The sequence below is a fragment of the Apium graveolens genome, chromosome 3 (genome assembly GCF_009905375.1).
Source record: "Apium graveolens cultivar Ventura chromosome 3, ASM990537v1, whole genome shotgun sequence".
NCBI classification, from domain to species: Eukaryota; Viridiplantae; Streptophyta; class Magnoliopsida; order Apiales; family Apiaceae; genus Apium; species Apium graveolens.
In genome coordinates, this window is record NC_133649.1 from 225,620,620 (window position 1) to 225,692,708 (window position 72,089).

The 72,089-nt window shown below is 36.7% G+C and overlaps 3 protein-coding genes and 1 non-coding gene across 6 annotated transcripts; all 4 read right to left on the reverse strand.

The window, feature by feature from the left end:
- Positions 1 to 14,069: 14,069 nt before the first annotated feature.
- On the reverse strand, positions 14,070 to 20,639 carry LOC141710980 (uncharacterized). 3 transcript variants are annotated; one of them, XM_074513448.1, is made up of 6 exons: positions 20,472 to 20,636; positions 20,230 to 20,392; positions 19,428 to 19,521; positions 18,232 to 18,431; positions 17,865 to 17,991; positions 14,072 to 14,712 (listed from the first exon to the last, which is right to left on the reverse strand). In XM_074513448.1, the coding sequence occupies exons 1-5, from the start codon at positions 20,529 to 20,531 to the stop codon at positions 17,891 to 17,893; spliced, it is 618 nt and encodes a 205-aa protein (XP_074369549.1). In that variant the 5' UTR covers positions 20,532 to 20,636; the 3' UTR covers positions 14,072 to 14,712; positions 17,865 to 17,890. The 3 variants fall into 3 exon arrangements, with proteins under 3 accessions (XP_074369551.1, XP_074369549.1, XP_074369550.1); XM_074513449.1 differs by having other exon boundaries at positions 14,073 to 14,712; positions 17,880 to 17,991; XM_074513450.1 differs by lacking the exon at positions 17,865 to 17,991 and having other exon boundaries at positions 14,070 to 14,712; positions 20,472 to 20,639.
- A 662-nt stretch (positions 20,640 to 21,301) lies between these two features.
- Positions 21,302 to 23,843, reverse strand: LOC141713145 (cytochrome P450 CYP736A12-like). Its single transcript, XM_074516433.1, has 2 exons — positions 22,689 to 23,843; positions 21,302 to 22,331 (listed from the first exon to the last, which is right to left on the reverse strand). Exons 1-2 carry the CDS (start codon positions 23,451 to 23,453, stop codon positions 21,504 to 21,506), a joined length of 1,593 nt encoding a protein of 530 aa, XP_074372534.1. The 5' UTR covers positions 23,454 to 23,843; the 3' UTR covers positions 21,302 to 21,503.
- A 190-nt stretch (positions 23,844 to 24,033) lies between these two features.
- On the reverse strand, positions 24,034 to 25,352 carry LOC141713146 (putative 3-hydroxyisobutyrate dehydrogenase-like 1, mitochondrial). Its single transcript, XM_074516434.1, has one exon. The coding sequence runs from the start codon at positions 25,184 to 25,186 to the stop codon at positions 24,197 to 24,199; it is 990 nt and encodes a 329-aa protein (XP_074372535.1). The 5' UTR covers positions 25,187 to 25,352; the 3' UTR covers positions 24,034 to 24,196.
- Positions 25,353 to 32,807: 7,455 nt separating this feature from the next.
- On the reverse strand, positions 32,808 to 32,914 carry LOC141715738 (small nucleolar RNA R71). Its single transcript, XR_012572489.1, has one exon. It is a non-coding gene; the product is annotated as a small nucleolar RNA R71 (small nucleolar RNA).
- Between the last annotated feature and the right edge of the window lie 39,175 nt (positions 32,915 to 72,089).

Consider the following 72,089-nt stretch of genomic DNA (forward strand, 5'->3'; position numbering starts at 1 on the left):
CTTTGCCTTCTAGTGTAGCAGTGGCATCTGTGTCAATGACCAGACAGATGCCTACCCAAGCTACCAAAACCAAAGTTTCAAAACCAAAGACAAAGAAAGCCCCCTCTGGTGTCTCTCAAAAGATGCCAGTTGTAAAATCCACTAAACACAAAGAGGGGAGTGTGAAGGTGGGAAAGATAGGTGAGGGACAGGGTGAAAATCAAAGAAGCCCTAAGGATAAGGATGGTGAGCATAGTGTACCCAAACCAAGCCACACCACAATTTCCCAACAAACTGTGGTTGTTAATAAGGATAAAAGCTCAATTCTAGTTTCATCCTCCCAAAAGGATGTAACTATTGAAACAAGCTCTCAACCAGGAGCACGGAATAAAAGGGGTGGGGACACAAGTTCACCACAAACCTACACAAGAAAGAAGAAATCTAAAACCCTTGGGGATGCACAGGGTACACACACAGTGCAAACTGGAGCTAAAGACCCAGTCACTGCACCATCTCAAAGTCAAATTGATGTGGCTGCAACAAATGTGGAGTCACAGCCAAAATCTGTACAAATTGAAACACATCAAACACCAAATTCTCCCACACAAGCTTTGGATGTTGACATGATTCAAACATCACAACCATATTCTCCATCTTTAACTCAGTTGGAGAAGCCAAAAATCCATGCAAGTGAGCATCATCTTCTAGATGATTTGTTGGCTCACTTGCCATTTCTTTTTGAGACTGTTGAGACATCTGTGCCAAAATTTTCATCAATCTGCACAGAATCCACAATAGTCTCCACTCCAAACGCATTCATTTCTGCTCACTCGATGGATATTGTTCATCCATTGAGTAGTAATTGTATCCCGACGGATGTGCCTAACAGCAGTCATCCGTCGGATAGTCAAATTACTACCCCGATGGATATTTCTCATCCGTCGGGTGTCTCTGCACAACTCCAAAGTTCAACTATAGTTACAAGTGCAGATGACTTAGTAATTGTGCAATCACTATTAGGATTGAGGGAAGGTAGTGACTTGAGAGATAATGAGAGAAATGCAGGTACAGGAGACATAAGGGTGGATATCATTGTAAGTGAGTCAATGAATGTCCAGGATGCAAACAGGGAGGGACTATCTCAGCAAAATCAAGTTGTTATAGATTCTACCTCCTTAGATGCTGAGATATTTACTCATCTTGTTCCAGCATATCAGCTTCTAGCTGGACAGGGCAATGATAATGTAGAAAGGATGCTAAACTTGGTGCACACCATACAGTCCATGCAAAGAGCTAAGGATGCCATCACAGCTTTGCCTTCAACAGCTGGTGATGTTGATTATGAGACTGGTGCTTCAGAAGAATTCTTTGGAGGTGAGGGTGGAGATAGTGAAGAAGAGCCATTGGACATAGGGGGAGAAGTAGGCCCTTGTTCAAGATCAGGCATGCCATCTTGGGCATTTTCAAAGTAGTGTGATGAACACTATTTCAAGACAACACTCATCCAACTTATCATCCAAACACAGTCTGCACTTCAATCATCCACAAATGCTAGCACCAAGAAGCTTCTGCAAGCACATCTTGTATATCTCCTACTACAGCAAATATCAGGCTACCAATAAAGTCAAAATGTCTCCCTCATCAAACATGAAGTTGATCAACTTAAGAAAGACATGTCTGACAAGTTGGAAGCTAGACTTACAGAGACAACAATGATTGACATCAAAAAACAGCTCAGGAAAAACTCTGATCTTGCAACCAAGGTGGATTCCTTGGACAAAAGAATGGTTGCTATGGAAGCTTCTCTTACAGCAATCCATCTACACCAAGCACAACAAACAGACTTGCTGCAGAAACTGGTGGCTGCACAGACCTCCTCCTCTACTCATCTTGATGATAACAAAAAGGTGGAGAAAGAGAGTTCTAGGAGTGAGGGGGAGCAAAAAGTGCTTAACATTCAAGTAAGTAAAGCAATTGTGCCAACAATTGCTTTCACAAAGCCACCAACCAAAGATAGCATTGATCTGATAAATAAAGCAGCAGCCACTTTGAGAGCAGTTGAGAAGAAGCAGTTTAGTCCAATAAACTGGGAGAAAATTGATGAGGATATTCAAAAGAAGTTTGGTCTAGCAAAGAATCCAGAAAAATCAGTCATTCATCACTCTCAAGTCAGGAAAATTTCTGTGAATGATATGAGCATGAACTATCTGAAAAAAGGCCAGACATCCTGCATCAAATCCCCAAAGGCAGATCTAATCATGAAGCCAAAGGTGAACTACCCAAAATCTTCACTAAAGAATCCTTTGGACACAGTGTATAAGACACCAAAGCCTGATGAGAAGAAATTGTTGTCAAGATCTATTGCATTCTACAAGGATCCAGCTGATTCAGTATTGAAAAGGAGAATTGCCAAAGTTCTCAGAAATGGTAAGGAAATCTGTGTGGTGGCTGGACACCCTCAATTTGCTGAAGCAAAAAGAGAAGAAAATGCAAGATTGAAGCAAGAAAAGAAGCAAGTTGCTCTAGATGCTAAAAAGCTCAAACAAAAGAAGGAGCAAGCTGCTATCTTGGCCAAGTTGCAAGCTGTGAAACCCACACAACAAATTCCTGAACAACCATCTGAAACCACTGGATCTAAGGATCTGAAAATGCAAGAAGAATCACAGCAGAAAAGAAGGTTTAGATACAAACTTCACTCCAAGAGAAAAGTGAACTTTGATAAAGAAGGATTGGAAGATCAGTTTCCCAAAAAGTCTACTTCTACAACAACTCAAACATCCATGCCCTCTGTGGCATATGAAAAATTCAAGATAGATCCATCCAAGAATTTCCATGGTGAACCTATCATTCCAAAGGATGAGCCAATAGACTGGGATAGTCTACCAATTCCTGAACTCAATCTACCTCATTTCATGAAGCCAAAGAAGACAAAGACCAGAGCATTCATGAAAGTGAAGCCCTCAACTCTCAGATCCAAGTCCCTAACCAAAGCTCAAACCAAGGTCAACAAGGGAGATATCATGTACATCTGTGACATCAAGGAATTCTTAGATCTAAACCTCTATCTAGATGAACTGGGAGAAATTAGAGGGATTGATGCTTACAGGAATCTACATGAAAGGTTAGTATTCAAGTACAAGGGAGGAAAAGAGATATCATGGCCACTTCACAGGATTCTTCAAGAGAGCCAATCTGTACTGATAAAAGTTTATTCCTCCTTCAAAAAGAACTTTGGATTCAATGTGATAGCTAGAAGATTAGTTCTAAAGAAGATCGAAGAACTGAGGAGTATTAGAGCCAAAGATGCACTCCCAAAGACTTTAACTATTCCTTACACAGGGAGTAGAGTGCATCTAAGGCCCTACTGGCTGATGGAATTCATGGATGATAAAGGAGTTAGAAGATTCTTCAGATTAGAAGACCAGTTGAGCATCTCTAGCAATGAGACTCTTCTGGAAATGCAAGGAATGCTAGATCTCTCAGAATCTGATGAACTTGAATTCCACAGACAGCTCCAAAATCAAATAGAAGAAAATAACAGGAGGCTTGGGAAGAAATCCAGACAATCAAGGAAATAGATCAATTTGCTCAGAATAGAGGAGCACCTTGAAAATGACTGTGAGCAAATCTTTGTACACTTTGTCTTGTAAACTTTTCAGTAAATAATGCAGCACTTTTTAGTTTTATCTACTACCTTTTAAATCTGTATTTTTAGGGTGTTTTTTTATCATCAAGTTTCTCTTAATTTATGGCTACAATTCTAGTTGACATAAATTGGGGGAGATTGTTGGGAATATGTTATGAACTTGATGATTACATTAACAAAACACCTTAGTAGATTTAACTTAGTGAAAAATGTAGCACTCGACGGATGATCAGATATAGTCCCGACGGATGACTCAATATAGTCCCAACGGATGATGATTTGACATCCATCGAGTGAGTAGCTTATGTAACAATAAGTATTGTAACACATTTCTGTGAACAACTTTATATAGATCCTGTAGTAGCATATGAGTCATGTTGACTATTATTAGATATGCTGAATAGGCTGATTAATTGTAAATATAAGATGTCTTATGATTCTGCATAAGTGAAATGAAGTCAAGTGTCAAATAGCTACCCGACGGATGATCAACAAAGCTACCAGACGGATGATCAACAAGGCAACCCGACGGATGACAAGCATGTACCCGACGGATGATCAATTCAAACATCTGTTGACAGTGACAAAACAGTCACATGCGTTGGGTGTTTACAAAAGGAATGTGGGGCCTGTTTAACAGGAAATGAAGAACAAAGAAGCATTACCATTTACATGCAAGTTAAGAAGATTTTCAAAGATGCTAGAATAGAGTAGTGAAGTAGCATGGAGTTTGACTTGATAGTTTTGTTTTATAATCCTTTCTTATTACCATGTAAACTTGGTGATATATAAACCAAGTGTAGCTAGTGAAACAAACAACTAAGCAAACACTTTTAGAAGAGAAATGGAAAAGGCTGTAACTGTTAAGAATTTCTCTGTAGTTTGTTTGTTCACTTGTAAAGCAGCTGTGAGACAATTTGTTCTTCACAGAGTTCTTCAATCGATATATATATATATATATATATATATATATATATATATATATATATATATATCTGGTGAATACTTTCAAATCCACCAGAAAGTTTTAAAAGCATGTGTCTTTTATTACTTTATGTTTTTGATTCACTTAACTTGTTATTCCGCACCTTGCAAATCAAAACACTTATATATATAGTTTAAGTTAGAACATTTTATAGTTCAAGAAAAAGGTTACTAGAATTACATTCAACCCCCCCCCTGTAATTCTTGCTGCATTGTTAGGGACTAACACATGTTTTTTTGAGGGCTTAAAAAAATTAAGCAGAACATGTGTGATCTTGTAGAATGTAATTTTTTTTTAGTGGATTAACTTTTAATTATGCATTATCATGCATTTATATGGTTATTTAATATCATGTTTATATGTGTTGGGTGTATTAATCAGCCTAATAAAATTTGTAAATTTGTTGTCATTGGCAAACTTTATTGTCAAGATTTGTATTTAGGTGCTAATTAGAATAGTTAGCACATTACTATACTATTTGGTTGGCTTGTTTTTTTATTAAGGCTATCTATTTAAATTATTATAGTCATGTGCTTGATTGCCGTCTTCAGGCTTTATAAAATGTTAGAATTATACAGAGCAATGTTTGTATATACGTACGTGGTTAGGAAAAATAGTCAACCAACTTATGTTATGTTCATAAATTTGGTATTTGTTTTGTTCACATGCTAATATAATAAGTTTGGTTTTTGTCTCTCATTAATATTTTGGGAGGTAAATATTTTGATATATTAAATGCTTATTTAAGAGCCTTAATTGATGTGTTTGTAATGTTGGGTAACTATGCATGCGCACAAGTTGTTATAAGATAGTGTGGTGAGAGGTTTCACCACTTTTGGGATGCCTAGTCTGCTTTTAATTATTGCTTATAGTTGATTAATTAATTAATTAATTAATTAATTAATCACGTGTTCCAAATAATATGTGAAATATTCGGGGAAAAAAACCTCATTAGACTTGGTACTCAAAAAGTACAGGTTTGAGGTCGGCACAAAATATTAATTTTTCTGGTTGGATTTTTTCCTTCGGTTAAATTATTATTTTTTGTGTTGGTGTCAGTTTACTACAGCAGTAACATATGAGCTTATTATGGTAGTCTAAGGGATACCTAATAAAGCAATATTGATATCAATTTTGTATGTTGAAAAATGAATTCAACATGTGGTTAATTAACCCTAACGCATCGGGTGATCGAGAATCGCCGAATGTGTGTTATTTAATATTATATTTCTTTCGTACATGTGAGATATGATGAGAGTTTTTGGGCCAGTTTGACTGGTGATGGGCGTGTGACTGCCGAGGCAGTGCCTAAATATGGCGACCCTTGCGGTGCCTAATAAAGTTGTACCGATAACCGCTCACGCAAAAAACTCAGAAAAAATCAGTTAGGTGAATTTCAAGAGATGGCAATAAATATGTGTTTTTTTTGCCTAACCACTTTGAATCTTGTGAGGTTCTTGACTGAGGATACACCTAAGTTGAAAGAATATGAGTTTGATGCTCAGCTTGTGAGTGTAGTCCAAACTTTGAACCACTCGAAATTCTTACGAGTGTGGGGGTGTCTTGCAAAAGGTTCTTGTACCAGAACCAAAGTGGGTGAAAATTGGTCTAGGAATGGTAGACTATATTTTATTGGGAATATGCCTAAATGTGTGGCATATAAGTTTCTTGTGCACGAGTCAAAAATCCCCGACATACATAAGAATATAATAATGGTGTCGAGAAATGTTTCAATTTTGTTTTGAATATATATTTCCTCGAAAAAACCAAAGGAAGGTCCACTTCGACGAATCAGACACGTAAGAAAAGACTCAAATTTAGTGAAAGATGTGTGAGTCTAAATGGGCACCAAAATTAATGATTTCAAATATTACGATTAAGTTGCTAATTTGAGGACGCTTAAATTGAGTAACTAGATCAATATGAATTGCTAATTTGAGGACGCTCAAATTTGGTAAATTGGTGGATTGATATTTCTAATTTTTGGGACGCTGAAAATTGGTAATTTAAATTATGAATTGGAGCATTGATGTAAGGTAGAGTATGTAGTTCTTTTAAATTCGTACAAAATCAAACATGAATGACAAAGAATGAAAATTTTGTATTGTGGAAGTGACTTGTATGGAATGTCGAGGCATATTTGTCGTTGACTTAATTCCATAAGAATAATTATTCTCAACGAGAGTTATCAATATTGATTACATCATGTCAATATATAACAATGCGGATCCGCTAACCAAAGGGTTAAGAAGATAGTTAGTTGAGAATCATCAAAATGAATGAGACTAAAGCCCATACAAAAAGTCATTACAAAGGAAACCCAACCTTGTTGACTGGAGATCCCAAGATCTTGGTTCAATGGGACAACCTAACTGTAAAGACTTAGTGAGATCACTGTGGGGGTTTTACTCCCGGATCCATTCTTATGATGAAAACAGTGATAAAATACAGAAAAGGCTAAGCTATGCTTTTAATGATCCTTATTTGTCGATATGCCGAACAAATAATATGTTGGTATTTTTATAAGATCACCTATGTGAGTGAAGTGGGGCCGCTTCAAGAAGGAATTGTGGGGGCCAATTCCGGGTAAAACTCACAGAACCAAGCTAAAGCTCAGGACCAAAATGGGCTTAACAGTGAGAACTGAACAAATATAGGAAATAATTCAGTGGGGAATATATCATCATTTTACAATATAGAACGGCAGTTCAAGGTCAACGCGACTACTGAAATTCTAGAAATATAAATATGTTCTTCCAAGGGAAGGTTCAAGGGATAAAGCCTACTTATCCTATGCTAGTTTCTTCCGTATGCTCTATCTCCGAGTCATAATATCCTTTTATAATGTCAATTTTATTCATGTGGGGGATTGTTGGAGTAATATGAATAATATTATATTATATTTCTATATTTTATTTTTTAACTCCTAATTTAATGTTATAATAATGTGGAGGTTACACTATTAATGAGTTCCGTAAGTTACAAAATATTTTATATCTATTTATACATATTTAGTGTCTTGAAAAAAGGGTGTGAAAAGGAAATATAACTTCTTAAACTATATATATTTTATATATCGTCATTGAGAGGTTTGGAGGATCAACTCAGTGGGATAGAGCAATATGTGTTCGGTTCGTAGGAGGTGAATTTGCAAGTGCTTCAAATTACCTCTGTTCGTTGTATCCTGGGAGACGAAAGCCGATTGACATTCAAGCACGATATGGAAGGGGATGATTTGTCTTAAGGACAGCGTGGTTTTTACGTGCCTCAAACTTTTTCCGGTATTTTAAATTCAAGTAATCTCAATTTCAGGTAACATTTTTACTATACTTCCGACACATTCATGAGAAAACACAAGGAAAAGAACAAATAAATATTGGGGTTGTTTCCCAGCCATTCTATCGTTGCATTGCGGTAGTCTCATCAACGGCGATGAAAAATTACTATAGCCCCCAATGAAACACTACGACAAGTACACCCCATCCAAGTTGGCTGGGGATAATTTGCCATAAACATTTGTATGAAGCATAACAATACATCTTCGTACAGTGTAGAGCCTGCATCTTTGTTATTCTAGATACTTTTACTTTTTAGTATTATTTCCTGCAGAATGCTTTCTTCTCCCAATGCAGCTCTCAGAGATTTGCTATAAATATATACTCCCTCTGTCCCTAAATACTTTTCCCATTTGTGTCGAACACGTTTGCCAATGCACGTTTTTTATTGTTAATATCTTTAATTTCGTATTAGTATTAAATATAAAAACTTCACTATATTAAAGTACTCATAAACACGAATATAACAAGATCACTCATGACTATGTTTGATCTTATAGATTAACCATAAATTAATAGTCAATCGTTTAACGTGAACAGTGATAAAAGTCAAAATGAGAAAAATATTGTGGGACAGGGGGAGTAACAATCGGGCAATTATTGTAGCCCTTGGAGTATGTAGGGCGGATAAGGTGTGTTGCCCTCATTCTACAACAGACATTGGAACTTTAACCCCGCAAATTTTTCTTCCTATGATAGGTTCCTTAACGTATATAGGAGATTGGTTTAGATAATGAGATATAGACCGGGTGATGACTAAGTTGAACCTAAATATCTTTACAAATACAAGTATCTTCCGGTGCAGCATAATGCTAAATACCAAATAGAGCGAATCAGCAAATTTTAAGCTAAGTCTTTTTATATCTCTTATGTATATAATAGAAAAATAAGGGTATAATTTCATGACTAAATTATCCGTATTTTTAATATTTATATAAAAAATGTGGTTTGTGGGAATCAAACTCAAGTTATTTCATTTAACTGTATAACCTCTTATCACTACACCATATTGTCACATGAAACACATAATATGTAATTGTACTAAATGAATATTTTATTTAACTTTAAATATACTTATTTGAATTCCGCAAAAAAAAAGATAGTTAGTTGAATATTTGTACAGTTAATTTTAAAAAATTGAATTCTAGATATAAAATTAGGCATAGTACATAAATGGATTATTATCTTATTTATTAATCATTTTTTAGTTTGAAAATTTATCTCATATACTTTTAACATATTTTTTATTATAAAAAGTAATTAAAATGTACATATATAATTTTTTTTAAAAATATTGAAAATCGAATCGCTTATATATAAATAATCTATATTGGTATTATATATTTAGATAAGTTCGAATTATAATGAGTCAATGCATTTTAGAACTTGACTCATTGTTCAAAAAATACTCGAAATTTGAATACATGACCCGGCCGAAACACATCGTCACATTCTACGTTTAGTAAATTTAAATTACAAGCTCGGCGAGAATATCTTACCAATAATGTGAAAATTTTTAATATCTTATATTAATATAAATTAATGTGTTTGAAGCCTTTATAGGATCAAGTCAATTGATTATTTATATTAAAATTAGTAACTTCACTGGTAACGCATTATTATTTTTGGGATTTGTCCCAATTTTAAGAATATTTGAATTTGAAATGAGATCTCACTAGATTTGTTAAAACTACGATGATATATTAAATCGATTTATTTTTCATTTTTCACTTTAAAAAAACTAACTTTTAAAAAAGAATTCTTTTCGATCAGTAATATTCATTGATCATGATAATATTGTACGAATATTTTGAATTATTTTAATATTTTGAATTATTCAAATAAAAGTTATATATATACTATATTGTAGAATTTGATTTAATGCATTTTATATTATTTAAGAAAAAAAAACATATATTGTTCAATAATTTGAAGGAACTAACCAGTTCAACTGATATTTATAAAACTTTATCGAACTGAAAATTTTTAATTTTAGAAGAATAGTATAAAATGTTATCAAATTATCATATGAAGAAATATTAGAGCCGTAATGAAAAAAACTTAAAAACGGTTTAAATAACGATATAAATACAATTTTTCTTTCGAATTCTTGAAAAAAATCATGAATATCAATAATAAGTCTTAAAAATATATAATTCATTTTTATGTTACAACCATGATTGATATCCGGTTGCGTAAAAAATAGATATGGATTGTTTGTTTGTGATAATGGAATACCATATATAAATTATAGCAATTTATTTATTACATAATTTTAATTTTTGAATAATTATAAATGCATGTTATTTAAGTGATCAATTATCTCACTAGATGTTAATAATGATTATGCATGCACATAAATAAGATATGTAACATATAAATAATTGAAATCATCATAATTTACTAAGATTACAATAATTTATATGTTAACACACACATATAACTTAATCTTATTTTGTTAACAGTAGTGTAAATAAAAAACTAACATTTCTCATACCTACATGCGTTGAATTTCAAAAACTAATATTTTTCATTAAAATCAACTTTAATATTAACAATATATTATGATTGCAAGTCATTATGAATTCAGTTATGGATTTTTTATCTTTTTAAATTGAGTAAGTTAATTTTAAGTTAGTAATGAACTTAGTCATATAAGCGAAAAATCTCAAATAGTTTATTTAAATAAAATTCAAGATTTTGGTCAACTCTGTATTTAACATATATGTTAATTTGTAGTTTTGTATTTGTAAGCTAACGGCATTCTATAAATTAGTTTAATCGTTTCGTTTTAAACGTACACTTACTACTTTGTTTATATTCATTTATTAAATATAAAATAACGGGTAAGAAAAATATAATATAATAATAGTTGAGGGATATTCACTCTTAAAAGTGAGGAAGCATTAGAAATTTCTAATGTTATAGAGGGAACATGAATCTTGTTGGAGAGAAATTTTATCTCCATTTGTTCAAAATTTGACTCAAGAGCCTATATAAGGATATTGTTGAAATTGTTGTACAAACATTATAATTGCATGAAGTATAAAAAAACTCTAGAAAATGACATGTGCCTCGCACGGGTTATTATGACAGTTTATACATTACAAGATGAGAAGAATAATTATTGGGAAGTTATAATTGGTTATCCTCCGCTAAATGTTCTTGTCATTTGTTTATTAGATAATAAAGAGTGTCCATCTGCTGTTTAGTTTGTGTCTATGTATACCATCAGCCTATATGATTACTTAGAACTGTCAATAGAGAGTAGAGACTGACTATAGCAGTTTGCATGAAATGACAGCGATTGAGTTATAGTTCCATAAAGTGAGAGAGATTGTGACTAACAGTTTGTGCCCCTGGAGAAATTGCCATAACTTGTACAATAATAGCTGAAGTTAATATTTTTTAGAATTGCTGATCAAATCTTTGGAATGTGGATGCTTACATTAAGTTGGCAATTAGCACAATATGTCGCATGAAGTGTGAGTATGAGCCTATGAGGGGTACCTGGAACTGTGGGTATACCAAGAAATAATGAAATATATCCTGCAACAACAGTCTCATTCCGGATGACCTTTTGCATGCATCATGTAGAAAAGATATAGCTGTTTGTACACAAGTTGTAGGTCCCTCGAGCATAACTAAATGGTGGCTGTGGTCTACCATTTTGTACACAAATCAAACAATGTACTTTAAATCTATTCGGATTATCCGGCATAGCTTCTTTCGAAAAATATGTCCACACGTGCGATGATTGTCTCGAACTCGTAGCACCTACAGAAATTAAAAAACGAATAAAATTAAAAACGAAATGGTGAGAGTGATAATTTAGAATATATGATGAAAACTACGATAAATCCGGCATTTAGAAAAATTCCTAGAAACACACTAAAACGGCACACAATAACACAATATCATTGCGCTAGAGCACAATTAATTGAATTTTTTCGAGAATTTGATGGTATGGTTTCGTTAACTAGTGATTGTTGGAGTTCGAGTCAAGGTGAGCCTTATATATGTGTTACCGTTCATTGGATTGGTGTCGAATACATGTTACAAAAACGAATTATTGCATTTGATGTTATGGACGAATCACACACCGGTTATAATATTATGTCTAGAATTTTAGATACAATTAAAGAATTTAATTTGTTTAACAAGGTATTCACAATTTTCTTAGATAATGCTGCTAATAACAACAAATGTATTAATTATATTAGGACCGAAATTCCTTTAGTTTTAGATGGAGTATTTTTACACATTAGATGTTGTGCTCACATAGTTAACTTAACGGCTCAAGTAGGAATTCAACAAATAACTAATTTATTAGAACCTATTAGGAAGGTAATTAAGTATCTACGTTTGGCGGGTAAATATAGGTCTAGGTACAAGAAATTGTGTAAAGAAAATGGACTAAGGCCGAAAAAATGGGGTATCGATTGTCCTACAAGATGGAGTTCGACATATAAATTACTTGTTGAAGCAATTAAATATAAACCCATTATTACCATCTTATATAACGACGATCCAATTCACCAATACGAAGGAGGAATTATTACCGAGGAAGATTGGGAATTAGCATCTACTGTACGTGACATACTTTATTGTTTTGCGCATGCTACTAAAGTTTTTTCTTATGTTTATGAACCAAATGTACACCATTGTATCATTGAATGTGTTAGTATTGTTACTACTTTAAAGGAATACGAAGAAAATGATAATTTTAGTGATATTATTAAGGATATGAAAATTAAATGGATCGAATACTTTACCGAATTTCCGTATATTTATGGTATTGCATGTCTTCTTGATCCCGGTGTTAGGAAGGAAGGTTTAGAAAATATGTTAGAACATTATTATGCTGTGTTAGGAGTTTCATATAATCATGTTTTATATGTAACTAATTGTTTAAATTTGTTGTTTCGTCTTATAGATATGTATGCTCCAAAAACTCAAAGTACTATACCACCAAAGAGTAGTAATACTTCTAGTAGGTTTAGTAGTACCATTTCATCTATACTAACCAAAAAACAAAAATGTAGAATTTCCCAGTCATCTACCGTACCTTCTTCTGCCACTAGTATGGTTCACGAATTTTTTTCATATAGTTATGAGTTAAATGATGATTTTGATATACTAACATGGTGGAAGAATCATGAGTTACAATTTCCGGTTTTAGCAAAAATTGCAAAGGATATTTTAGTTGTCCCCGCTTCTACAATTGCGTCCGAGTCCGCTTTTAGTGCAGGCAGAAGAGTGTTAGATGAGAAGAGATCCAGTCTTGCGCCAGACGTTGTAAAAATTTTAGTTTGCAAAAAAGATTGGGATCAAGCCGATAAAAGACAACAAGGAAGGAAAGAAGACTCTGACGATGACGACGAGCCATGGATGACAATGGATACTTCATCCGAATCGGGAACCTCAACTAGCGAACAACTTTAGAACAAATATTTAATGTAATTTTTTTTTAAGTTTTAATATCATTTGATTTGTAATTTTTTAATGTTTGATACGGTTTGTTCCGTTTTTTAGAGAGAGAGGAGTCCTCTCACATCATTTGTAATTTTCTTTAATGTTTTAATATTATTTCATTTGTAATTTTTTAATGTTTGATGCGGTTTGTTCCATTTTTTTAGAGAGGAGTCCTCTCACATAATTTGTAATTTTTTCATATTAATAAAATTTATAAGAGTTACCGTCCTCTTTTTCACCAAAAACTTAAAATAATATTGATAGAATACGATTAGAAAATAAAATTACGAGGACAAGATTTCATTATTTTAATATTAAATTTAACTAATATATGTCATTAGTTGAATTTATAAATTACTTTCTGGAATTAAAAAAAATGCGTATCATCGTGACAAGCAAGTAATTAGCACTAATAATTTCAACTAAATTTAAGCACCAATTTTCCAGATCAATAAAACCGAATTATTGCAAGTGTTTCCATTGAGCAATCATTGCTCTCTCTCTCGGACAAAATAAAGCCCGCCTGCAAAACCGCCCGCCTGCAAACCGCCCGCCACTAGCCTGCGCAACACGCGGCCCGCCTGATCAACCCATGGCCCGCTTAGCACGCCCACGAGCTTAGTGCTGAATACGAACTAACTTCTATCGGTTCAAGCACAGCCCGGCCCGGTTCGTTTAATTACTGTGTCGGGTTAGTGTTCATTTTCTCCGGTTCCAACCCGCTCCCAACCCGGCCCCGGCACGCACGACCCGCACTACTGGCCACCTAACACACAACCAACTGTGAAAGCATGGGATCATCACGAGAGAGACACGGTCACTGTTACCGACATAGAAGACAACCTGGTTCATTGTATAATTCTCAAGCCATGAGATTTAATTCTCCTTTCTGGAAATTGCAATCTCTTTACATCTGGTTCTCTTAGTTAGAGGTAAATATCCCTTTCCTACCGAAACATAAATACACTTCTTTCCATGAAGTATCAAATCTCCATCGATTGCTTTCATGGATGTAAAAGAGACCATATGTAGTTAGCTTTCATTATTATTAGGGTATGACTTCTGTACTGCTTGTACCGCAACAGGATTCGTAGTTCATTCATCTTGTATGTATGTTCACTATAGTATAGCACCAGGAAAAACAATTCCTAGGGAAGTACAAACTCAAGAAAAACAATTACTAATGGGATATCCACATTAAAATCAGTGAGAGCAGAGTAGCCTTTAGTTCATCTATGTCCTCGAGCAATCCTCATTCTCAAGATTCCTTCTCTGTATCTCAAACTGCAAATCTGCATCCAATATTATGCAAATATGAGGCTCTGCAGAAATCAAAAATATTGCTGCTGCAACTTAAGAGAACGATATAAGAAAAAGAAAGACTGCAACCAAGTCAACCTGGGAAATTTAAAAAATTAAAAGACTTTTACATACACTTGTTACACTAATTGTATTTTTCTTATCTGATTCTATGGTGTACTTTATATGGGATGAGTTTTACCAGTGAAGAGGGTGCTCATAACAAAAGGCCCAGGTGATTATTACAAAAATTACATGCTCCATTTATACATGCCAGAAAAACGACAAATATATATAAGTGAAAACAGTGGAAATAACAACCAGAGGAATTCATAATCACTCACAAGTCACAAGTCAGAATGGCTAAAGAAGCTACTAAATCTTTTTATAAAGTATAAAGCTACGTATTGCAACCTGCAGAAATTTTAACTAATAACTGCAAAATGAATAGTAACACAACTTAACCAAAAAAAATAAAATAAGTAACACGACTTAATTATGAGGCCTATAGATACCAATAGAATAGCATAATCTAAACATAGCAATTTGACACCTCAGTTGGTACAGTAAAGATCTTCAAGTAACTCTTCCACAAATGCAGACCCAGAATTGCACTGTAAACTATTCTTTGTAGTTATATATCACTTTTAATTCATTTTCAAGTACTGTATTACTTTTCTAAACAACAGTCTCCACTTCACAACTCTATCATTTGTCGTCTTTCAAAATACAACGGCCAACGGGACATTGCATAATAAAATTGTTGTTTAGTTTACGAGACAAAGAAGTCATCTGGCCCTCCAGTAGGCATGTTAAATCTCACAGTAGGTACATTTGATTATCACCAAGACGTGGAATGCAGATATCGATCTCTGAAGATATTGTCTCACACAAGTCAAGCCTAGCACATTTGGGATTCCCAAACAACATTCTACATGAAATGTCTACTGCCAGTTGAGCCACCTTCTCACTAATGTCAACCACCTCACCCACCTCCGCAGATTTTTTTAGTGACTCAACCAGTAAACCCAGCTCCTTCTTTTTCAGCCCTGCAAATGAGTCAATATACAGTAGGTGTTGCTGAGAAGCTCTAATGTCCGCCAGTACACGCCATAGTAAGTACCTTTGCCTTGGTGCCATACCGCAAATGATCTACCGCCAGAGATTTGGACGGTTGGGAAAAATGGCATCATTAGTCTTAAGGAAGAGCTCGGAAGCAGCTGATGATGAGACTACAATGGTGGGAACGGAGGCATGGTGGAGGGACATTATGGGACCGTACGTACTTTGGGACAGTTTGAAGAGGGTCCTGTGGAGGAGTTTTCCTAACATGTGAAGGTGAACAATAAGCAACCTAAGGGACCGGGAGGTGGTTCCTGGTGGCAGTGCAGGGTCATGGAAAGAAAAGTATAGCATAGATGGAGAAACAGCCAGAAGGCTCCTATCAGTACCAAAAGATTTCCAAAATCGGTGGGAGACATTCTCAGGAGTAGAGTGCTTGTTTGTCAAAGAAAGGTTTTCACTTGTACTTATAAGTTATAGTCGTGTTCAAATACTAATATTTTATGAAGATACATACTATAAGCTCATTACAGCCATCTAACATTGATATAAGCCAATCGTGTAGATAACTTAGGGTCTAAAATTGGTTATTTATCGTAATTGTAAGCAGAAGTTTATAGTAACTTATAGTAACGCAACTCTGATGTGTCTTAAAATTTAACTGCCTCATTTCCAACAGATCCTTTCCTTCTTGGTCAATGACAACCACATTGTCATCATACTGTAATTTCATACAGCTATCGCTTTCGAGTTTTTACAAGTACGGACAATTACAGCTTTGACAATCTCTGATCTTGCTTGGGGCATATTCAGCTCTGATTATTTGATTACAACAACATCAGCTATAGCATATCCTTGTGTCATGTGATCACGGTCAATTCTACTTTTCACATTTCAGAGTAAGGTTGACACAATCTCTAGTCCTAGAATTTTTGTGTATCTGTATACTTTTCTCCCTTTCTAAAATATAGTTTCGAAGTTATCAAGTTTGAGATCTATTTCATTTTGATGTAAATACTTCTTCAATCTTAATTTGACAAGCTAAGGCGCAGGATTTTCATAGAAACAATACACTTAACCATAAACATTTGAAGTATCCCTTAAACAATATAGCTAAGCTCTTATTAAAAATTATATACATGTAAATTTAATTACACATCTTGTTTCCGATACAGACCACTATTTTTTGAAAAGTATGTTTTTCATGAGAATAACATTGCTAAACAAATCGCTCATCTAAGAAAACAAACTATATAGATATCAAACATACTATTAGAGCTGATATTTTCAACAAAAGATTGGCTGAAGTCAAGAAGAGTGGATCAACTTAGAGTCATAATTTAATCAAACGAACACTATGTTGGCTGATTAGGGAAAATAAAAAGAAAAGGTAAGACATAAGCATACCAGCAACCAAATTCTGATTAGGGAAAATAAAAAGAAAAGGTAAGAAATAAGCAAACCAGTAATCAAATTCTATATCATTAGATTTAACAAACAAGATCATGCATGGAACAGCTACCAAATTCAGTTTTGTGGAGGAAAATTAAAGAACCGTCACCTAACTCAAGTCTGCAAGAAAGTTCAATTACGGATATTTGTCATCCATAGAGTGGGTACACTTGCTAACATGATAGTTGATATATGGAAGAGAATTTTGTCATTATTCATCTTCTTATTAACAGTTCTCTCTGTAATTCTTTTCATCCAAAATAAAGTTCGAGTTATGAGTTTACAAAACATAAACTATTACGAAAGTTAAAAGAAAGAAGAACATCATAATGTGGTAGCCAAGGATGTCCATATATGTATATCTTCAAATTTTCCCTTAGACATCTATAATTAAGTATTCGTACCTCTCCAGGCCTTTCTAATAAAGATATACTGAAAAGTAAATTCTTTAAGATAAAAAGAGCATCAATATTGATAATGAGTTTCAGTACTTCAGGTCTTTATGTCGACTTCAATCTAATGAATCAATTCTCAAAAACTGTTGTGGATAATGGATTCATAGTCCATTTATCTCATTTGTACATCTACAGTAAAATATCATCAGGGAAAAAAAATCAGGGGAAGTATTAACTCAGAAAAAGATTACCACTGGGGCAATCACATTGAAATAACTGAAAGTAGTGTAGCCTTTAGTTCGTCTATGTCCTTGAGCAATTTTTCATTCTCTAGATTCCCACTCTGTATCTCAAAGTGCAAAGCTGCATTCAACATGTTATGCATATGAAGGTAAACAGATATCAAAATTTTATTGATGCAGCTTGAGATAATTATACTAGGAAGGCTACAGCTAATACAACCTGGGACACGTAACATTTTTTAGCAATTTCATGTAGCATCAATGAAATTGTAACTTCAACAAGATATCACTCCCCAGTTACCGAAACAGAAATTCATCGAAGATTACAGAATAGCATTATACAAACATGAGGATTTATTACCGGAGTTGGTATGATGAAGATCTTCAAGTAAATCTTCCACAAATGCTGACACAGAATTTTGCAGTGAACTGTTTTTCATAGTTAACAGTTTAATTTCATCTTCAAGATTTGCTTTTTGAGACAACACAGTCTTCATTTCACAATTTTCTCCCTGGTCAATACCTTTCTGAAAATTTAGGCAAGATGAAATAAAATCTTCCCTGTCATGACAAAATAAGTGACTTAAATCAAAATCAATATATATAACTGTGGAGATGGTATATGTTATGTATTATTACCCAAATATCAAGTATACTATAGAAACGTAGAAACATGAATTTTTTAATGTTCGAGTAACTGCGTGTCTAAAAGATCTGAAAAACCACTTACAAATGTGATCATCCAATTTGAGCTACTGTTAATATAAAGCGCAAACAATACACAAACCATTCTCACATGTCAACCAAGCATCTTGATAAGCTTACACGAGCAATTACACGGAAATAAAAGAGAGGCAAACATCAGGGATTAAGGATTAGAAATATAGGCAAATAAGTAGATCATCCTAAGGTTTCAAATGAAGTTACCTAGCAAATTGGATATCTTCAGAGATTATAAAAATATTGTATAATGTCCAATAAGTCTGCTGAGAGATAAGGAATATCGCCCTTCTTTATCATTACATAAATCTAAGGGCACCCTTTGGTCTTCACAAAATAAAACTGGGACGACAGGAAGTTCAATGAAAAAAATACTGTGTGAATGAGCAATATCTTGACAAAGCACCAAAAACATACTGGTAATATAGAGACTATAAAGTGAATTCCTCAGTGCATTCCGGTTCCCAAGCATTAAACATAAATATAACACATCAAGAATCTAGTGGACATAGATTGTACATGTACGCAAGATAATGAATCTAGTGAACGTAGATTGCATATGTATGGTAGATAATAAATCTTGTAAACATAAATTCTATATGTATGCTACACTAGATTCCAGCAGAGAATAGTAAATACTTGGCCTTTATTCACCAAGGTAAACTTTCTCAAAGAAAGGCAAACATTTTTTTTGATAATTGCACAACCAAGTATTATGTTGTGAAGTTGTATTTTGTATCGAATTGTAGATAGCATAATTTTTACCAAAATCACATTCGTAACAGTTAAGTAAGATACATTCAAACACCAAGGGTTTATATATACTTCAGTACTTACTGCTTCTTGTTCATTTCTTCACATATTTCATCCCACTTGATCCTTAGAGAAGACAGCTCTGTCTTCAACCCTTTAATTGAAGCCATCGAATCAGCTACAAAACAAATTAATCAAATAAAATTGAAAAGATAATACAATTGACATGTATAATGTCAATTAAGTTGCATATCGTACTAAACACATGATGTAGTTGTTTAAGTAAACATCACACGCAATTTCTTCCAATAGTTGCCTACATAAGCATCGAATAGAACTTCCTTTAAAATTTGCTAAAAGCATGGCATGTTCGGTTGTGTTACCCCTCAAAAAAAAATTATCGTAACTCATTACACTTATACTCCCTTCGTCCCAAATTACAAGTCCATTTGACTTTTTACGCGTACTTTAAGACTTATAAAAGTCATAGCTCCGGATAATATTTTCTAAAATTTCTTTTCTTGAATTAAAATTTAATATGTATACTTTTACTCAAAAAGAGAAAATTTGAAAAATAACTTGTGGAGCTATCATTTTTATTCATGTTAAAATACGCGTAAAAAATCAAAGCGACTAGTATTTTGGGACGGAGGGAGTAACTCATATTGAACATAACTTACCTGTAATTTAAACGAAAAACAAACTTTAGCAACTAAGAAAAACTATTAAATGTTGTAGAATAGGTAAACTAAAGTACACAAAAAAAAAAAAGAACTGCGAAAAATTGGTCAAATTTAAACAATAATCAACCTAGATACACAATCAACAACAGTATCATCACTTAACTAATAATAAAAAAAATGAAAATATCGAAAAATGAAATTACAAGTAACAGCCATGAATCCGTTAATTTCGAAATGCAAGTGGTACAAAGTCCCGGTCAATTCCGATTCCCAAACCGCATACTCCGTCTCAATCTCACAACACTTTACAATCTCCGATTCAATTTCTCTAGTTATCTGATAATTCGATTCAATTTCTTCATTTACCTGTACTTAAAAACATCAATGTAATCATACGATCCACAAAATTACATATATATGTAATGAATGAATTGAGGTCAATCACCTGATCAAGCATATCTTTAAGAAGAGAGATTTCGCATAAAATGGCGCCGGAATCCTCCATTTTTGTGCCTTTCAATTTTTTATTTTCGCGCCTTTTTATAAGCTTTACCTTGTTACTAACTTACTATTACTATAGACTGGATTCTATTTGGATCGTTGATTTACAAACTGGATATGGGCCGGGTTGAATCCATATTCTGTTTCATAAATTAACATATTCTGTTTCAGGAAATTGTTGCATTTTGTCATTTTTTTAACAAATCAAATTTTAATACGATAATAAATATATTTTCGACTACTATAAAAGTGACCCTGTTTCCGTCAAATTAATATCAAACCAACCAAATCCAATCATTGTAAACCAAAAAAAAATCGAAATAACTATGTTTACCGGTTAAAACAAGTCTAATACAAAATGTAAAATAGTTATAACTTTTGCTATAATTTGAAATTAAAATGTTTTTTTTTGTTGTTAAAATAGAAATTCAACCCCAATTTTAGTTTCATTTTACATCCAAATAATTTCTAATTTAACTAATATTTATCTCTCTATTCTAAATTTTATATAAAATTCATTATTGTCCATGCCATTTATATGGTATGAATACATAAATGCATCACTGATTTCAAATTTGTTTTCAAATTTGTGATCAAAGTATGCATTTATGCATATTTGTATTTGAGCATAGAACCTCTTTGGATATGCATTTATGCATATTTGTATTTGAGCATAGAACATCTTTGGAGTTAAAGATTTTAGCAGTATACCATTTGTAGTATTGCATTGAGCTTGCTCTTATAAACGGAAACAAACATGAAAAAACAATCAAATAAACGGGAAGAGTTCTACGTTTTGCTTCAAAAGCAAAGCTAACTCATTCTAGTTTATTTTGGTATCTTAATGTGTGCCAGTAAAAGGTCACGAGTTCCTTTAGATTAATACAATCAAGCAAATCACTGTCCAGACATAAAACTGAATATTAAGTTCTTACAGATCACCTTCTGAGAAACACGTAATATTGATCTCCGGAAATTATGACTGCCGAAGACTCGGTATGGCTACAAGATGATTTGCTCTTGGCATAGTCAGACCAAAACTTTCATCCATATTTAACCCATTAGGTGATATGCCCAAAGGTAGCTCCCAATCGAAGTTGTGTACCAACTGAGCTACTACCAGTTTTATATATACAATGCCCAAGTGTATACCTGGACAACCTCTTCTTCCTGAACCAAAAGGTATAAGTTGAAAACTTTTTCCCCGGAGATCTATGTTAGTACCAACAAATCTCTCCGGAAGGAATTCTTCAACATTTCCAGACCAAATTCTAGGGTCTCGTCCTATGCCCCAAGTATTCACAAGAATGCGTGATTTATTTGGTATGTAATATCCATCTATCAAAATGTCTCTTATCGACTCATGAGGAACTAATAGCGGTGCAACTGGATGCAGTCTCATGCTTTCTTTGACAACCATATCTAGGTAAATAAGTTTTGATAAATCTGACTCTTCCACAAATTCGCGATTTGGTCTGACGTTCCCAATTTCTTGTTGAACTAGTTTCATCACTCTTGGGTGTCGTATAAGTTCTGACATGACCCACTCAATTGCAGTTTGAGAAGTATCAATGGCTGCAAAAAGCATGTCCAAGAGGATTGCTTTGATATTAGATCGATTAATGTTCTGCGCTAACGGCTCATGAGTACTTGTGGGGTTGTTTCTCAATGATAAAATGGCATCCAAAAAGTCCCTGTTTAGTTTTTCAGAGTCATTAGAAGCATCCATTTCATGATCATCAATGATAGTTTCCAAGATTTTGTCTGCTGCCCTGCTAGTAACTTTGAGCCGCCTACTTAATCCCTGATGCCAAAACAAAATAAAATAGCACTTGAGTGATTCTATATTATTGTTCAGAATAATTTCAAGTTCATGTGCTAGCATGAAGGAGATTTTTTCACTATTTGCTCTTTGTCGAAAATTATTGCAAAGGCACTTTCTAGATAAGACATTGGATTTTATTTCAGAAATATATATACTTGAATTATATCATTAAATAGAATTGCCAAGAAGATACCAAATGACTAACAATTCCTTTTAATCATAACATGTGAATTTCCTTTATGTTTTATGAGATCAAGCAATCAACATATGAAGTAAAACATTGACGTCACCTTCAAATTTTAAAAAATAAATGTTGTAGTTTTGAAGTCATTTTACCTGAAGATCAAGTGGCCCCAGAATTGGGATAAAATCGGCAATACTGAAGGTTCCCATAATCTCTGCCAATTCGTGTAATACCTTACTCAAGTTAAACCTGTCATCTCTGCTCTTTCCAAACAACATTCTACAAGTCATATCTTCTATTAGACGCGATACTGTCTCGCTAAGGTTCACTATGGCACGTGCCTCTGCAGCTTTTTTTAATGACTCCACCACCAGCCTCAGTTCCTCCCTTCTCAGACCCGCCATGGAGTCGATCTTGGTGGCACTGAGAAACTCCAATGTGCAAAACTTTCTCACGCTGCGCCAGTAGGGGCCATACTGATCACTAAATCCCATTGCTTTGGTGCCATTGGATAAGTAATAAGCGGCTTGAGATTTGGGACGGCTAGCAAAAACGGTGTCGTGGGTCTTGAGGAAGAGCTCGGCTGCAGATGGAGATGAGATGATAATGGTAGGGACAGAGCCAAGGCGGAGGGACATTATGTGACCATATTTTTGTGACAGCTTGTAGAGAGTGCGGGGAGGAAACTTTCCTAACATGTGGAGGTGACCTACAAGCGGTAAACCAGGAGGACCTGGTGGTAGCTTGCGGCGGCGGAGCGGGGTATTGGTGAAGATGGTTCGGACAAAATGGATGGACGAACAAACCACTCCTACCAGAACCAAAAGAACGGTAAAATCGGTGGGAGACATTTTATAAGTTTTAGTGTTCAGGTTAGTGTTAAGGTTTAACATCAACTTAAAGGGTTTTCGCCACATCTTAAGTTTACTAACAAGATGCGTGTTATCATTTCACATTTTAGTGAGATGGAGCTTAGCCAAAAGCATATTTGTTCGTATCTTTCTTCTATATTTATTGTTCAAATTTTAGCCACATAATCTACAACAAATCTACAAATTGGGTGGATCGGTTTGGTTCTCACATATTTAAGGACGGTGATCAAAAATAAAAAAGGACAAAGACAAAGCCGCCTAACTGCCATAATGTAAGGCCTAACTCTGACCTGATAATTCCTAACTACAAAATCCAATATCTAGATGTTACACTGATGACTAGTTTGCAACGTGATATTATTAGAAGTTATCGACAACTAGTTTGCGACTTATTAATGATTAGTCCTGGTCCAATTTCAACAACAATGTTCCACCACATCAAGAAATGATTAGTCCTGGTCCAATTTCAACAACAATGTTCCACCACATCAAGAAGAACTTCAAACCAGTAAATCAAAATGCTATTATCGACACAAATAACAGTAGCATAAAACTACACATATACCAGAGTAATGAAGCCAGTAAATCCTTAACTTCAAATGCAACTGTAACAAAGATACCAAGATGCACACAACCAACCAACATCTTATTGTTTAAGAAACGGGTAAATTGCAGTAATATATGGCACAAAGTAGTTGAAAACTAAAAATATTTACCAATTAAAATCCAACACCAGAAAAACCATTTATGGTCAGTACAACATTTTAGTTTTAATGATTTTTACCCATCTACGGCATTTCAGTTGAAGCAGCCACAGAGTGAAGTGAGACATTGTTAAGCCTCTCCAAGGCCAAAACCAAAGCTTGAATACCCAAATCACCTTCCCCGTGAGCTTGAAGCGAAACATAAAGCTGTTGCGCCAAGGCTAATCCAGGCAACGCAATACCCATGTTCTGACACTCCCTCAAACAAATCCCTAAATCTTTAACAAAATGATTAACATAAAAGCGGGCCTCGAAATCTCTCTTCAAAATCCTAGTCCCATAAGAATCAAGTAACTTGGAACCAGCAGCACCCGTCGAAATAGCATCTAAAAACAAAGGTAAGTCCAAACCCGCCTTATACGCATAAATCATTCCTTCGATTAATCCAACCATAGTCGATGCAATTGCAACTTGATTAGCTAGTTTCGCAAATTGGCCTTTCCCAGACTCACCCATATAACTAACCTTTCCAAGAAGATTAAATATATGAGATAATGTATCTATAACCTTCTTATCGCCTCCGGCAAATATCGAAAGAGTCCCATTGCGGGCCCCACGGTCACCGCCGGAGACCGGAGCGTCGATTGAGAAGCAACCTTTGGCGCCTGCATTTTCTGAGATTTCGACGGCTAGAGAGGGGTCGGAGGTTGTCATGTCGACGAGAATTCCACCGGAATTAAGGCCGGAGAGAGCGCCGGAAGTAGGGTGGAGCATGACATGGCGGACGTCGGAAGGGTAACCTACGATAGAGAAAACGACGTCAGATTGAGAAGCGACGTCAGAGGGAGATGAGGCCCAGTTAGCACCCAGGTCAAGTAGGGGCCGGGCTTTGGATTGGGTGCGATTGAAGATGGTGAGAGTGTAGCCGGCTTTGAGTAAGTGGGTGCACATTGAACGACCCATTACGCCAGTACCGATCCAGCCCACACGTGTGGTGGATGCCTCGGTGGTCATGCTGCGGTGGAGATGGGTGGTCGTCGTTTGGGATATTTTACAAATTAATGGCAGTCTCATTTCATTGTATCCGTTTATTTATATTCATGTCTTCTGTTTGATACAAGTCTCCTGCTTGTATGGTAAGGACAATCCTAAACGGTAGATTCTGAATCCTTCCTAGGAGAAATCCGTTTCTATGTTGGATACGATGTCGGTGTCATCATGGATATCATTCTCAGGCCTACTCGGCGAGTCTATCACATAGCTGATATTAGGTTGTGGGCTACATGACCCACTTTGGGTCGTGGTCATCTCAATCTGCTCGAATTATCAAAACTCATATTGGGTCGTAACTGTAACGACCTACTTTGGGTCATGGCATCACGGGTTTGACAAATCAACTTTAGGACATAATTAACTCAACATTAATTGTGTATTTACGAATTAATTTTCATCCATATCATTTGCCCCCAACTTTCGGGAAAATTTCTTGAGTTTCGTGGAAGTTATAGTGGTCCAATCGTGACTCAAGAGTAGTTTCGGCCCTTCTTGGGTTCGGTCATATTTTAAAGTGTGGAGCGGCTTACACATTCACAGTGACTTATTTATTTTTCAAGTGATATTTAACTTTTTAGGTCTTTACCAGGCTAATTGAATAGTGTTTAATACTAAACCACCCTAATCGAGGCTATACATCGGACGTTGATCACCTTTAACCTTTGTCAAGGTTAATTATAAGGTGAAAGCCACTAACAGACCTTAATCGAGGTTAATCGACCTTAAACACGGCTAATCGGCCCTAATCGAGGCTAACTTCAAGATAAAAGCTGTTAATCAGGATCATTGTAGCCTAACTTTGAGCCAAAGTACGCTAGTTGGCCTTAAACGCGGTTAATTGGCCCTAAACGGGGCTAATTATTGAGCGTACGTTGTTAATTTACCTTAATATAGGATAATTATGAACTACGTTACGCTAATTGGCCTTAAACACAACTAATTGGCCCTAATCGGGGTAATTATTGAACGTAAGTTGTTAATTAACCTTAATATGGGCTAAATGTGAACTATATTACGCTAATTTGCCTTAATCGCGGCTAATCGGCCTTAATCTGGGCTAATTATTGAGTGTAAGTTGTTAATTAACCTTAATAGAGGCTAAATATGAACTATATTACGCCAATTGGCCTTAATCGCGGCTAATCGGCCCTAATCGGGGCTAATTATTGAGCGTAAGTTGTTAATTAACCTTAATATAGGCTAAATATGAACTATATTACGCTAATTGGCCTTAATCACGGCTAATCGGCCATAATCGGGGATAATTATTGTCTAATTTTCACTAATTAGCCCTAATTAGGGCTAATTAGTAAATCTGAAAATTTCGATTTTTCGGTGAAAATCATCAAAAAATTACGTCCGTGTTTGCCTTGGTGCACCAAAAATTTCATTCGTGGTCACGACGGGGGAGCTGATTTTCCATTGTCTCAGCAACGGAGGGATAAGGGCTCCTCTAGAGCCTACTCTTCCAAGTCCACTCTTCTGAGATTTTCCATCGTCTCATCAACGGAAGGATAAGGAGTTCTCTGGAGCCTACTCTTCCAAGTCCACTATTCTGGGATTTTCCATCGTCTAAGCAACGGAGGGATAAGGGCTCCTCTGGAGCCCACTCTTCTGAGAGATTTGTCTGTGGTTGCGATGACCTTTTCTTTTTTTCGTCTTCGTTTAGGCGACGGTGGTCGAGGAGCTCCCTGGAGGCCACTCGGCCAGAGCTACTCGGCCAGGAGTGGCCACCGTGCCCCCCTTGGCTGAAAATTTTCACCCTTTTTTCGTCACCGTCTAGGCGACAGTGGCCGAGGGGCTCCCCAGGAGGCCGAGCCACTCGGCCAAAGCTACTCGGCTAGGGGTGGCCATTATGACCCCCTTGGCTGAAAATTTTCACCCTTTTTTTCGTCGCCGTCTAGGCGACGGTGGCCAAGGGGCTCCCCTGGAGGCCACTCGCCCAGAGCTACTCGGCCAGGGGTGGTCATCATGCCCCCCTTGGCTGAAAATTTCACCCTTTTTTTGTCGTTGTCTAGGCGACGGTGGTCGAGGGGCTCCACTAGAGGCCACTCGGCCTGGGGGTGTTTCATGCCCCCCAGCTCGGCTAGTGGGTGTGATCGTGGCCTCCTTGACTAATTTTTCAAAAAATCCTTTTATTTTTTGTTGGATGGCTATCTCCTACTCAGTCGGGGCTCCTCTGGAGCCTCATTGGCCAACGATACCCGTCCTTAAAGCTTCGGCTTGGTTGTGATTCTCTTACATGGCTGGAAAGCCTTCAAGTGTAATCTTGCCCTTCCAACTCCACTCTTCCGAGAGTGTTCGGGGTGACTATCAAGGCTGAAAAGCCTTCAAATATAATCTTACTCTTCCAAGTCCACTTTTCCAAGAGTGTTCGGGGTGACTACCACGGTTGAAAAGCCTTCAAATGTAATCTTACTCTTCCGAGTCCACTCTTTCAAGAGTGTTTGGGATGAGTACCATGACTGAAAAGCCTTCAAATGTAATCTTACTCTTTCGAGTCAACTCTAACAAGTGTGTTCGGAGTAGGCATCCTAGTCGGCTGAAAAGCCTTCCAATTAGCCTACACGGTTGAGTACACTCTTCCGGAGGTAAGCGGAGTAGGCGTCCTAGTCGGCTGAAGAGCCTTCCAATAAGCCTACACAACTGAGTTTACATTGACCCACTTTGATCTTGGTGGTGTTCATAGACACTTGTTCGTGACCGTGGACATCTTAGTAGGTTGAGAAGTTTTGATCGTGATTATGGATACTTGGTCGGCTGAAGGCCTTCCCGGGAGGCTACTCAGCCTCTTCTTCAATGACCTTTGGTTGTGACCGAGGAGGTTCCAACATGGTTGTGGTTGGCCAATAACTCGAGTCTTGAGTTTTTGAACTTCATCTTTTTACTAATCTTGACGATTAATGAAGTTAATCTTTGATCAAGGTTAAACCTTGAGTTTTTGGACAACATGTCTCGATCATATTCATGATGGGCCTTGATCATGAATTACCACGTTCGTGTTCGTAACGGGCCTTGAACTTCATATAGAATTCCGTTATTTCAAACTCTCTATGATTTTTCAATCCAGAAGGCATTTTCGGTTCTAGTTTGCTAAGATGTCTGAAAAAGTTAAACCACCTCTAACTTTTGTGGCTGAGATGATGGCAAAACGAGGCAAGGCTAGGTAAAATAAAGGTAGAGTTTATGTCCCGCCTTTGTTTTATAATCCTTTCTTTGATATTATGAAGATTTTATTGAACGGGGGGCAGATGCCTTCTTAAATAACACTGAACCCGACTCATTTTATCATTCATGTAAAATGAGTGAGTCGGATGTGAGGGAATTTAAGGAAAATTATAGCTTTCCAAGTTGTATATAAAGTTTGTGAGCCGAACTATATCGACATAACTTGTAACTGGGATCGAGTGAATCTATGTGTTTTTAAACGAGCCTTCGTGGCTAGGTTGAGGTTCCCGGTCCATCCTTTTATTTGTTAGCTGAGCTCAATGTTCACCCTTGTCAACTATATACAAATGCTTGAAGGGGATCGGGTTTGAGCTTTACTGTGTACAAGATAGTTCGCACTTTATACATGTCCTTAATACTTAAGAACGGTGAAGCGATTTCACTATCGGGTCTTCATGACTTAAAAAAATCTTGTTAAAACTGGCCTTACATGCCTTTCTTCTTTGATGTGAGTTTGATACTTCAACTTATTTATTCAACAGGGGCATAGTCATCTTAAGGACTGTCTTAGAGGTGGGTCGGCCTCCTTAGGTCGGCTAGAGTCCCTTTCGAGGGATGTCTGGTTGGCCAAGGCCTTTCTTGAAGGTTCATCGGCCTTCTTTGGTCGGTTGGAGTCTGTTACATAGACTTTAGTCGATCGAATGTCGTCTTGTGATGCTAGATATAATAAACCTTATGATTTGAAGTGTGCCAATTTCAAGGCACTTTATCACCGCTCAAGGTTTCTAGCTTGAAGGATCCTTGTCCTAGTGTCTTCTTGACCTTATAAAGTCCTTCCTAATTTGGGGCTAGCTTCCCTTTCTCGCCAACTCCTAATGCCTCAATCTTTCTCAAGACCAAGTCTCCTTAATGAAAGAACCTTTATTTAACCCTTCTATTGTATTAGAGGGATGCTCTACGTTGATGCTCTGCATTACGGGCGTTGGCTTCATCTCGAACCTCATCAATGAGGTCGAGGGCGAGCCTCATGCCTTCTTTATTAGTTTCAGGTTTAAATGCTTCAAACCTCAGTGATTCGTGGGTGATCTCAAGAGGATCTACTATCTCGGCTCCGTAGGCTAGCATGAGCGGGGTAGCTTCAGTTGTAACTTTGCAAGTATTACGATATGCCCAGAGTATAGGTAGCAAATCGTTCACTCAAGTGTTTCTTGATCATTCAACCCTCTTCTTGAGTCCATCAAGGATGATTCGATTAGCGACCTCTTCTTGACGGGATGAGCAACTGAGGTGAATCGAAGTTCTATGTTGTTGTCATTACAATACTCCTTGAATTCTTCGTTGTCAAACTGTCACCCATTATCCATAACAAGGATGTGTGGGCTTCCAAACCTGCATATCACATTCTCCCAGAAAATTTGTGAAATTTGCTTGGTGGTTATCTTGTCCAGTGTCTTGGCCTCAATCCACTTAGTGAAGTAGTCAATGGTGACCAAGATGAACTTTATTTTTCCTGATGCTACAGAAAAGAGACCTAGTATGTCCATTCTCCACTTTACGAAGGGGATGGGGGAGCTAATGGACGTAAGCCTCTCTGGGGGTTTTGAAACTATTGAAGCGTGTCTTTGGCATCTATCACACTTTTTCACATAAGCCTTTGCATCGACTAACATTGTTGGCCAGTAGAATCTCAGCCGGGTTATTTTATGAGCGAGGGCCCTGCTTCCCAAGTGTTATCCACGAATCCCTTCATGGGCTTCTTTCAGTGCCTCATCTGACTCATGACGTCTTAAGCATTTCAAGTATGCGATCACGATAGAAGTTTTGTATAAAAGACCATCGATTAGAGCGTACCTCAATGCTCTCACTAATAACTTGCGTGCCTCTTGGGCATCGTCCGGGAGCCAACCTATCTTAAGAGGGCTCTTAATGGGGTCAATCCAGCAGCTAGTCAAGACAATTGCTGCTATCAAGTTTAATGACATGAATTATCAGGATCCTCAGGACTTGGAAGGAGATACTTCTTGATTTTAGATGAGGCAAACTTGGAAAGGGCATCGGCCGTAGTGTTTTCTTCTCTCAAGACATGTTTTGCGTACCATTCATTAAATTGAGTCTCTATCCCTTTCACAATCTTTAGGTACTTGTCCATGTCATCGTCTTTGGCCTCAAACTCCCCAATGACTTTGGAAACAACGAGCCTTAAGTCTCCATAAATTATAAGACTCCTGGCTCTCACAGCTCTAGCTAAGCCTAACACGGTTATCAAAGCCTCATATTATGCTTCGTTGTTCATAGTTGGGAAGTCCAACTTCAAAACATATTCAATCATGAACCCTTCAGGGCTTTGCAAGACAAGGCATGCACCACTAGATTTTGTTTTGGACGCTCCGTTAAAATGGAGAACCCAATACTCCTTTAGAGTCAAGTCTTCTTCTTTATCCTTTGTTGAGTGGCATTTATGATACTTTATTACGCTCCGTAAAGCTTTGAATTGGTGTTTTGTACTCAAGTTGTTAGTGTTTTTAACGTGTTTTTGTAGTGTTTTTGCATTTCAGGCATTTACCAGGTAACCGGGTGAAGTAGCATGGTTTTAGTGCTAATTTGGTGTTAGGATGGTGCTCAGAATAAAAGTGTGAAAAGACCAACTCAAATCAGCAAGAAAAGAAGAAGCTAGAAGTTTTTACAGAGGCACGGTGCGCCCGCGCTGAAGAAGTGCGCGGCCGCGCCAGGAAGGCAGAATGTCAGTGCGCCCGCACTGAAGCAGCGCGCGGCCGCGCCAGGTCGAGAAAAGAAAATTCGTTTTCATAAGGAGACGTACCAGAGCTTAAGGAAAAGGTGTAAGTAGACCGTAGAGTACAAATCAACCAAGGCGAAGAAGATCTAGTTTATTCTTGTGATTCTTTATTTTAAGTTATAACTTGGATGCTAGTTTTCTTATTCGTGAACCTTTACTCTTGTTTCGTACTTGGTTTTATTATTTGTTATAAAGTCTACGTTTATTATATCATGTTTTCATCGGAACCCACATTGATGATGAGTCCGATTATGGGGTAATCATTATCGTGGGGTTCTAATGGATTTATTTATGGATTTCTTTAGTTAATTCGTTTCGATGCCTTAGTGTGTGGTGATTGTATGATAACCTAGTTTTGGTTATGCTTATTCGTCTTGTGAGCATCGCGGACTTATAAGATAGTGTATTAATCTTTAATGAAGCGAAAGTGAATTTAAGGGTTTAGAACTTGCCATGCTAGCATAGGTTCATGTAATTTTAATGCATGATTTGTAGGTAATTTTAACCATCTTACTTGCCCTATGTAATCACGAGAGATAACTTGTGCATTAACCGTTATGTTGTCAAATTCTATAGACATATAGGGTCTCAATATAATTGGTATATATTCAGCTTCTATCTCTTTTGTGGATGTCTGGTAGTATGGTATTCGTACAACGAAAGTTAGCGTTTATCAGTTTCTGTTATCTGATTAGTGTCATCACCATTACATGCTAAGGTTAAGAACGAAAAGGCTATTGAATGAAGTATTTAATGAAGTTAGAATCCCATGTTTGTGTCATATATTATTCAATTCTCTTTAATCTCTTATTTTATGTTCTTTAGTATAATCTCTTAGTTAATCTTAGTATAAACAATCATAAATTGTTATTCGTCTTAGCATTGGATAATAATCATACTAGTGTTGCATAGATACATTGATTGAAATTAACCTAAACGTATCCCTGTGGGAACGAACTAGAATTTATTCTATATTACTTACGATCGCGTATACTTGCATGAATATTAGTGCGTGTTCTAGCCCTAACAAGTTTTTGGCGCCGTTGCCGGGGATATCGGTGTTAATTTTTAGTTTATGTGTTTGTCATCAATGGTCGTTAAAGTTCAGTGACTCGGACATTGTTACTTACTTAATTCCTTGTCTCGTTTTAGGTAGTCTAGCGAGCGTATATGCATACGCGTTCTCGGTCTCGTAAGAGGACACTGAATCAAGCTGAGGAAGAAGTTGTAGTCGAAGAGAAAGTTGAAGAAGAAATCTTAGTTGAGAAGGAAGAAGAGGCTCTTATTGCAATGGGAGAAACATAAGCGAATCCAAAGGCTTTGATGGACTACTCTCAACCGAAGATCGATGATATTCAGTCTAGCATTCTTCGACCAGCCATCTAGGCTAATACCATTGAGATCAAGTCGAGCACGATTCAGATGATACATAACTCAGTTTAGTTTGGGGGTTCTCCGACAGAAGACCCCAACATGCACATCAGAGATTTCATTGAGATCTGCGACACTTTCAAGTTCAATGGAGTTTCGGAAGATGCTATTAAGTTAAGGCTTTTCTCATTCTCTCTGCGGGATAATGCTAAGTGTTGGTTACATTCTTTACCACCAAGGTCTATCACCAAATGGGAAGATCTTTCCCAGAAGTTCTTAACCAATTTTTTTCCTATGGCGAAGACTGCTGCAATCAGAAACGCATGGACTCAATTTGCTCAGCAATTTGGAGAATCTTTATGCGAGGCTTGGGATTGATATAAGGGGATGCTTAGGAAGTGTCCTCATCATGGGATGTCTGACTGGATGATCATTAGCTGTTTCCATAATGATTAGGGTGCTACTTCTAGACCCATGCTTGATGCAGCATCAAGAGGAGCCTTGTGGCCTAAAAGCTACGATGAAGCTTATGAATTAATTGAACCGATGGCTTCTAATGAAAACCAGAATCCTACTCAGAGACTCACTCAGGGCAAGGTAGCAAGAATTATGGAATTGGATGCAGCTACTTCTATAGCTGCTCACTTTAAGGCTTTGACGATGAAGGTGGATTCTCTGTCTAATTATGGAGTTAATCAGATCACTAGTGTCTATGAGCTTTGTGCCGGTGCCCATGAGACTGATCAGTGTGCCAATTCTAGTGAATCAGCTCAGTTCGTGAGCAACTTTCAGAGGTCGCAGCAACCTGTACCAGCCACCTATCATCCTAACAACCACAATCATCCTAACTTTAGTTGGAGCAACACTTAGAATACGGTTTAGCAGCCTTATCAGTAGTATCTAGTAAAGCAGTACAACCCCCCTGGTTTTCAGCAACCGCAATATGCACCAAGGCAATAACTCCAGATGCAATAGTCGAATGAAAAATCTAAATTGGAGGAGTTGAGGCTCATGTGCAAGAGCCAAGCGATTTCTATCAAGACCTTGGAAAATCGAATCGGACAAATTCGCAATGCCTTGTTAAATCGTGAACCTGGTACACTTCTTAGTGATACTGAAGTGCCAGAAAAGAGGGAAGCTAAGGAGTAGGTAAATGCAATTACACTAAGGTTTGGGAAGGTTGCAAATCCCGAACACTCTCAAGTTTCGGATGAAGAAGCTGTAGTTGAGGAAGAAGTGCAAAAGGAAGCTGAAGTGGAACCAAGGAAGACTACTGTTGAACACACTCCTCCTGACGGTAATACAGGGGAGAAACAAATCTATCCTCCACCTCCTTTCCCTAAGAGGTTGTAGAAGAAAAAGCTGGATAAGTAGATTGAAAAGTTTCTAGAGGTGTTCAAGAAATTTCACATCAACATACATTTCGCTGAAGCTCTTGAATAGATGCCTAGTTATGCAAATTTTATGAAAGGTATTCTTTTTTCGGAAAGTGAATCTTGATGACTTAGAGACAGTTGCTCTCACGGAGGAATGCAGTGCTGTGCTGCAACAAAAGTTGCCTACGAAGCTTAAAGATCTTGGAAGCTTCACTATTCCTTGCACCATTAGAAAGGTGGTGTTTGACAAATGCTTATGTGACTTGGGAGCTAGCATCAATATGATGCCTTTGTCAATCTTCAAGAAGCTGGACTTACCTGATCCAAAGCCTACTTATATGACTTTGCAATTGGCCGATCGTTCTATTACTTATCCACGAGGCATTGTTGAGGATGTTTTGGTCAAGGTGGATAAACTCATCTTTCCTGCTGATTTTGTAATTCTTGATTTTGAGGAGGATAAGAAAATTCCCATAATCTTAGGAAGACCTTTCTTGGCGACTGGTCGAACCTTAATTGATGTGCAGAAGGGTGAGCTTACCATGAGAGCTGGATCAAGATGTAACTTTTAATGTGTTCAATGCCATGAAGTTCCCTGCAGAAAATGAGGAATGCTTAAAGGTGGAGTTGGTCGATTTTGTGGTTACTTTAGAACTTGATCAATTGCTAAGGTCTGATGCCTTTGAAAAGGCCTTGTTGGGGAATTCTGATAGAGAAGATGATGAAGGTGATGAGCAGTTGCAATATCTAAATGCTTTTCCCTGGAAGAGGAAGATGGATACGCCTTTTGAATCTCTTGGAGTGGAGGAGCTGAACAAATTACCCAAGCGCCTAAAGCCGTCTATTGATGAAGCTCATACACTTGTGCTTAAACCATTGCCTGAACACTTAAGGTATGCCTTTTTGGGTGATGATTCTACTTTGCCTGTTATTATTGCGTCTGACCTTTCAGGCAGTGACGAGGAAAAACTCTTAAGAATTCTAAGAGAATTCAAATCAGCAATTGGATGGACGATAGCAGATCAAGGTATTAGCCCTTCTTATTGGATGGATGATGGCTATCTTCTCTGACATGATTGGTCAGAATGTGGAGGTGTTTATGGACGACTTCTCTGTGTTTGGCGATTCGTTTGATGAGTGCTTGCAGAATCTTGGCGACATTCCTCAAAGGTGTTTTGAGACCAACTTGGTTCTCAACTGGGAGAAATGTCACTTTATGGTGCGACATGGCATTATTCTCGGTCACAAGGTCTCTAGTAAGGGTCTCGAGGTGGACAAAGCCAAAGTAGGGGTCATCGAAAATCTTCCTCCACCAATTTCTGTTAAGGGAGTTCGCAGCTTTCTTGGTCATGCGGGCTTCTATAGGCAGTTCATCAAGGACTTCTCAAAAATTTCTAAACCTTTGTGCAATTTTCTGGTGAAGGATGTCCTGTTCAAGTTTGATGACGAGTTCCTAGCTGCTTTTGAGTTCTTGAAGAAGAGTTTAATCATGACACCTGTCATAACTGCACCTAATTGGAATGAACCTTTTCAGATGATGTGTGATGTAAGTGACTATGCAGTTGGAGCGGTTCTTGGGCAGAGAAAGAACAACATATTTCATATGGTCTACTATGCTAGTAAGACCCTAAATGATGCTCAGCTGAATTATACTACTACTGAGAAAGAACTTCTGGCTATTGTCTAAGATTTTGAGAAGTTTCGATCTTATTTTCTTGGGACGAAGGTGACAGTTTTCATTGATCACGCTGCAATTCGATATCTCGTCTCAAAGAAGGACTCGAAGCCTAGATTGATTAGATGGGTTCTTTTGCTTCAGGAATTTAAATTAGAGATTAAGGACATAAAAGGTACTGAGAATCAAGTCGCTGACCATCTTTCTCGTTTGGAAGATCCGAGTGCAACTTCACTGGATAAGACATTGATAAATGAGTCTTTTCCCGATGAGCAGCTGTTTAAGGTGTAAGAGGAAGAACCGTGGTTTGCAGACATTGTGAACTACCTTGTGAGTAATATCATGCCTCCCGACTTGTCGTACGCTCAAAGGAAGAAGTTTCTTAATGAGGTGAAGTGGTACATGTGGGATGAACCATATCTGTTTAGGCAAGGAGCTGACCAAATCATCAGGAGATGTATTCCGTACAGCGAAACGGGGGGGATCTTGCGAGACTGTCATTCAACTATTTATGGAGGCCACTATGGTGGAGAGAAGACAACAACTCGTGTCTTTCAAGCGGGATTCTTCTGGCCTAAATTGTTTAAGGATGCACATCACTTTGTTTTGAAGTGTGATCGATGCCAGCTTGTGAGGAATATGTCAAAGAGGGATGAGATGCCTCTTAATGTGTTTCTCAAGGTTGAAGTCTTCGATGTGTGGGGAATCGACTTCATGGGGCCGTTTGTCTCATCGTGCAATAATCAGTATACCTTGTTTGCGGTCGATTATGTTTCGAAATGGGTGGAAGTCAAGGCTTTGCTGACAAATGATGCGAAGGTGCTGCTTAATTTTCTTCATAAGCAGATATTCACAAGGTTTGGGACTCCAAGAGTCATAATCAGTGATGAGGGATCGCATTTTTGCAATCACAAATTCACTTCCATGATACAAAGATATAATGTGAATCATCACATTACAACAGCCTACCATCCTCAGACTAATGGTCAAGCAGAGGTATCTAACAGAGAGATCAAGCGTGTTCTAGAGAAAGTTGTGTGTCCATCAAGGAAGGATTGGTCTTTGAAGCTTGATGAAGCTGTTTGGGTGTATAGAACAGCATACAAGACTCTGTTGGGAATGTCGCCGTTTCATTTGGTTTATGGTAAGGGGTGTCATTTGCCTGTAGAGCTCGAACATAAAGCGTATTGGGCTTTGAAGAAGTTGAACCTTGATTTGGATGCAGCTGGTAAGAAGCGAATGCTTCAATTGAATGAACTCGACGAATTTTGGCTTCAAGCATATGAAAACAACAAAATATACAAGAAGAAAGTCAAGAGGTGGCACGATAGGGGTTTAGTGCTCAAGTCATTTATGTCAGGACAACAAGTTCTATTGTTTAACTCTCGTCTCCGTCTTTTTCCTGGAAAATTGAAGTCGAGATGGCCAGGGCCTTTCATAATCAAAACCGTGTTTCCGCATGGAGCTATGGAGATTTTTTAGAATGATCCAGGCCAAGAATTTATGGTAAATGGTCAGAGGTTGAAGCACTACTATGGGGATACGGCAAACCGTGAGGTGGTTAGCGCCGTTTTATTTTTTACTTGATCTCGAGATACTACGTCAGGCTAATGACGTAAACCAAGGGCTTCTTGGGAGGCAACCCAAGTATGTTGTATATTAGTAGATAGATGAAGCAGAAAGAAAAGAGAAAAATACAAAAAAAATCAGAAAAGCAAAAAAATCCAGGGCCAACTTCAGTAGCACGGCGCGCCCGTGCTTATCTATCGCGCGGCCGCGCTGAAATTCCAGAAACTGGGAGCGGCCGCGCGAAATTCCAGAAATTGGGCGCGGTCGCGCTGATCTAGCGCGCGGCTGCGCTGAAATGGCAGAAACTGAGCGCGCCCGCGCTGATCTAGCGTGCGGCCGCGCCGGGTCCTGAGTTCGGAAAAAATAAAAACAGCAGAATAAAGAGAAAATTGAGAGTACAAAATCAATTCCCACCCGAATTTTACTCTTCTATATCCCAAATTTCCCTCTCCAAATCAAACCCATTATTCCCATTATTCTCATAATCAATTCCCACTCCTTTTCTATAACTAATTCTCTCCCAATCTCCTATATATACATACACTTATACACAAACTTCTCCATCACTTCTTAAAATTCTCAAACACACAATATCTCTTACAAACTTCTATTCTCTCAATCTCTCTCAATCTCAATGGCACAAAAAAGACAACGAACTCAAGTAAGCAGCAGCACCACCGATTCATCGAGTGCAGGTAGTGTGAGGCCTAGACTTTTAACTCCCGAGGCTGAAGCGGAGTATGTGAGGCTGCTTTCGAAGCCTATAGCCAAGGAGCGTGGTTTTCTGCCATCGGGGAAAGATGGTAAGTTGTTGGAGATGATCTTGGAGATGGGATGTGTGGTGTTCTATGAGATACCTGTTGCTGTGCCCATGAGTGTGGTGCGTGAGTTTTATGCTAATGCTAAGGTGAATAAGAACGGGTTCACAGTGGTGTGGGGGATGACAGTGGACTACAGTGTTGAGGTAATTCGATGGGTGATTGAGCATCCCGAGAAGAAGGAGGAGCAGGAGAACTGGAATGAGAAGACTCCAGAGGAGTTTAACTTGGATTTGATTATTTCTACCCTGTGTATGCCTGAGACGCATTGGAAGTTCATGAAGGGCACAAACGAGTATACCACGTTTCCTGCCTCATGTATGAACAAGTTTGCACGTGCATGGAATTCTTTTATTTTTTCTAATATCATGCCATCTTCTCATGTTCATGAGATTATTGTGGAGCGTGCTCGTTTGTTGTGGGGTATTCTGCAGGGGGATTATGGGGATCTTGGGATGGTGATCCATCAGGGTATTCTGAGGTTCTTGCGAGGGAGTACTACGGGTTCGATACTCTATGCGTCCATTCTGACGAAGTTGTGCGTGGCCGTTGGCGCTCGTTGGCCCGCACATAAGCAGCTACAGCTCCCTAATGCTCTGATTGATAGTTCGACACTGTTAAACATGATAGAGTGGTATGGTGGGAAGCCCGATCCTAAGGGGCTTGGTTATTCTTATGACCATCTGCCAGATGGAAGGCCAGCGGATCAGACTTATGCTGGTGGGACTTCGCAGGCTCATCGAGCAGCTTAGAGAGCTCAGTTGGGAGAGGAGGCTGGTCCTTCGGGATCGCCGTAACAGCAGCAACAGGAGAAAGCACATGTCAGTGTTGGTTTGAGTACGCAATATAGGCGTCTAGCTAGGAGGATGGATGCGATGCATGACATCCATAGCAGGTTTGCACATAACCTCACCCAGGCATTGGGGACTGCTTTCAGAGCCACATGAGTCAACATCCGGTGGCCAGTATTCGATGAGGATTCAGTGTATCCACCTCTAGACACTCCTGACACTCCACCCCTTGAGGGTGATGATCCTGGTTTTGATTAGGTATGTTTGATTCTTAGCTATTACCTTCACTGAGGACAGTGAATATTTTAAGTTTGGGGGTAGTAGTTAAGGATTTATGTGTTTTGTGTGAGTCACATATAGTTGCATATTCATGCTAGTTTAGTTCATATAGTTGCATGTTTTCCATGTAGTAGTTTTTTTGTTATTTTTTTTAGTTTTTATGATAGTTTGTTCATATAGTTTCATGCATTTGCATAATAACATGACCCCTTAGATGATTTTACCGATTGATTTGTGATATTGATGCTAGTGTAGTGATGTCGTATTTAGTGATGTTAAGTCTTATCAAGTTGATTTGCATGCTAGAGACAATTGTACTTCACTAAGACGTATAGGTTGCTTGAGTGCTAGATCATGGTCATGGTTTATTTATTATCGAGGTTTAATCGCTTGTTTATATTTAGAATTTAGGATATTCTCTTAATAATAAAATAATGTAGACATTTAAAAATTGGAGAAAATTGGATTTAATTGCTAGTTGTTATGGCTAGGTGTCAAATGGCTAGTAGCCGTCTCATTTTATATGAGTATTCTAGGGTTGAACGAGATGGAGCGAAACACGTTCATTCAGAAATTTGTGAAAAAAGAGAAAAAAGAGAAGAAACAAAAAAGAGAAAAAAAGAAGTATATACGTGTTTATGCATAATTGATCATGAGTGAGCTCTTTAATACTCGAGTTATTAAGTTCTTAGGGGACTTTGTGCCTAGTGACCTAAGGCTTTTTATAGTCTGGGATCCACTTACCTAATGCTCGCTACATGTGTATTATTGTATAAGTCTTTTGTGGACCTCACTCATTGCACGATCAAATAAGCATATTTGTGTTGTTTTGTGTTATGAATAAAAGCATGAATCCATGAAAAACTCTGATAAAAAATTGAAGTGTTATAAGTTATTTTGAGACTAGCTTTTATTCTATTTATAACCTTGTGATTGCCTTGCTGAGTAGGAGTCATGATTATTGATCTAGTTGCGATAGTATATCTGTAAGCATTTGCACACACACACATTTATGGCTTGTGAATTGATTTGTGGGGCTTGATTGATCTTTGTGTGAATAACTGCATTTGCTGAGATGTTACTTGTTGGTTGGTTTAGTCATTCTATGGGGATCGTTGCATTCATATAGTTTGCATTCATGCATTTTTATTTCTTATTCTTTGAGTCTGTTTATGCTTGAGAACAAGCATTGATTCAAGTTTGGGGGTATATTGAGTGGCATTTATGACACTTTATTACGCTTCATAAAGCTTTGAATCGGTGTTTTGTACTCAAGTTGTTAGTATTTTTAACGTGTTTTTGTAGTATTTCTGCATTTCAGGCATTTACCAGGTAACCAGGTGAATTAGCATGGTTTTAATGCTAATTTGGTGTTAGGATGGTGCTCAGAATAAAAGCGTGAAAAGACCAACTCAAATCAGCAAGAAAAGAAGAAGCCAGGAAGTTTTTATAGAGGCAAGGCACACCCGTGCTGAAGAAGTGCGCGGCCGCGCCAGGAAGGCAGAATGTCAGCGCGCTCGCGCTGAAGCAGCGCGTGGCGCGCCATGTCGAGTAAAGAAAATTTTGTTTCTATTCTGATTTTGATCCAGAAGACTTCTACTTTGCATGGGCTTCTATATAAACATAATTTAAGGTCATTTTTCATAAGGAGACGTACCAGAGCTTAAGGAGAAGGCGTAAGAAGACCGTAGAGCACAAATCAACCAAGGCGAAGAAGATCTAGTTTATTCTTGTGATTCTTTATTTTAAGTTGTAACTTGGATGCTAGTTTTCTTATTCATGAACCTTTACTCTTGTTACGTACTTGGTTTTATTATTTGTTATAAATACTACATTTATTATATCATGTTTTCTTCGGAACCCACGTTGATGATGAGTCTGATTATGGGCTAATCGTTATCGTGGGGTTCTAATGGATTTATTTATGGATTTCTTTAGTTAATTCGTTTCGATGCCTTAGTGTGTGGTGATTGTATGATAACCTAGTTTTGGTTGCGCTTATTTGTCTTGTGAGCATCGCGGACTTATAAGATAGTGTGTTAATCTTTAATGAAGCGAAAGTGAATTTAAGGGTTTAGAACTTGCCATGCTAGCATAGGTTCATGTAATTTTAATGCATGATTCATAGGTAATTTTAACCATCTTACTTGCCCTATGTAATCACGAGAGATAACTTGTGCATTAACCGTTATTGTAAAATTCTATAAACATATAGGGTCTCAATATAATTGGTGTTTATTCAGCTTCTATCTCTTTTGTGGATGTCTGGTAGTATGGTATTCGTACAACAAAAGTTAGTGTTTATCAGTTTCGTGTTATCTGATTAGTGTCATCACCATTACATACTAAGGTTAAGAATGAAAAGGCTATTGAATGAAGTATTTAATGAAGTTAGAATCCCATGTGTGTGTCATATATTATTCTATTCTCTTTAATCTCTTAGTTTATGTTCTTTAGTATAATCTCTTAGTTAATCTTAGTATAAACAACCACAAATTGTTATTCGTCTTAGCATTGGATAATAACCATACTAGTGTTACATATACATTGATTGAAATTAACCTAAACCTATCCCTGTGGGAACGAACTAGAATTTATTCTATATTACTTGTGATCGCGTATACTTGCGTGAATATTAGTGCGTGTTCTAGCCGTAACATCCTTCTCTCCTTCTTCTTGGGTCACTATCTCTTGCCCCCGACTTCTTGGTCGATAATGGTACATTCAACCATGAAGTCTGATAATGTATGAGCCTTGATGGCTATCCGAGGCTTATACTTGATATTGAATTCTCCCAACTTAATTGCCTATTTGATCATCCTTCCACTTGCTTTCGGGCTATGAATGATGTTCCTCAAAGGTTGGTCTGTCAGGACTTCAATTTTGTGGGCCTGGAAGTATGATCTCAACTTCCTCGAGGATATTATTAGGGCAAGTGCAAACTTCTCAGTAATGGAGTAGTTCAACTCCGCTCCATGGATCACCTTGCTCACATTGTATTCGGTTTGGCCAACAACGGGGCTTTAGTCATGTAGTTCTTCAGTTGTTCAAAGGCCTCTTGGCTTTCAGATGTCCACTCAAAATTCTTTATCTTCTTCAACTTCTGAAATTAGGGTAGGCATTTGTTTCCTGACTCAGAGATGAACCTTCCTAAATATGCAATCCTCCTAGTCAGCTTTTGAATGTCCTTTATGAAATGTGGTAGTTCCATATCTAGGATGGCTTTGATTTTGTTGGGGTTTTCCTCGGTTCCTCTCTTCGAGATCATGTGACCCAAAAAATTTCAGAACCAACGCCGAAGGCGCACTTAGCAGGGTTTAACATCATCTTATGGTGTTTCAGCACTTCGAATGCCTCTCTAAGATATTTAATATGGTCGGCCTTGGCTAGGCTTTTGAGTAACATGTTATCGACATAGACCTTCATGGTTTTTTCGATCAGATGAGCAAATATCTTATTCACCAATCTTTGATAAATGGCTCCTGCATTCTTTAGTTCAAAAGCCATAACAAGATAGCAAAAGATACCAAAGTCTATAACAAAAGATACCTTGCGGGTGTCATCCTTGTGCATTTTAATCTGATCATAACCGCTGAATCCATCCATGAAGCTTAACTCTTGTGCCCAGCAATGGCATCGATCAGGGTGGTAATCCTTGGTAGAGGGTAGCATTCTTTAGGGCATGCTTCATTAAGGTTAGTAAAGTTGATGCACATCCTCCACTTCCCATTGGCTTTCTTGACCATCACAAGGTTAGCCAACCATTTGGGGAATTGTACTTCCTTGATAAATTCAGCTTCAAGGAGCTTTATAACCTCCTGCTTAATGGCTTTCAGCCTATCTAGTGCATAGGTTCTCTTCTTTTATTACACGACCTTCAGAGTTGGATCGACATTTAGCTTTTGAGTTATAAGTTTGGGGCCAATCCCATGTATGTCAATATCTATTGAAGAAAACACATCATTGTTCTCTTGTAGGAACTTTGGTCCCTCAGGGGTTTCCCCAAGGACGCTCTAATGTCGGTGATCTTATCAAGGACTAGCGGGTCTAAGGGAATTGGGACCAAGTCCTCAGCTGGCTTCCCTCGACACTAATCATTTTCTCAAATATCCATGTCTTATATTGGGAGGACATGCGCCCAGTTTCATCGGGCCTAAGTGCTGCTACATAGCAACTTTAGGCCATATTTTGATCTCATTTCTCTTCTCTAACAATATTTCTGGTTGGGAACTTGATTACCATATGGTAAGTCGAGGGCACAACTTTAAATGCATGGATCCCTATTCTCCCCATGAGTGCATTGTAAGTAGAGGCTTCCTTGACAAGCTAGAATTTTAGCATCCGTGTGGCCTCTCTGGGCTCTTCTCCAATAGTCACGGGTAGTCGAATTGCTTTTTCTACTTGACATTCCACTTGGTTAAACCCGGATATGGATGCATCAGAGGGGGTCAGTTAAGAGTCAGTATACCCTATCCTTAGAAATGTGTCACAGGAACAGAACATCTATGGACGCTCCGTTGTCAACCAGGACCCTTTTGACAGGATAATTCTCAGTTATTGGGGGTGATAACTAAGGGATCATCCTGAGGGGGTTTCAAACCATAAAGGTCGGGGTCACCAAATTCAAGTGTCATCTTAGACTTGGCACATTTAGGTACATCTCCAACTATACTAATTACCTCTCTAGTATAAGCCTTTTGAGAGTTCTTTGTTGTCCCAGCGGCCGTTGGCCCTCCGGAAATCATGTTGATCACTGGCCCTCTGGGCTGCAGGTTTCGACCTCTGTTGTTACCCTCTTGGTCATCATCTCTTTTCTGGCCTCTGCCATCATCTCCCTTGACGAATCTTCCATATTTTCCTCGTCGAATGAGATACTTGATCTCGTCCTTGAGCTGTCTATAATCGTTGGTATCATGACCATCATCCTTATAGAACCTACAAAATTGGTTCTTGTTGTCTGTTAGGTCACACACACTGTAGAGGGGGTGAATACAGTGTATAGCATAATCAAATCGAACTTTAATAACTCAAGTAACATAAAACAAACTTTATTCAAAATAATAAACTCTGTTACAGTATGGAACTGTCCTCTATCAGTGATGAACAAATATCACGAGAGCTGCTAGGGTTTCAATAAATAATCTTCTCGATATGATAACACTTATAGTGTAAACCCTATATCTGTGTTTATATACTACACAGTTACAAGATAATCGTTAATTGATATGGAATATAATTCTGCTTCCTAAAATATATCAATCAGATATCTTTTCTTCCAAGTATTCTATTCTTCATAGAATTCCTTCTTCATGCATATCTCTTCTTATGTTTGTCTCGATCTTTTCTTCCTGTGAATCAGCTGCCTTCCTTATCTGAACGTTTCCTTTAAGTCCTGATATTATCTTCTGATAAATATCTTCTGAACCTTAAGTATTGATGACTTAAGTTCTGACTTCAGTATAAGTGCTGATTTCAGTTAAGTACTGATTTGTCCTGTTTAAGTAAGATCTGTAAACTAAACATAAATCACATTAGTCATGACATTATCAAATATATCTAGCAATCTCCCCCAACTTGTAAATTAGCATAATATACAAGTTTAACAGATATTTGATGATGTCAAAAACATTAAGTACAAATGCATGAGAATTTGACTAGATAACTACAACTTACAGTCCTTAAAGCTTTACCAATCTTTAACTTATGATAACAACTTCAGTCTGTATTCATATCAGAATTTGAGCAGTTGTAGATCTTGACTTGGCTTCATCTTCTGATCTCTCTAATATCAGGAGTTGTTCTGAGATAGTTCTTCAACAAACATCTCTCAGCATATCTGAGTTCATCAATCATCCTCCTTTTAGCATCTTTAAGTTCTGCAGAATCTTCACCAGTTTGAAAGATTGTAGCCCTGAAATCATTAATTTTAGCTTTCTTTAAGTCCTGATCCAGTCTGATCAAATACGCCTTGTCGGACTCAAGATTGAATTCCACAGCCCTGTAACCCAGAAAGGTAGTTATAATCTTAGCAGAGTTGGGCTTCATCTCAACAATATCACCCTTGTGATCTCTATACTTTGGAAGATATGTGTTGTCAGACTTAACAGAATAAAGCATTTTCTGTTTCTGAATTTGACTCTTCAAAAAGTTTGCAGCACTTTCTGTTATTTTGTCATTCACTTGAAGTAAGAATAATACATGTTCCAGTTCTTCAAAATACTTCAGTGGAATGGCATTTTCCCTTATATGATAAACCCTACCATCTGTCATGAAGTACAACAAGATGTGTTCTTTCAAGTAGGTATGGTAAACCATTTGTACAGATTCTAGTTGATTCAATCTCTCAGGAGTTGCTCCAATACCTGGTTCACTTAAGGAAGTTGGATCATTGGTTGTGTTTTGTATTCTTCTTTCATCAGCACTTCCCAATCCAGTTTTATCTCTTGCTTCCTTTCCAGTAACTACTCTTGCTTCAAAACCACTTAAAGCAGTCTTCAAAGGTTGAGTCTGTTTGGCTTTGGTGAATCCTGGTAGGAGTATCTTCGAAGGTTTAACATGAGAAATGTCAGAGGTTTCCTTTGACTTATCTTCTGATATCAAGTTAACTTGAGCTATGTCAGAGGTTACTTGCTTCTTTGAGATATCAGAACTAACTATCTCTTGAATCTGAACAACTTGAGCCATGTCAGAGGTTGTCTTAGAAACTTTTCTTGAAGTCAGAGCAAGATCAGCATCTTCATCAGTAATTTCTTCATTCACATGAGGCACATAAACCTTGATAGGTTCACCAACTTTCTCTTTACCCTTGGACCTTGGATCTATCTGCAGTTGTGATTTAGCTTTGGTTGCTTCAGGATTTGTCCTTTCTTTTATCACAATGCCTTTGAGCTTTGGAAGTTTCTTTTTACCAGAAGCTTCAGATTTAGATTTGACTTTTTCTGATTTAAGTCTAGCTTCTTCTTCCATTAGACTTTCCAAGTCCATTCCTGGATTCTCCTTTAAAAATAACTGTCTTGATATTTCTTCATCAAGATCCAAAAGTTCATCAGAACTTATCCTTTTACCAGTAGCAGAATTAATTCTTTTTCCAGCATCTGAACTTGTCCTGTGACTTGTGATTTCAGCTTTTCTTGATGAGAAATTTCTACCTCGACCATGACCTCCACCCATTCCAGAGTTTCCCTGGTCATCTTTTTCATCATCCTTCCCCTTTAGTGTGATCAGTTTTGCATTTGGACTTAATTACTTTCTCCCCCTTTTTGGCATCAGCAGGTAAGAGAAGAGAGACAAGCAATTCCACTGAGGCTTGGATTTCATCGAGTTGAGATTGCTGAGAAGCTTGATTTTTCAAAATATCATCAATCTGAGACTGTTGTTTCTCTTGAGTCTTCTCAATGTAAGCAACTCTGTCAAAGGTAGGTTTGAAGATTTTTTTCTTATCAAGTGTCCTAGTCATATCTTGCTTGAGCAATTCTTCCTTAACTTGACGTAACTCTGCATGAGTTGTTGAATGGAGACCTTGCAGATGTCTAGTACTCAATGTAGTGACCCGAAGCTGTGTCTTGAAATCATCATTAATTAAAATTTCATCAGCTTTTGCCAAGTGCTCAGCAAGAATCTTTTCAGATGGAACAAAGGTAACTGAGTTCCATTCCCTTAGTCCACTCCTGTCCTCTAGGAGTTTCACTCCAAGGTATTGGTGCCTCTCATCGTACAAACTTCTTGACTAGTTCAGATTTAGAAACAGTTTATGGAGGTGCATGTCCTGAAGGACCTGCTTCATCAGCATCTACATTTGGAGCAGCATCACCGGTATCATCAGCATTTGCAGCATCAGAACTTACAGAATCAGCATCTTCTGATAAAACAACAGTATGAGAAGCAATCGAGGCTTCAACATCATCCTCTAAATGCTGATCTGTTTTTAAGTTCTGATCAACAGCCATATCCTGATGCTCACCTATATTCTGATCATCAACATCTAGATGCAGAGAAGGTGTAATAGACAATTCTGGAGTTTGAGTAGCATCAGTAACAGGTGTTGTTGATGGATGAATTGCGGTTGGAGCTTCTAAGTAAAGTACCTCAGGCACAACCAGGTTCTGAATATCAATTTCAGCACTTGTGCCTGGATTGACAGAAGATACAGTCTCATGTATAGGAGACACATATGGTGTGTTTGCCTTGTCTGTAGTAGCTTCCTGAGGTGGGGACAATGAAGAAGGAGATGCAGTAGCTTCAGCAAATTCTGGTTCTTTTGAGATCAGAGATTCCTGATCTCCATCCTTAGCTGCTGCTTCCTCATCATCTGAAACTGGCCTTTTAGCTCTCTGTTTCTTGTATCTCTTTGAAGGTGGGGATTCCTTGGAAGGTTCAGCAGAAGTCATTCTCCTAAGCCTTTTGAGAAGCTTAGATCCCCCAATTCCAGAATCCTTCTGAGAAGGAACTTTCTCAGCTTCTTTAACAACAGGTTCTGATGCAGAAACCTGTTCCTCACTATCAGACTCATCTCTCAGAACAATCCTCCTTCTCTTCTGTGGTGTTTGAGGAACAGTCTTTGTCCTCTTGGGCTTGGAAGATGAAGGTGTTAGGTCACACACACACTGTAGAGGGGGTGAATACAGTGTATAGTACACTCAAATCGAACTTTAAGAACTTAAGTAACAGAAAACAAACTTTATTGAAACAATAAACTCTGTTACAGTATGGAACTGTTACCTCTCAGTGATGAACAAATATCACGAGAGCTGCTAGGGTTACAATGAATAATCTTCTCTAATAATGATAACACTTATAGTGTAAACCCTATATCTGTGTTTATATACTACACAGTTATAAAATAATTGCTAATTGATATGGAATATAATTCTGCTTCCTAAAATATATCAATCAGATATCTTTTCTTCCAAGTATTCCATTCTTTATAGAATTCCTTCTTCATGCATATCTCTTCTTATGTTTATCTTGATCTTCTTTCCTCTAATCAGCTACTGTCCTTATCTGATTATCCTTCAGCACTTAAGTTCTGATATCTATCTTCTGACGATTATCTCCTGATAACATATGTACTGATATCCTTAAGTCCTGACTTCCAGTATAAGTACTGATCAACAGTTAAGTACTAATTTATCCTGTTCAAGTAAGATCCGAAAGCTAAACATAAAACATATTAGCCATGACATTATCAAATATATCTAACAATCTCCCCCAACTTGTAAATTAACATAATATACAAGTTTAACAGATATTTGATGATGTCAAAAACATTAAGTACAAATGCATGAGAATTAGACTAGATAACTACAACTTACAGTCCTTAAAGCTTTTACCAATTTCAACTTCTGATAACAACTTCAGTCTGTATAAATATCAGAATTTAAGCAGTTGTAGATCTTCGACTTGGATTCATCATTTTCTGATCTCTCTGATGTCAGGAGTTGTTCTGAGATAGTTCTTCAACAAATATTTCTCAGCATATCTGAGTTCATCAATCATTCTCCTTTTGACATCTTTAAGCTCTGCAGTATCTTCACCAGTTTGAAAGATTGCAGCTCTGAGATCATTGATCTTTGCTTTTCTCAACTCCTGATCTAGTCTTATGACATAAGCTTTGTCAGACTCTAGATTGAATTCAAGTCCCTTAATACCAAGATATGTTCTGATCTGTGCAGTATTAGGCTTCATATCAACAATATCACCATTGTGATCTCTGTACTTTGGAACATATATGCTGTCAGACTTAACAGAATAAAGCCTTTTTTGTCTCTGAATCTGTTCTTTTAAGTACTTTGCAGCAGTCTCTGTTATTCTGTCATCCACTTGAAGTAAGAAAAGTACATGCTCCAATTCTTCAAAATACTTCAATGGAATGGCATTTTGTCTTATATGATAAACCCTACCATCTGTCATGAAATACAACATGATGTATTCTTTCAAGTAGGTATGGTAAACCATCTATACAGATTACAGTTGATTCAATCTCTCAGGAGTTGCTCCAATACCTGGTTCACTCAAGGAAGTTGGATCATTGGTAGTGTTGTGTACTCTTCTTTCATCAGCACTTCCCAATCCAGTTTTATCTCTAGCTTCCTTTCCAGTAACTACTCTTGCTTCAAAACCACTTGCAGTAGTCTTCAAAGATTGAGTCTGTTTTGCTTTAGTGAATCCTGGTAGGAGTGTCTTTGATCTATTTTCTGATATCAAGTTAACTTGAGCTCTGTCAAAGGTTACTTGCTTCTTCTGAATATCAGAACTTACAATTTCTTGACTCTGAACAACTTGAGCCATGTCAGAGGTTGTTTTAAGAACTTTTCTTGAAGTCAGAGCAAGATCATCTTTTTCATCAGTAATTTCTTCTTCTTCAGGAGGTACATAAACCTTGATAGGTTCACCAAACTTTTCTTTACCCTTGGATCTTGGATCTATCTGTGGTTGTGATCTAGCCAACGTTGCTTCAGTATGTGTCCTTTCTTTGATTACAATGCCTTTGAGTTTTGGAAGTGACTTTTTACCAGAAGCTTCAGATTTAGATGTGACTTTCTCTGATTTAAGTCTGGCTTCTTCTTCCTTTAAACTTTCCAAGTCCATTCCTGGATTTTCTTGAAGAAATAACTGTCTTGACATTTCCTCATCAAGATCTAGAAGTTCATTAGAACTTATCCTTTTACCAGCAGCATAACTTATTCTTTTCCCAGTATCAGAACTTGTCCTGTGACTAGCTTGTCTTGATATAAACCTTCTACCTTGACTATGACCGCTACCCATTCCAGAGTATCCTTGATCATCATTTCCATCATCCTTTCCTTGCAGTGTCTTGTTAGTGTTGCATTTGGACTTAATTACCTTCTCCCCCTTTTTGGCATCAGCAGGTAGTAAAAGAGAGATAAGTAATTCCACTGAGGATTGGATTTCAGTAAGTTGCGATTGCTGAGAAGCTTGATTTGTCAGAATGTCATCAATCTGAGCTTGTTGTTTCTCTTGAGTTTTCTCAATATAAGCAATTCTGTCAATGGTAGGTTGAAAGAACTTTTTCTTATCAATTTTCCAAACTTGTTCTTGTTTGATAAAGTTCTCCTGAATCTTGTGTAGCTCTGCATGAGTAGTTGAATGAAGACCTTGTAGATGTTTAATACTCAATGCAGTGACTCTAAGCTGGGTTTTTAAATCATCAGAATTTAACATTTCATCAGCTTTAGTCAAGTGCTCAGCAAGATGTATTGCAGTTGGAACACATGAAACTGAGTTCCATTCCTTAGTCCACTCCTGACCTGCAGGAGTTTCACTCCAAGGTACTGGTGCATCCCCGATAACAAACTCCTTTACCAGTTCAGACTTAGGAAGAGTCTGTTGAGGAGTATGTCCTGAAGGACCTGCTTCATCAGCATCTACAGTTGGAGCAGCTTCACCAGTATCTCCAGCATTTGCAGCATCAGAACTTAAAGAATCAGTATCTTCTGATAAGACAACAGTGTGAGTAGCAATGGAGGCTTCAGCATCCTTTAATTGCTGATCTGATACTAAGTTCTGATCAACAGCCATATCCTGATGCTCACCTAAAGTCTGATCATCAGCATCTTGATGCAGAGAAGGTGTTGTTGATAACTCTGGAGTTTGAACAGCATCAGTAACAGGTGTTGTGGAAGGATTATTTGCTGTTGGAGCTTCTAAGAGAAATACTTCAGACACAACCAAGTGTTGAACATCAATATCAGCACTTGTGCCTGGATCAACAAGAGACACAGATGGTGAGTTAGCCTTGTCAGATACAGCTTCCTGAGATGGAGTTGATGGAGAAGAAGTGACTGGAGCAAATTCCTTGTCTTGTGAGATCAGAGATTCCTGATCCCCTTCCTTAGCTGCTTCCTCTTCATCATCTGAAACTGGCCTTTGTGCCCTCTGTTTCTTGTACTTCCTTGTTGATTTGGATTCCTTGGGAGTTTCAGGAACTATCATTCGTCTAAGCCTCTTGAGAAGCCTAGAACCCCCAATTTCAGAATCCTTTTGAGAAACCTCTTTCTCAGCTTCAGTAACAACAGGTTCTCTAGAAGAAACCTGTTCCTCAGAATCAGATTCATCTCTCAATACAATCCTCCTTCTCTTTTGAGATGTTTGAGGAACATTCTTTGTCCTCTTTGGCTTGGAAGATGAAGGCTTCACAGTAGGTGCTGAAGATGAAGGTTGAGCAGTCTGTGAAGTGGAGAGATAGGATTTGAGATATGTTCTGAGGGTAGGTTGAGTAGAATGAGAGGTAGGTACTGAGGTTGATGGATTTTGGGTGTTTGGAGTTGGTTGGACATCAGAGTAAACAGATCTATAAGTATCAGGATCAGCATTTACCAGGATCTGTTTTACAGACTTAGGAATCTGTAATGGTCTAACCACTTTTTTCTTAGTATCAGCATTTACCAGGTCCTTAAAGTATCATTTTGCAACCTTAAAAGGTGGGGTTTGAGTGCTGACTAAATGAGGTTCATCAGTACAGTAAGTGTAAATAAGTTGACAGAATCTAGCAAAATAAACAACATCTCGATCCTCTGTCATCCTATCCCCAATAAAACCAATTATTCCAGTTGCAAAATCAAAATGAGTTTGATGAATAATAGCATACCCTATGTGCTGACTCAGAATTGGGATAGCATCAAAATTTGAACATTTGTTCCCAAAAGCTTTGGTGATGCAATCAAAGAAGAAACTCCATTCTCTTCTGATATTAGCCCGTTTCAACTGTCCAAGTTTCGTCAGACTCTTTTCATATCCCAATTCAGCCATTAACTCCCGAAGGGCTGAGTCCTCTGGAATGGAGAAAGTACAATCTTCTGGAAGATGTAAAACCCTGCGTACTGTACCAGGAGTGACTACAAAGGATGAATCACCCACTTGGAAGATAATACTGGGAGTTCCACGTTGACCACCATCATCAAAAAGTCCAGTCCTCCAAAACCTCAGAACTTGTTGGCTTGAAAAGAATTCAGGCTGTGTTAATGCATACCCAACCTCACTATATGCAAGAAGATCTTGCACAAAGTGCAATTCAGATGGAGCTTCAGTGTGATCAAGAACTGCAGCATAGTTGTTGGGGACAAACTTAGCTCCATCAATGATTAAATCCTTTGGTGCCATGTGAAAAAAAAATTGAGATTCAAGTATGCCTGTTAGGTGTTTGAGATAATGTCTGTATGAAAAACAACGTGAGAAAGAAAGAGAAAGAGAGTAAAAGTAAGGAGAGAGATAAAATATAAAGAAAATAAAAGATTAAAGAAATCTTCTCTCTGTTGTACTTATACTCTGAACAAAAATGTTACCGTTGGACACCTGTCAGACATGCAGTAATAACGGACAGTTACTGGGCTCGAGAAAACAGGAATCATTACTTACCCAGTTGCCTAGTTTCAAGGAAAAAACCGTTCCATTTATCAAGAGAAACAGTTTTAATTCAAAATTTAAACTGTTAGCACTGATTGAATTATTTTTCACTGCATCATTGATATTCTGAAAATACATCACATGAAAATGACCAAGATAAATTAGATAAGTAAGTGCTGAAAATGAATCAGAACTTAATATAAAACAAAATTTATATGGTCATCAGAATATCAATCAGGATTTATCAACACAAGATAAAATAACTCAGAGACAAAATCTTGAAGTAAAAACAACTTTCATTAATATATCAAGACAATACATTTATGAAATGGAAATTACATCAATACTTATACAAGATTTTCCCTAAGCTTCTAATCCTAACATCAACAGCCTTAGTCCTAGCTAAAAAGCCTGACAAAGCTGATGATGAAGAAAAACAGGAAGAAGACGAGATTAAGTCATCTTCTTCTTCCTACTCTCGACAAACAGAATGGCGAGTCGGATGATTCGCTCTTGCTGGCGGAGAGCTTCCAGCCTTTCCTCCTCCAATCGCTCCAGATGGCGATGGTAGTCCATATAGAAGAACAGAAGGTGTGTCAGTACCTCCTGTGGGACAGAGTCCCATATCTCCTTAGGAATGGCTGTGACATGCCATTCCTGCTGCCACTCGGCACAACTTAGCTCCATATTGAAGTTTTGGTAGTTCAAAAACATGTTGTATCTGACCATTGTGTTTTTGAAAGAAGAAGTATGAAGATAAGTGTGTGAGAAGAATTTGATGGAAAGACTGATGTGAAGTGGCTGCTTATATAGGCAAGAGAATGCCAGGAGACGCAAAGAAATTGAATGCTGATAGGTAGAATTAATTCTACCTCTTCTCCCTAGACTTTGAAAATGAATAACATTCATTGGAAAGAGGAATCATGGTTTAAACCGCACAAGAAACAAGAAACAGTGGACTGTTCAAGTACGAATACCATTAATCCTAATCATAGTGACTATTAATCTTCCACTTCAACATATTCTAGTTCGAACTGAGACTGTTATCAAATTTTATTCACAGATAAGCCAAGTAAAGGATTAGACTGAGAAATTAGAACTTAGACCTATACCAGAACTTAACAGTCATCAGAACATAATTTCTTAACTCGAAAAAGAAATGCCCATCTTAGTAGATCCTCATACAAGTTCTGAGTTATAGACTTCAGAACTTAATCATCAGAACGTGTAACTAGAACTTGTCCTCAGAATTTGTGCAATAATGACACAATGACTGTTTATCTAAAATAACATAGACCATTACAGAAATTTTCATCATTCAGATGGAGTGATTAGTGTGTGCATTAAGCTAAATAACAGACAAAGAGTAAAGTCTGATTCACTTCAGTACATCTTAGAAATAAGGCATAACTAAAATTTTACTAAAGAGCTGTCATTGTCCTGAAACCTACTGATGAATGAGTTCATGCTTGAGTCCACCTCAACTGTTTTGTGCTAATTTTATGCATCTTTTGAAATTCTATTTTACAGTGGCTTCTCAGTGTAAGTGATTCACGACTGTGTATCAGAATTTATGCTATTATCAGAGTATTTCTCCAGTAATCATAGAGTGTGAAAAGTCACCAAGAAAATATTTTGCTTTTCTAATACATATCTACTTAATACCAGTAATGCACTTGGGTCGTCCCTTCCATATTTTTACTCTAGATCTCAAAGGAGTACCTGATTTTATTCGTTGATCTTTTTGCTTTTCCTTTTGATAAGTGAGGTTTATCAGCACTTAGTACATTCAGCAGTTTTACTAGTATCAGAACTTAACAGATGAGTAGCATTATTCTAATTTATAACTTAGTAATAAGATATACAAAGTAAACTTAACTAAGCTCAATTATCAGAATTTGCTAGTGTCATAGGGGTTCCACTGAAATAATTACTTCTTACATGGAATCATTTGTTTATTGAAGACTACTAGGTCAGTATCTAGCACAGTTATCCTCATAGGATTGAATAGGTACTTGAACAGACATATCACTTATCAGAGTTTAGAAACATATATCAGACAACAGTTAGTACTTAAAGACATTTATCAATAAAGCACAGAATACACAATGAGATTAATTCTGTAAATACTGAGCATAAAGTCTGATAACACAGAACAAGACTAAGCAGATTTAGAGAAAGAACCTGAAACCATTCCAAGTTCATTTACCAATCTTGTAAAAGTAGCTTCACACAGTGGTTTTGTGAAGATATCTGCTAGTTGTTGATCTGTGGGAACAAAATGCAATTCTACTGTACCTTCATCCACATGTTCCCTGATGAAGTCGTACCTGATGCTGATGTGCTTTGTCATTGAGTGTTGAACTGGATTACCTGTCATAGCAATAGCACTTTGATTATCACAGTAAATAGGGATTTTGAAATATGTTAACCCATAATCCAGTAACTGATTCTTCATCCAAAGAATCTGTGCATAACAGCTTCCTGCAGCAATATACTCTGCTTCTGCAGTTGATGTGGAAATTGACTTTTGTTTCTTGCTGTACCAAGAAACCAATCTGCCTCCAAGAAATTGGCAGCTTCCACTTGTGCTTTTCCTGTCAATTTTGCAACCTGCAAAATCTGCATCTGAGTAACCTATTAATTTAAAATCTGATTCTCTAGGATACCATAATCCCAAAGCAGCTGTTCCTTTAAGATACTTAAAGATTCTTTTTACAGCTGTTAAGTGAGGTTCTCTTGGATCTGCTTGAAATCTTGCACAAAGACAAGTAGCATACATGATATCAGGTCTACTAGCAGTTAGATAGAGTAGAGAGCCAATCATACCTCTGTAGTCAGTAATATCTATTGATTTACCGGTATCCTTATCCAGTTTTGTCGTAGTGGCCATTGGAGTGGATGCACTTGAACAATCTTGCATTCCAAATTTCTTCAGCAAGTTTCTGGTGTACTTGGTTTGACAAATAAAAGTGCCTTCCTCATTCTTCTTGACTTGAAGGCCCAGAAAATAGCTAAGTTCCCCCATCATACTCATCTGATATCTTGACTGCATTAGTTTGGCAAACTTTTTGCAAAGTTTGTCATTTGTAGATCCAAAAATGATATCATCAACATAAATCTGGACCAGAAGTAAGTCCTTTCCATGGTTGAGGTAGAACAGTGTTTTGTCTATTGTCCCTCGGTTGAATCCACTTTCCAGAAGAAACTGAGCTAAAGTCTCATACCATGCTCTAGGAGCTTGCTTAAGTCCATAAAGTGCTTTGTCAAGCCTGTAGACATAATCTGGATGTTTGGTATCTACAAAACCTGGAGGTTGTTCAACATATACCTCCTCCTCCAATTCTCCATTGAGAAAAGCACTTTTCACATCCATTTGAAAGACAGTAAACTTTTTGTGAGCAGCATAAGCCAAGAATATCCTTATGGCTTCTAACCTAGCAAATGGTGCAAATGTTTCATCATAATCAATTCCCTCCTGTTGAGAATATCCTTTTGCAACCAGCCTTGCCTTATTCCTTGTAATTATGCCATCACTGTCAGTTTTGTTTCTGAATACCCATTTTGTACCAACAACAGATCTATTCTTTGGTCTTGGCACTAGGGTCCAGACTTTGTTTCTTTCAAATTCATTCAACTCTTCCTGCATTGCTTGCACCCAATTAGCGTCTTGAAGAGCTTCTTCCACTTTCTTTGGCTCAGTCTGAGAGAGAAAAGAATTGTAAAGACATTCATTTGAAGTACCTGTTCTAGTTCTGACACCTGCATCAGGATTTCCAATTATCAAATCAGGTGTATGTGATTTTGTCCACTTCCTTGCAGATGGAAGGTTTTCTCTAGAACTGGATGCTCCCCCTGCATAGGTGCATCTTCTTTTGACGTAGTCTCCACAGTTTCAATAACATCAGAGTTTAATCCATCAGAGTTTACAGTATCAGGACTTAGACTATCAGGATTTTCTGCATCAGAATTTGAGTCTTCATTTTCAAATCTCAGCTGATCATGGTCAATGAAATCTTCAAGACCAGTAATCTTTTTGTCATCAAAAGAGACATTGATAGATTCCATGACCACTTTTGTTCTCAAATTATAGACTCTGAAGGCTTTTGTGGAAAGTGGATATCCAACAAAGATTCCTTCATCAGCTTTTAGATCAAACTTTGATAGCTGTTCAGGATGAGTCTTGAGAACAAAACACTTGCATCCAAATACATGAAAATATTTCAGATTTGGCTTCTTTTTCTTCACCATCTCATATGGTGTTTTTCCATGCTTGTTAATGAGTGTTGTATTTTGAGTAAAACAAGCAGTCTGCACAGCTTCAGCCCAGAAATAGGTTGGAAGCTTTGCTTCTTCAAGCATTGTACGTGCAGCTTCAATGAGAGTTCTATTCTTCCTTTCAACAACTCCATTTTGCTGTGGAGTTCCAGGAGCAGAAAATTCCTGCTTTATTCCATGGCTTTTGCAGAACTCTTCCATTATCAAATTCTTGAACTCCGTGCCATTATCACTCCTTAAAACTTTCACAGAATCTTTGACCATTTTATCCAGATGTTTGATATGATCAATCAAGGTTGATGCAGTTTCACTTTTTGTATGCAAGAAATACACCCATGTGTATCTGGTGAACTCATCCACTATGACCAACGCATACTTCTTCTTTGCAATAGACATGACATTTACTGGACCAAATAGATCAACATGTATTAGATGATAAGGCTCAAGAATTGATGATTCAGTCTTGCTCTTGAATGAAGATTTTCTTTGTTTGGTTTTCTGACATGAATCACAAAGACCATCAGGAGCAAATACTGTGTTTGGCAATCCTCTCACAAGATCTTTCTTGACCAGTTCATTTATATTGTTGAAATTTAAATGAGAGAGTTTCTTATGCCAATTCCAGCTTTCTTCAATTGATGCTCTACTCATTAGACAGATTGCAGAACCATCAGTACTTGTTGAAAGCTTAGCTTCATAAATGTTACCACACCTGTATCCTTTCAGAACAACTTTGCCTTTAGATTTACTCACAATTTCACAGTGTTCTTCAAAGAAATCAACATGATAACCTCTGTCACAGATTTGACTTATACTCAGTAGGTTGTGTTTAAGTCCTGAGACTAGAGCTACTTGTTTAATTATGACATTTCCAAGATTGATATTGCCATATCCCAATGTTTTTCCAATGTTGCCATCTCCATAAGAAATACTTGGGCCAGCTTTCTCCACAAAGTCTGATAGCAGGGCCTTATTTCCAGTCATATGTCCTGAACATCCACTGTCCAGAACTAGAATATTTTTCATGTTGCCTTGCAATCACAAAGACCACTAATTATTAATTTTAAGGACCCAGACTTGCTTGGATCCTTTGGCCTTATTAAGTTTGTTAACAATTGCAGCGGATTTAGCATCAGAGTTTATGTTAACATTTTTCTTATCAGAACTTACGCTATCAGACTTTGAATCAGAATTTACACTAGAAGGAACAATGGAAACTTTCTTCAAAGAAGGTTTTATTTGATAATAATCATAGTACAAACTATGATATTCCTTACAAGTATAAATGGAATGCCATAAACTACCACAATGAAAACAAGGATTTTGTGGTTTGTATCTAACAGACTGACTCTTAACTCCTGATTTTGAAGGTAAGGAGTTAATATTCTTATTCTTCCTGCAAAAAGAAGCCAGATGGTTAGAACTTCCACAGTTATGACATATTTTCCTAGGAGCATCAGGAACAGGTTTATAATCATTGCTTTTATTCACACCTTCCTTTCCATTCCTATTTTTCCTAGGTGATTTTACCTTGTTTGCATTCTTGACATCTTTCAGCTTATGCTTAAGCTGCTTCTTTGTCATTAAGCCTATGTTCACTTCAGCTGTCTTTTCCTGTTTTAGTTTATCAGAAGTTAATTTCTTTGTAACTTCTGATTTTTCATTTTCAGACTTTACAGTTACAAACTTAACAGGTTTTAACTTTGGATTTTGTTTATCAACAGACTTAATTTCTTCAGTTCCTTTATCTTTCTTATCTTCTCCATAACCTAAGCCCTCTTTCCAGTTTCCACTACTTAACAAATTTTGAGTTGTTTTGCCAGAGTTAGTCCAAGTCCTGATAATCTCTCTTTCCTTTTCTAACTCAGTTTTTAGAGATTCATTTAATTTTAGCACTTCATTCCTAACATAAAAAGCATCATCTCTATCCTTCTGAGTTTGATGGAACATGACTAACTCTTTTTCTAAGAAATCATTTCTTTTCTTAAATGCAAGATTTTCAGAAGTTAATCTTTCACATGTTAAAGTTTGATCTCTATCGCTAACAAACATGGTTTTAAGATATCTTCTCAACTCATTAATATCATCAGTATGAAAAGCATAATTAGTCTGAGGTACCTTTGTTTCAGCAGCTTCAGAACTGCTCTCAGCACTTTCTTTATCAGCATTTGCCATCAATGCATAGTTTTCCTCACTTTCAGAGTCTGAGGTGTCTGTCCAGCTTTTCTGCTTTGTGACAAGAGCCTTGCCTTTGTCACCCTTTACCTTCTTGCAGTCAGGAGATATGTGGCCTTTCTCACCACAGTTATAGCATTTAACATTGGTGTAATCTCCTCTGTCAGACTTTCCTCCTCTGCCTTCAGATCTTCTGAAATTCTTCTTATCAGAACTTATGCCTTTCCTGGAAAACTTCTTTCCCTTCCTGAACTTCCTGTATGCAATCTTTGTGATTCCTTTCACCATAAGAGCACACAGCTTCATCATCTCCTCATCAGCATCAGTCTCAGGCAAGCTTTCAGAATCTGAGTCATCATCACTCTCAGAACTTGATGACTCAGTATCAGACTTTATGAAAAGAGCTTTACCCTTGTCTTTCTTTGAGGAAGCTGCTTTGGGGAATTCTTCTTCAGCCTTAAGAGCAACTGTCCTTGACTTTCCTCCTTTCCTCTTGCTTCTTTGTTCCATCTCCAGCTCATGAGTCTTGAGCATTCCATAGATTTCGTCAAGAGTTATTTCATCAAGATTGTAGTTGTCTCTTATTGTCGTTGCCTTCAAATCCCAGCATTCAGGAAGAGCTAACAGGAACTTAAGGTTTGAATCTTCAAGATCATACTCTTTATCAACCAATGACAAATCATTCAAAAGTTTGACAAATCTATCATATAAATCATTCAATGACTCATTAGTCTTTGAGTCAAAGTGTTCATACTCTTGAGTGAGTATTGTCTTCCTGTTCTTCTTAATTGTGTCAGTTCCCTGACACCTTGTTTCCAGAGCATCCCATATCTCCTTAGCAGTCTTGCAGTTGATTACCCTGTTTGACATTACATTATTAATGGCACTATGCAGTAAATGTCGTACCTTAGCATCCTTAGCAATTGATGCTATGTCTTCAGCAGTATAATCACTCTTCTCCTTTGGTACGGTCTTTGCTGCTTCACCTGCAACTGCAACAGCGAGTTTGGTTGGTTTGTGAGGGCCTTCCTTGATTCTATCAAGGTATTCTGGATCTGTTACTTCCAGGAACATGGTCATCCTTACCTTCCATATGGGATATTCAGATGGTCTCAGTATGGGAACTCTGATGGTCTCATACCGACTCTGAATTTGTGTCTTTGGTGGTTCCTCAGTTTTGGTAGGCTTAGTTGGAGTTTCTGTGTCCGACATGATTGTGTTTGGATCTTTAACTATATGTATGTTAACAGATAGGCTCTGATACCAATTGTTAGGTCACACACACACTGTAGAGGGGGTGAATACAGTGTATAGTACACTCAAATCGAACTTTAAGAACTTAAGTAACAGAAAACAAACTTTATTGAAACAATAAACTCTGTTACAGTATGGAACTGTTACCTCTCAGTGATGAACAAATATCACGAGAGCTGCTAGGGTTACAATGAATAATCTTCTCTAATAATGATAACACTTATAGTGTAAACCCATATCTGTGTTTATATACTACACAGTTACAAGATAATCGCTAATTGATATGGAATATAATTCTGCTTCCTAAAATATATCAATCAGATATCTTTTCTTCCAAGTATTCCATTCTTTACAGAATTCCTTCTTCATGCATATCTCTTCTTATGTTTATCTTGATCTTCTTTCCTTTAATCAGCTACTGTCCTTATCTGATTGTCCTTCAGCACTTAAGTTCTGATATCTATCTTCTGACGATTATCTCCTGATAACATATGTACTGATATCCTTAAGTCCTGACTTCTAGTATAAGTACTGATCAACAGTTAAGTACTGATTTATCCTGTTCAAGTAAGATCTGAAAGCTAAATATAAAACATATTAGCCATGACATTATCAAATATATCTAACAGAAGGCTTCACAATAGGTACTGAGGATGAAGGTTGAGTTGTCTGTGAAGTTGTGAGATATGATTTGAGATATGTTCTGAGGGATGGTTGAGGTATAGATGTATGAGTGGTATGTTCTGATGGTTGCTGTTGTAACGCCTGGGAAATATTATGTATTTATTTTTATCAATAAATAATTATTATGTGATTTTACGTGAATTTTGGTGAATTATTTGATAATTGATATCAATATTTGGATGTTTATTTCTGATAAAAATGTGAATATTTTAATTTTTAATTATCCAGAATTAAATCTAGATAATTTTGGTATTTTTCGGGTAAATTTTGAATGATCATATGATTTTATAAGGATTTATAGAATTAATAATGATTATTTTACATAATTATAAAATTACTTTTTAGAATCAGAAATCATTCCACTTCAATCGTTTTTGCGTTTTTACAACCCGAAACTCTTCTGAAAACTCCTTCCTAACCTAATCTGATAATTCTGAACATTTTTTGTGTTTTGACTTTTTCGATCCGGGGTACGGTTTGATCTGTAAGAGTCCCGGTGTGAAATTTTCGATACACAAATCATTTTATATATCGATAAGAACCCGTATTCTAAAAAGGCGAGACATTATTACCTTAATTTCGTATAAAGTATTTTATAGGGAGCTTTGTTTTGATAATTATTCAATTCTGATATTAAAATCGTATCGTCTTTTTAGTTACTTAGCGGCTAAGTAACCTATTTTTGGATCCAATATGTAAAACCAATTATCGAATTATTAAGTAAATAAAATATGTGATGGTTCTGTCAGTTATATGTCACTGTATTATTAATTGTTTGTGATTTGCTACATGTGAAGATTACTTTTATAATTAATTATCGAGCTGTATGCATTTAATTCGTTTTAAAAATGATTTTATTGAATATTTATTCCTAAAAATGCTAAAATTGCTCCTAAAATTATTTTTGTTGTTTTATAAGTTTATTTATTATTTTTAGGAGTTTATAAAATTTAGAAATCAATATTTTATTAATTATTTAATTTTAAATGATTTTCTGATCTCATTTAACTGTAAAATCAGTATTTAATTCCAGAATGCTTCAAAAATTATAAAAATTTTATTTTATTGACTTTTAAATATTTCGATAATTTTAAGAATTATTTAAAAAAATTTTGGGAATAAATTCACCTGCACGTTCGTTTGTTAAATTGAAAAATGCGCGTACGTGGCGCGATTCAGAAATGTTTTACAATTTTCAAAATTTTTATTTTATAAACTTTAAATTATTCCGGGAATTTTAAGGTTATTTTGGTAAACTTTGGGAACTATCTCTATTCGTAAATTTCCCATTTATTCGTTAAACGCGGTGTCCGGAACAGAAATAACGCAACAAATCCGACAAAATCCCCCAAAATTTTACCCCCTTTCTCTTCCATATCCCTCCAGCCTCTCTCCTCCTAATATCTCAATCGTTCTCTCTCTCATCTCTCACCGCTCTCTCTCTCACCTCGTGTATCTCTCTCCCTGCTATATTTTCTCCACGTCTCTGTTTTCTTCCTCAGTTGTTTCTTTCTTCTATCCCCACCGCTTTTCCGGTAAGCCGCCGATGTTCTGTTCTTTTCCGGCCAAAATCGCCGCCCTCCTTCCTCTTATTTATTCTCCGGTTTTTCTGTGTAAAGATATATATATGTATATGTTCATGTGTGTGTGAAATCGTGCGTGTGTATATGTTCTTGTGTGTGTGTTATGCGGGACTGTGCCCTGTGTTTTGTTTTCCTCTCGGTTGACGCCGGTCCAACTCCGGGGAGGCGATCCCCTCCTGCTTAGCAGCGCGTAGGGCGTTGTTGCGTTAGTTTTATTCGGTTACTTAACTGATTATTTTGTTTATTTTATTTTTACAGAAAATAAATATTTGAATTAAATGCAGTCCGTGAAATAAAAATGAATTTCGTGCGGGAAAAGAATTATTTTAATCGGTGGGATTCATGTTGGAGACCCGAATAAATACGGTACCCGCGAATTTTACCGCCATCGGCGATGAGCTTTGGCGAGCTGACGTTGGGCGAGGATGATTTTTATCTGAGCCCTACATTCATTAAATAAATAAATTAGTTCGTGATAATGATTATGAAACGAAAATGAATAAAATTAGTTTGTAAAGTAAATTTCGAAATGAATAAAAATAGTTAATAGCTGAATTGTATTGATGATTGGGATTGGCGTATGGATTATGAATTGAATGATTGGTTGTTGGTATATTGTGATTGACGTCGATTTGATTTCGACGGGTAGGCCGATAAACAAAGGAGACGCTGCCCGATTTTCGGGAAATTAATCCCGAAATTACGGGAACGTAACCTATAATTATCGGAGATGTCGAATAATTATATATAGTTATCTTATATGAACTTAAGTGCAATTAAGACAAAATGATTTACAAATAATCGATTGCCCTATTTTTTTTTCAAAATGACAAATATACGTAATTTCTGAAATTAAATACCGAACCGATTTTCGAAGATGTATTTCAAAATTGCTATGTGTATTTCGATAATACATATAAATACGAGTTGGGTTATGAAATCGTATGGGTAGAATAGGATTGTGGCGTTATGCTAAGCGGTTATCTGAATTAGGGTATTCCAACCCTGTAGGTCTTAGTCAGAAGACTCGAGACGTGACGGTGGGCTAGGATTGATCTAGTGATTAGACGTTGGGATCAACGAAGTTCTAATCGAAGAACCTGAGTGTCGGGATCGAATCCAAAATGGAATAGTAGTTTGACGATAAAGCCAAACGATCAAGTCAAATCAAAGTCAACTAGTAATAGCGATTGAAGTTATTGAGGCAAGTAATCCCGAACTTTCTTTTAAATACTGCGAGTATTTCTGATTTTCTTTTAAAATACTGCAAATATTTATTCATTCATATTCTATGTTCAGAATAGTTAACTGTTTATATTTCGCTGCAATTACTCTGATTATGCACGTTCCTTTCATTATTGTTCCTATAACTCGATTGCTCTCATGAGCAAATACCCATTCTTTCGGGTTATTTGCGAACCCTGAATTGGGAAGTTTTGACTTCAAAATGGTTTGACATCAAAATACTCTACGGGCTGGATAGTGATACTTTGGGGATTAAGTTTTACTTAATCCTAAGGACCGTAACATAATCGGTGCCTTGAGATGGACCGTAGTGCCTGGGGACCCGACTGGATCTATTCAGGTAGGTATAGATCTACACTGTATCCTGACTGATCAGCAGGGTATAAGTGTGAACTAGTGTCCAGTCTAATTTATTGTTGATCGCCATTACTGGCATTCCTTCTTGAAATAAAATGTGATTATGGTTTAAAGTTATTCTTTCTTAGCACTCAGTTTCGGGAAATTACAATGTTTCTAAATAAATTTGAGGTTTAGATTGTTGCTGCAACATTAGTTGCTCAGTGATAATTAGAATCTTGAATGAATTGAGAGCTTCTTAATTATTCAACCCGTCCTTATCAGGCTGGTTTAGCAGGCTAAGTCTATGGAAACTTAGTCGATAATGATGGATACTGAATAGTTAGGAATTTCTTGAACGTCTTTTGATGAATAGTTATTGCCTTTGTTGCTCAAGTATGAAGTATTACCAAAACTATTTTGAAAACACGTGATCTCTGAAGCTCTTACAAAATGTCAGTATTTCCTATGTGATATATAACAATGCAAATCAAATTGATTTTAAGATAATGAAGTATATCCTTTAAATGATTTCGTATTTCGCTCTTCAAAATATTTCACAGGTTTTGTCCGAAAGTTTTCTTTGATATTAATGTTTGAAACTCAAAATATATACTTGCTGGGCATTTTTGGCTCACTCTTGCTTTGTAAATTCTTATTTCTGCCAGAAACAGATAAGGATAAAAAGTGAATAGCTTTGATAGACAACAAAAGTTAGAGAAATTTCCGCTGCGAGAGGTTGAAGGTGTTAGAAGAATGTGACAAGAGCATTAGTTCAAAGGTATCTATACTTGTATTTTAGTTATTGTGAGATGTAAAGGGTTAGATTCTTGTTTCATACCATAACCTGTAAATGATCCGGATTCAAGGGGTTATTTATTTATTTCTTTATTTTATGTAAAGATTGTTTAGTGACACCAAATCTTGACCCCGGATTTGGGGTGTTACAGTTTGGCATCAGAGCTGCAGGTTATTGGTCACTGAAATAAGAATAGGTGAGAATAAGATAGGAATGATAGATCGTACAGGATAGGAAAGACCCTAGGCATACTCAGGTTAAGTTGAGTTGAGTGCGAATTAGGGTTAGCAGATCCGATCTGGAGTTGCTAAGATAGGATCGTTGAGAAAGTGTAAGGCGAATATCATAACATATAGGTATATTGAGGAATCGACGGATCGACGGAGATTGGGTATGTTACCCTATTTTTCACGTGGTTTTGAAAAATATGCGATCTATTCTTGTGAGAATTTATGTAAGAGAAGCTACGATTTAACTTAGAATTAGGCAGTAGGACGAGCTTCACGCCGGAGGCAACCAGTTGATGGAAGCTGATGAAAAACCAACGTTGCACATTTTGAAGGCATCATCGTTGCAAGAAGATTCTTACCACATACCGGGCGCTACGCGAGGAATGATATCTACCTTCCTAGATATAGGTAAGTCTAGCAAGAAGGTGCGACCCTAGTTACAGACAGAACGTCAAAGCGCATGCGTGGTTGTAAGCATAACGTCAAGGACGATGACAAGAATGTCAAAGATATTACCAGATGTCGGCATTGCGGTAGAATTACGAATAAAATGATTTATGACGGTGAATGAAGTTTCGGCGACTAATGAGTGCAAGCTGAATCCGAGGAAATGTGAAAGAGGTACCAAAGTGAAGAGACCCTTATATGGACATTCTTTTAATTAGACATTTCATTGGTAAATCAGGAAAATAGCAAGTAATTTATGTAGTAATGACGACCAAATATTTGATTTTTCAAAATTTTTAAAAATGAGATTTTGGAAAAGATTTCCTTAATCAACTTTCAAAAGATTTTGCCTGAAATAAGTTTTACAATTTGGTTGTCGAGGTACTACTTAAGTTCTTGTTATTATAAACAGAAAATGACCTAAAAAGAATAATAGAATTATATTTAGTATTGTTAATTCAAAGGGCAAGTAGACCCACCAGTAGGGAGAAGGTTTAAGGTTCGCTGTGAAAATGAAAGTAAACGTTGTTTAATAAAATCAATAATTGAATCAACATATTAAAATATTATTTGCCCCAATTTATGAAATTATTAAAAATTTAACGAAATTCGTAATTAGAGCGGTTAAGGATGATTGAAGGAAATGGTTATAAATTTCGCAAGAACGCAATTATGGTCAAATCATTACAATCTTGGACAGGGAGGCATTTCCAGAAGACATTCCGAAGTTATAGCGTGACTGTGAATCTCTCATCCGAATGGTCCCTGAAGGCATACGTAAATGGAGTGTGGACGGTGACCCATGGTGATCTATAATGTTATTCTTTTACAAATACGATAGCATATGTTCTTCCCGAGTTTGAATAGGTATGAGCTTCTTCTGTTGATGAATTGTATGAGGCAAAAACGAAAGAAAATTTCTTATATTCCTTCTGAATTGTTTCTCTTTCCCAATTTCTTGATTCCTGATTGAGACAACAATGTTGTGATATGACGCTTTGTCGAAATGACGAAGAGTCGGGTGGGACGCCACCTAATCATGTGATGTATGCCATATAGTATGAAAGACTGGCCATTTTGAGTACAAATATGGTTGTCTCATTCTTCACTCATTTTTCTTCCTTCAATTTTCTGATTTACAAATTCTTTCAATTAGTTGTTGCATTGTTATTCCTTATTCCGTGTTTAATCAAAATCATGTTCACAAACTCTCCTTTTGCGTAAAGTCTGTTCTTTGACGATTTCATAAGAAATGAAATAGTGTGATACGTGGAACCATACAACGAACATATATACGACTGCAAATCGATAAATGGTGGACATCTGCGAGCGAGGAAAGATGGATGCACCGACAAATGTGGACATGGTGAAGATATCAAGTCAGACAGTTGTTTATGTTACGAGGATCTCATCAGTACGGTAGATTACGTTAACACGATGTATTTTGAATTGGAAGATTTTGATGAGAAATGAATCGTTAGTGAACCTTAATAAATAGATTAATTACAAAATAAGGAAGTAAAGTTGTGTGCGTCAGAAAAAGCAAGCGCATTGTCGGGAAGATCAGGGGAATTCTGAATAATGACTCAGACAGGCGGTTAATACATGAGGCATCCCTTCGTCATGAAAAGATATTTGTCATGAAAATTCAAGATGGGGGAAATCTTAAATGTAATCAAACTTCGAACGTGTTCTTCAAAAAGTTGTCAAGATCTCTAATTTGCGTAAACAAGTGATGGTGAATTTAATGCTCATACTCCGGTCAGTGATGAAAGTTTGATACGAGAACATAAGTGGAGATGAAGCAATGGTGATTCGACTGTAGAGTCTTTCAAGAAATAACGAGACAAATTTTAAAGTTCACTAATAAAATTTTGTAAATTCTAAAAGAACTGGAAAGGGAGTGGTTATATTAATCCTTGTTAATTTAAGACCTTAAGTCTCATTTTAAAAGATATATAATATGCCAGTCAGATGCTGATCAAAGGTGAATTGTGGGAATTGATGATTTTGGTTGATGAAAGTGGGTGGATATGATTATGGATGATTTGGTTAATTGATGGTGTCGGCGTGAGTCCAACTGGTAGTCAATGGTGTAGGGGAAGTGCTGCCCAAAATTTCAGAAATTTCTTACGTTTAATAAAGAAGTATATTATTGTTCTCGTCAGCATTCCAAATAATTGCGATCTCGGTTCTTGTGAAAGTTGTTATCACCAAACCGACTTTATATAATTGGTTTTGATTCCAGTTAACTAGTCAGCACTTAGTTTAAGTGATCAGTTACATGAGTTAATTGATCAACTTTACCGACTAATGGTTAGTTAAATGGAGATCGATTCCAATTAGATTGAGTCAAGCTCTAACATGATTTCCAGTTCCGAAATCAAAGCAATAAGAAATTTGGAAAAATATATATATATATATATAATGGCGTTACATAAATTGAAAGCTTAGTACAATTAACGTGATCAGGTGCAAGGTGTGATCCAGAAGAATATGCTCTTTCGATGAATAAGCGGAACAAGAAGTTACTGGTACACGCCCGTAAGAAGAATATTTTTAAGAACTGGAGGTTTAAGATAAAGTAAAAGGATTATATCCTCTGCAATAGCATTTCAGGAAGGACTTGGATGTATATCCATATCGAATGATGAATTAATAAAAGATTTGAATGTATACTTCTTTTGAACGGCGATTGAATGGAAGTTGCTGTAGAATAATGGAAAGCTCACAAATTCAAGCACCCAATGAGAGACGAAAATTGATGAAGTACGCATGTGAACTCAGGAAAAAAAGATGATGGTCAATGAAGAGAAGTCAAACACGTGATATATGATACGTCAAGAAAGGCTAAGGAAATAGCTACCGAGGAAATTCAATAACTCTATTAGTAAAAATTTAAATAGTACAAATAAAAGCCTTTATTCCAGTGTGAACCCCAGGAATGACTTATCCAATAATAAACAGAGTAATATTATGTTTAAGAGAAATAATAAATAATGAAAATGAAGAACTAATCAACACAAGAAGTGGAATCAAAAGGATGATAAAGAAATTTTATAAAATAATCCAGGATATACGCAAGGTATGAACGTCAATTGGGCCAGAATTGATTGAAGAATGAAGTGAAATGTCAATAATTGAAGATGGGAATTTCATTCAAGGAATGCATGTAAACGGGAATGATAAAACAAAGGTATTAATGGCAAACTGCGGAAGAAGAACGTTGTAATGGATCTCATATCGGAATTCTTTTAAATGAAGTCCCGAAGGTTCAAACGATTGACTTACCAAGGTTACCTCAGGAAATGAGGTAAGAATTTCTCGTCGGTTATTATACAGAGTCAAGCTAATGTCAAAAGCCCTGTATCGTCTAACTCAATAGGGATGAAATAATGAGTGAAGGAAAACTTCAGAAATTTGATATTAGATTATGCGTAGATTATCAGGAATTGTAAGTTTGAAGATTAGGTGAACACAATGTACCAGGAGTATTGGGATAGTGTGATTGTATTTATTGATAACATCCTCGCTAATTCAAGGACTAAGGAAGACCAAGTTGAACGCCTGAAGATATGCTTGCGAAGAGTGGGAAAATAACAGCGGCATTCTCAGCTTCAAAGATATGAATTCTGGTTATAATTGATTATGAGCTCCAGTGTGTGGGTAAATGCCAAACAGGAAAGATCCATTTAGAAATAGATGTTCACATAGAAAGAAAAGAGTGAACACCATTAAGATTGTTCGGAAATGGTTAAAAGCATTGGAAAAACTAGGAATTGAAGAATAGGTTTTGATCCGTCTTCTGGGTTATGCTGATACTTAATATGTTGTTGAATATCAAAAGTGGTATTAATGTAGATGATTGATGTTGACTTCAGTAGGAAACACTGTGAGCATCAAAGTTCGTATTGATATCTAAGTTGATATGACAATAAAATGAGTATTAGTACCCAAGAGACCGGGTTTTGAATAAAGTTATGATTCATTCCGTTCCAAATTAATATTTCCTTTTAGATAATAGCAGATTCTCGCTCAATGAATATACTTGATGATGGTTGAAAAGAAATGGAAGTATACCATAAAATGGTGAATTAAATGCAATTGTTGAGATTTCCCTTTATTTTTAGTTTTTGAATAAATGTAGAACATTCCGAAGCATCAGGCATCATGACCTCAGGACATCGGGCGCAGACGAATAGAAAATGCAAAAGGCTGATTAAGAATTCTTGAACATGATTGGAAACGATCATAGGTCAGGCTAACCGAACAGAAGGAAACATGAAGAGTAGAATAGAACAGTCAGTGAAAATAGAAAGTTCATGAACACGAATTATTGGAATTAGACAGAAAAGAAGATTAGCGTGAATTAAGTTAGTCCTGTGAGGTAATGAGATAGATGGAACGATTGTGGATAAGTTGGTCTTGTTGTCACCGGTATAATGAATCTATAAGACATTCATCTGTGTATGACTACGAAAATTCATTTAGCTTCAAATGTATGAAGTAGAGATTGAGATAGGGATTGCATGAGCAACTGATAGAGTTGATGACGATAAAAGGTCGTTGAGTTGTGATTAATGAGAACTGAGAAATTATAAGAAAGATACTTGAGAAGCATCATGGTCTGTTCCTTAGCATGATTCTGAGGACAGAATCCTTTTAAGGGGGAAGGATGTAACGCCTGGGAAATATTATGTATTTATTTTTATCAATAAATAATTATTATGTGATTTTATGTGAATTTTGGTGAATTATTTGATAATTGATATCAATATTTGGATGTTTATTTCTGATAAAAATGTAAATATTTTAATTTTTAGTTATCCAGAATTAAATCTAGATAATTTTGGTATTTTTCTGGTAAATTTTGAATGATCATATGATTTTATAAGGATTTATAGAATTAATAATGATTATTTTACATAATTATAAAATTACTTTTTAGAATCAGAAATCATTCCACTTCAATCATTTTTGTATTTTTACAACCCGAAACTCTTCTGAAAACTCCTTTCAAACCTAATCTGATAATTCTGAACATTTTTTGTGTTTTGACTTTTTCGATCCGGGGTACGGTTTGATCTGTAGGAGTCCCAGTGTGAAATTTTCGATACGCAAATCATTTTATATATCGATAAGAACCCGTATTCTAAAAGGCGAGACATTATTACCTTAATTTCGTATAAAGTATTTTATAGGGAGCTTTGTTTTGATAATTATTCAATTCTAATATTAAAATCGTATCGTCTTTTTAGTTACTTAGCGGCTAAGTAACCTATTTTCGGATCCAATATGTAAAAACAATTATCGAATTATTAAGTAAATAAAATATTTGATGGTTCTGTCAGTTATATGTCACTGTATTATTAATTGTTTGTGATTTGCTGCATGTGAAGATTACTTTTATAATTAATTATCGAGCTGTATGCATTTAATTCGTTTTAAATATGATTTTATTGAATATTTATTCCTAAAAATGCTAAAATTGCTCCTAAAATTATTTTTTTTTATTTTATAAGTTTATTTATTATTTTTAGGAGTTTATAAAATTTAGAAATCAATATTTTATTAATTATTTAATTTTAAATGATTTTCTGATCTCATTTAATTGTAAAATCAGTATTTAATTCCAGGATGCTTCAAAAATTATAAAAATTTTATTTTATTGACTTTTAAATATTTTGATAATTTTAAGAAATATTTTAAAAATTTTTGGGAATAAATTCACCTGCACGTTTGTTTGTTAAATTGAAAAATGCGGGTACGTGGCGCGTTTCAGAAATGTTTTACAATTTTCAAAATTTTTATTTTATTAACTTTAAATTATTCCGGGGATTTTAAGGTTATTTTGGTAAACTTTGGGAACTATCTCTATTCGTAAATTTCCCATTTATTCGTTAAACGCGGTGTCCGGAACAGAAATAACGCAACAAATCCGACAAAATCCCCCAAAATTTTACCCCCTTTCTCTTCCATATCCCTCCAGCCTCTCTCTTCCTAATATCTCAATCGTTCTCTCTCTCATCTCTCACCGCTCTCTCTCTCACCTCGTGTATCTCTCTCCCTGCTATCTTTTCTCCACGTCTCTGTTTTCTTCCTCGGTTGTTTCTTTCTTCTATCCGCACCGCTTTTCCGGTAAGCCGCCGATGTTCTGTTCTTTTCCGGCCAAAATCGCCGCCCTCCTTCCTCCTATTTATTCTCCGGTTGTTCTGTGTAAACATATATATGTATATTTTCATGTGTGTGTGAAATCGTGCGTGTGTATATGTTCTTGTGTGTGTGTTATGCTGGACCGTGCCCTGTGTTTTGTTTTCTTCTCGGTTGCCGCCGGTCCAACTCCGGCGAGGCGATCCCCTCCTGCTAAGCAGCGCGTAGGCGCGTTGTTGCGTTTTGTTGCCCTGTAGTTTTATTCAGTTACTTAACTGATTATTTTGTTTATTTTATTTTTGCAGAAAATAAATATTTGAATTAAATGCAGTCCGTGAAATAAAAATGAATTTCGTGCGGGAAAAGAATTATTTTAATCGGTGGGATTCGTGTTGGAGACCCGAATAAATACGGTACCCACGAATTTTACCGCCGTCGGCGATGAGCTTCGGCGAGCTGATGGTGGGCGAGGATGATTTTTATCTGAGCCCTACATTCATTAATTAAATAAATTAGTTCGTTATAATGATTATGAAACGA

What these genes read in the sequence shown, in the direction of transcription:
- LOC141710980 (XM_074513448.1), bottom strand. Translation starts at nt 20,531, where the DNA reads ATGGAGGATTCCGGCGCCATTTTATGCGAAATCTCTCTTCTTAAAGAT. An exon ending in TTAAAGATATGCTTGATCAG is followed by an intron (nt 20,393 to 20,471) that starts GTGATTGACCTC and finishes TTTTAAGTACAG; the next exon opens with GTAAATGAAGAAATTGAATC. An exon ending in CGGATTCATGGCTGTTACTT is followed by an intron (nt 19,522 to 20,229) that starts GTAATTTCATTT and finishes TTTGTTTTGTAG; the next exon opens with CTGATTCGATGGCTTCAATT.
- LOC141713145 (XM_074516433.1), bottom strand. Translation starts at nt 23,453, where the DNA reads ATGTGGCGAAAACCCTTTAAGTTGATGTTAAACCTTAACACTAACCTG. An exon ending in TGGGGCCACTTGATCTTCAG is followed by an intron (nt 22,332 to 22,688) that starts GTAAAATGACTT and finishes TTTTGGCATCAG; the next exon opens with GGATTAAGTAGGCGGCTCAA.
- LOC141713146 (XM_074516434.1), bottom strand. Translation starts at nt 25,186, where the DNA reads ATGAGACTGCCATTAATTTGTAAAATATCCCAAACGACGACCACCCAT.